The sequence below is a fragment of the Zootoca vivipara genome, chromosome 4 (assembly GCF_965207765.1).
Source record: "Zootoca vivipara chromosome 4, rZooViv2.hap1.1, whole genome shotgun sequence".
NCBI lineage: Eukaryota > Metazoa > Chordata > Lepidosauria > Squamata > Lacertidae > Zootoca > Zootoca vivipara.
The window spans coordinates 53,575,733-53,647,821 of NC_142587.1; the positions used below are offsets into that span (position 1 = coordinate 53,575,733).

Sequence of the window (72,089 nt, forward strand, 5' to 3'; positions counted from 1 at the left end):
ATCTAAGCATGAAACCCTTGCTGCTTTTAAAGCTTTATTCCATAAGAGAGTGGAAGGGGAAAAGCCCCTTCTCTTGCACTAAGCTTTGGAGTTCAGAAATAAGAAGCCCTGCATTCTGTAACCCAGAGCATTGAGATGTGTAAAAAGTGCTAATGGACGACAGTACTTGTGTTCTAGCACTAAAAGGAAATTTGTCTCCCCCCCCCACTCACCCCCCACTCCATCTTAGAGGGGTCTCATCAAATGGCTTTCCTCATACTTCACTGTGTGAATGGGCCTTGTCAGATGTTATTACAGTGGCCATGTGTCCTACTTTACAGAGGAGAGCCCTCTGTTTAAGGCGTCCTCTATATGAAGCAACCAGGGGTGGTTTAAAGATATTTAAAACTAGGAGGTGTCTTATAGTTGCTCACCAACAGCACCTGAACCACAGAATGAGCAGGTACTCAAGTCACCTGGGCACAGTCTTCCTCCCAAGGCATTTCTTAGGGCAAAGCTTTCTTAAACCGATGCGTGCTTTTCCCAGAGCAGCGGGGGACTCAATTTACAAATGGAACACACTCAACATGTTCTGCTTCCAAGGCAAAGTTCACAAACCAAAACACCTAATTCCGGGTTTGCAGTGTTCTTAATCCAAGTTGTTCATAAACTAAGCTGTTCTTAAACCAAGGTACCACTGTATTTCAAAATCCCATATCTATACTAATTTTAACCTGTTTTAGTATTTTAACTTTTGTCTGTTTTTAAGTACAGCTGTGGATTTTTCTTGATTTTATTGCTTTATCTTTTTGTTAACCACTTCAATGTTTCTTACAATCAAGCAGTGTATAAATTTTATAAAATAAGTAAACATACATACATATAAATCTTCACATGTAAGTTTTATGCAGCTGTCTCTCCTTTTTGGTGATGTTTAAGAGGTCACCCTGGCTATTAACAGAAATGTTGTACATTATCAAGTGCAGTAATAGTAGTAGTAGTAGTTGTAGTAGTAATTTCTTTATACCCCAGCCACCTGGGCAACTTCCAACAAAATATTAAAAATACAATAAAACATCAAACATTTAAAACTTCCCTAAACAATGTGGAACAGCCATTTTTTAAAACTCTATTTACAGCCAAGAGTAGAAGAGTAATATCTGAGCAACACCAAGGAATTCCTATTGTGGGAAGTGATTCTGGTCCCCAGCCTTTTGGGACTTTAAAGCTCATCACCAGCAGTTCCAATTGTCCCTGGGGGTGCTCTCACAGATGCTGAACCAATTGTACCTGTGGGATCACACACTCCCAATAAATCTAACTGAGAGAAAGATTAAGTCATATCAAAGAGCAAATATTTATGAGTTCTCCAAAGGGTGGTCTAGAAAGAAAGAAAGAAAGAAAGAAAGAAAGAAAGAAAGAAAGAAAGAAAGAAAGAAAGAAAGAAAGAAAGAAAGAAAGAGAAAGAAAGAAAGAAGCTATCTCCTTAATTCAATATTTAATGTAGCACAATGTGGTATAGGATTTTCACATAATTATTCTATGATCAAAGTCATTACTCAAATAGAATCCCTATGGGAAGATTCTTGCTGTATGCCTATAGTAATCTCCAAACCTTGAACCCCTACCCCATATTATGACAACACACCTACACAAGAGCTGCGCTAGAAGAATTCTTTACATATTGCCTTGGGTTGCATTTGAAATGAATGAAACCTTTGTAATGAACTCCAAAGCTTCTCACTCCACTTTATTGGCTTACTCCTAATGTAATCAAAATTAACATCACTCATGCTAAATCTGCAAAAGAAAACACAGATTAACATTGAACAGTATTTATTTGCTCAATGCCAGATGGAGGAGTATAAGCTTAATTTTGTTTTCTCAAATTAATAAAGCTCACACACACGTTACATCTGTTTGGCTATCAAAATTCTAAACAAGGGGATGTCATGAAGAAATAAATTTCAGCATGTGAAAATAACCCATGTGATGTAACAGAAAGCTGGAGCTCAGCAACGTCGACACTTTGGAATTCTATGTGGAGAAGTGAGTAAAAACCCAGGCAGTCTTAATAGTTAAATGTTGCTGCCCGTTGGTTAGAATCCAAAAAAATGGAAGAGCTACAACTGACAATTAAAGAATGGCTAGTTAAAATCTGGAAAGTGGCAGAAATGCAGAAACTAAGAGTGTTGTTTCAATTGTGGGGTAGAAGACAAAATTTATAAGTAAATGGCTCCTGTTGATGGAATGTATGAAAAACAGATATACCATGTATATTGATGAATATGATAGCATCACTGTTTGGTAAGAGCATACTGTCAGAACAGTATGGATTTTATTGACATTTTGTATAAGTGTGTGTGAGAGAGAGAGGGAGATGGATGTAAATGTGGTACTTTTCTTACAGAAAGGGAATACAACGATTGATAAGCATTTAGCGAAATGAGTGAGTTTATAATTCTGAGTATTTTTCATATTATCTACATTACATTTCTGAGTCAGTCTCCAGACACTTTATTTTGGCATTTCACTCAGCAAAACACACATGCAGAACTCTTCGGGGCTATACATACATTAACACAATAGTCATTATGATTAATAAAGGGGTATCCAGTTGGAACTTTGGGGGGGTTAAGGAACCAGTCAGTTTCATAACAGAATTATGCCCTGCAAGATTTAATACCACACAACTGTGTTTTTCCTTTGAACGTCACTTTTTGATATCCTTAAACTCGCCTTAACAGCAGATGAAATGGGTGGTTTGAAATGATACATTTAGTGAGCTAACATTAGCAAGCAGGCAACAATGGGGCAAGGTTTATTTTTCTTCCGGAAGAGATCGATGTCAGCTGATACTATTTTTTACCCCACTAAGTAGTCATGCTTCCTTAACTGGGAAGGTAAACTATTTAACTTGAGAGCATTAACTCCCCTCTGGTATTATTTTTCATAGACTGGACATTCTGTGGTTGGACCGAGGACTATCGTGTTCAGAGTGCACTTATGTGTAACTCCCCGATTCATAAAAAATGATTACCTAAGATAGCTACTGGGTGCCTGTGGCGAGGAATCTACTGTAATGAATCTACTGACAGGACCTGAGTTGAAGAGTGCTGCCTGCCCTGTGTAAATGCTGACCAGGCTGCCAACTGTTATCAGCACTGGCAATGAGACTATGTCCACCACAACACCTGAGGGCAGCAGGGCAGGTAATGTGGCACAAGACGGGTTCCAGGGCACACACTGCTCTATCTTCCAAGAGCATGAGACTCTTCATCCCTTGGTCATGGGGTTGGGCAAAAGATTCCTACACTGCAGAGGGTTGGACCACGATTCTGTGAAGTCGTTTTGAATCATTTAGAAATACCGCAGACTAAAACAGAGCCCTATCGTTCATCCTCTGATTCTCTCCGTTTTTATGTCCTGCTTTCCTAAAGGCAACATGCTATGTTTAAAAGTCATTAAATCTAATTCAGAAGGCTCAGAAAGTCATACCTGGGACTTCTAATTTTGGATACTGCATTGTTAAATGTGATTATGGCTTTGCTTTTACATGAAGCCTGCTTAATTGCCAATTTCATGAATTAATTCTCTGTTTGTGATTTAATACCTCTTTCCTTTTGATTTAGTTAACAGCATGGAATAAGCACCGGGCTAATGCTGCAGACAGTGTGCAAGAGTCTGCTGCCATCTCCTGTTCAAAGTTGGCAAGTGACAGCAACCATCCTTGGAATAAACCTCAATTATACAAAGTCAAGGCATGCACATCATGCGTTCACACCCACCCAACAAGTTTATGTAAAAATGACTTCCCCTCTAACATTCTAGGCTTTGCTGATAATGAAAATGTATGCCAAAATGGACTGAATAACTTAAGCACCTAACTCACACATTGTATTGCCCAGATTAATCATAACATGCACGAGAGGAAAATGGCAGAAAGTCACACATCTGAACCAACCTTTGGCCTGGAACCTAATAGTTGTGTACCATGATGGCTTTGCAGTAGTGCAGGTGTGGGGAACCTTTGGCCCTTCGAAAGTCGCTTTGATTTGTAGGTCTCATTGACTTTTTGAAGTTGTGTTCTCAAAACTTCTTCAGCATATATTTAAAAGGAGGAGTTGCTGAACGACAACTCCCATCCGCCCCAGCAAGCTTGGCTGGTGGTCAGGGATGGCGGGATCTGAATGAAGTTCAACATCTGCAGGGCCAAAGACCCCCACACTTTCTGCTCATACAAGGCAGGCAGGGCATCCCGTTATGACCGATTCCTCCCCACCAGCTTCAGCCATCTGTGCTACATCTCATTCATGCAGCGGCAGAAGGTGGCTCAGCCCTCAGCAGCAGTTTTCCAGGGGCACAGGGGCTGGCTGTGTATGTTGCGGGGAGAATTAATGGAAACTGGTTGCACGAAGGAAGTGCTTTATGCTAGCACAAAGCCATCAGTGGCTACCTCCCAAAATAATAACAGCTGACTACAAAACCTTTTTTTAAAAAAAGTAAAGCTAAATTTAGACAATCTTTACAGGGAACTTGTCATAGTCATGGAGACACAAGTGCGGCATTAAATCACAAGCTGTAGCCCCAGCTAGCATAGTTCCAGTTATGTGACGTCACCCTCAAGAGCAGCTTTTTTTGGGGGGGGGGTTAAAATGCTGCAGAAGAAGAGAGGAGACAGGGAAACCCCACTGAACCACCATCAAGCCTTTGTTAAAACTACCAATTTGTACTGTGTGTTTTATTGTGCCTCTGTAAGCTGCCTTGAAAAAATCATTTAGTTTAAGCAAGTTCAGGCCAAGAGCTTCCAGAGAAACTGCCAACCATCATAATCATCATCATCTACTACTACTATTCAAATTCAACAGAGCACTATTTCAATTTGAAACCAGATTAAGAACAGCAATAAAAAGGATTTCATCAGGTGCTGAAAGGTTATTGATTTCAGACCCAGCTGTGCCTACCTGAGGAAAATCCCCTTCAACTGGGCTCACCAACAGCTTGGAATGTGGAGCGTTAAATCAGGAGAGTTAAATTAGCTGTAGAAATACAAAGATGGCAGCTGCCTGGATATTTCAATGGGAAATTTGTAAGCAACCCTGGATTTGTATACTGAAAGGTCGGTCTGAAATAGTTGTGACTGAATAAACAAATATCCTTAACTGGTCTGCAACTTTGTTATTTTTTTAACAGTCTTCATTTTTCCTCAATGAGTGAACTGTTGAAATGTACTGAGAATAAGGGCTTCTTAATGTTTAAACAAGCTCGTGCGGGGAAAAGCTAAACTTGATGTACCCTCATGATGGTCCCAAGCTGTTCAGAGGGAACCCACAGCCTTCCAGATGTTGCTCAACTACAACCCCAGTGGTCCTTGAAAACAGGTGGGCTGCTGGGGTCTTGCAACATCTGAAAGACGAGGGGTTACTCACAGCTATCCTAGAGGTAGGCATGAGGGAGAAATTAATTCCCTTCATGTTGTACATCAACCTACTTTATTCAGTTCTTGAACCAAAATACAGCTATCCTTCAAAATGTGCACTTCTCCAAATTTTGTGATGCGGTTTTCCAGTGAAAATAATAAACAAATGTTATGCAAAACTGCATACAAAACCCATCTGCTACCGAGCCAGTTTCAAGGTCCTGAATGACTAAGCAAAAGGGTGGGTGCATGGAGGGCAAGTTGTTAGCAACCACAATTTGTGACATTGCACAACATTGTTATAGATCGGGGACAAGTCTGTTGAGCCATTATTCAATTTCCCAGATTTGTGGATTTGAGCTAACTTGATACCCTTAACTCTGGTCTTAAATAAGTTTTTTATAAAAAATAATAATAAATGCATTTACCAGGGTTTGAAAAAGGAAACACTATTACAATGCTGGCACCCCCACCGTTTCACAAAGAACCTGACTCTGCCTTCTTGCAAATTGGGCAGATAGATAGATAGATATGCTGTTATACTTGAGGCAAAAGAGTAACAATAAAATCAAGAAACTGACTTGCTGATGTAAAGGTCAAGCAAGAAAACTGCCAGTTATATGAGACATTTCACTGTAAAATTGATATTGACTGCATGAAGTCTATATAGCAAGCAGAACTCACTTGCTGTACTTCCCTCTGTAATACAAAGCTCTTTGTGACACTATTAAAAGGATGACTGTGAAAATGGATGCAGATGATCACCACTGAATGACAATTCTTAGCTTGCTTCCTGGTAGCTTCATGGGAACTAAGATTGTATAATAACTCTTCACCAATGCTTGGAAAGTTCATTTTAAAAAGGAGCAAGCTCTAGCTCACGTTAACCCAGTTCCAAAAGAAGCTAGTTCAAGCTAATGTTCATACTCTTACAAACTAGTTCAAGTTCATACAGTTGAACTTTTTTAGCTTATGAAGTTCATCCTTGGTGATAAATAAATAAATCAGTTATCAGAATATTATAATAGGGCTGCCATACATCCGAATTTCCCCGGACATTACCGGGATTTCAGGCAGAATTGACGTCTGGGGGACATCAACTCAACAACTTTCGGGTTTTCCTGAAAGAAGCTTAACAATTCGGGTGGTTTCCTCAAAACTACTTGGTCTTTACTTTTTGAAATATGGCAATCCTATATTATAAGCTGTGTTGAAGTATAGGGTCCAAAGGTAAAACAGGGGCCACAAACAAGTAACGTACGACAGAATGCAATGTAAAGCAGAATGTACAAGTAATGGAAAACAGAACCTTCTCTCATAATTGATATTTCCATACTAGAATAGGCTTACCCTACTTAATTTATGCCTCCCACACAGCTATTAAAGCCACAAGGCATCATCTGCTTTGTTCCTATACTTGTACTTTTGCCTGCAAGCTGCACCTGTTGGAAGAAAGCAAATCATTTTATTATGAAGATGCAGGATATGCCTCACATTTCTTCCCTATGCTTGCTCAGCAACAGCAGTAGTTCTGGGTCTGCCTAGTCAGTCTTAGAATATTGCTTTCTAACTTTTATAGATGTCCAACTAACCTGGCTAGCTTGAAGAGATTAAAGTGAGGAGGGAAACCTCATAGTGGTCTTCAAATATCACACAAAACATGGAGCAGTCTTGTTCTCTGTTGCTCCAGAGGACATATCTAGAACCAATGGTTTAACAGATTGCAGCAGAACGTAAGAAGTTTCCCAACGTTTAGAGCCATTCAGTAATGGAGGGGAGTTGATGGGCTCTCATTCACTGCAGGTATTTAAGCAGAGGCTAGATTACCATCTGTCAGGGATGCTGTCGTTGCATCCTGCAATGCAGATCATGCACTGAACTGTGGACTGGATTATATGAATTCCAAAGTCCTTTCTAACTCTATGGTTCTATGAAAGGTGGAGACTAATCAAACTAAATCAAAACACCATCACCCTACACTTGGAGAGGTAAGGTTTGAGTTATATGCACAATAATTTATTACATCAGCATATGGATTTCAGGTGTGCCCAGGCATGATTTAGTTCAGCAAATTTATATCCCACCTTTCAACCAGTTTGCAACTACAGGCAACTCTTCATTTACAAGCGTTCAATATGTGCATGACTGCACATACACACATCACGTCAAATCTGAAAGTGGCATCACACAAAGGGAGGAATGGGGCAGTACAGGAGCAGAATGGGATGTTTGCAGGCTTTTTCAATGGTGTTTCAAATATATGTGATTTCACTTAAATGAGTGTTGCCTTAGGACAGGCACCCCCAAACTGTGGCCCTCCAGATGTTTTGGCCTACAACTCCCATGATCCCTAGCTAATAGGACCAGTGGTCGGGGAAGATGGGAATTGTAATCCAAAACATCTGGAGGGCTGAAGTTTGGGGATGCCTGCCTTAGAACGTAACCCCTGTGTAAATTGGGAGTTGCCTGTATTACAAAGTAGTATAAGAGCACATGGATGTGCTCCTGCTCGCGTTACCCGTCACCCCATTGCTAACCCCTTTCTCCTTACAATTGACCAAACCCCCTCCTTTTACATTTCACCCCCTCCCTCCCAAAAAAATTCTGGACATACCCACCCCATTTACCCATGAGGAAAAGCAGCTCTGAGACTGAAAGCAGTTCCACATTCTTGGTTTAAATAAAGCACAGGGACATAAAAAGGAATTGTGTTTTGTTTAAAAGTGGAAGCAAAACCTTATAATCTATTTGCAGCCAAACAAGGCGGCTTAATTCACATGGCATGAAACCACGGTTTTTTTCTATGTCTGAACTACATCACTGTATGAATAAGCCCTTATAAGCAAGGATTTCAGAAACTTCCTAAGAAATAGATAGTTTTATGACCCAAAGCTTAACCACAGTAACAAATTATGTTTGTTTCTCCAAGTTAAGAATGAGACTCAGGAAAGTGAGTTTTAGGAGTTTTATTCCAATTCAGTAATATTTGCTGCTTTAATATATTATATAAACTGTATAAATAATGTTATTTCCAGAGTTCAGCTTTAGTAGTACTAAATGAATCAATCAGTATGCATCAATTCTACAATGCCAAAATTTTACAAAAATGAAGACCTCCTTAGAAAGGGTAGTGGTTTTTATTGCATTAGAAAACACTGTACTATGAAAGATATATAATCAATTGTAATTAATGGAGGGTCATTTTTTACAATCTTGATGCTGTTTTGTTGTTAGAAGAACACCTAACAATTTGCCCAAAATATTTTAAACTACTTTTGACATGCCTTGATGCAAATATATTACAAGTTCAAAACTGAATGTTCTTGGCTGAAACTAAAAATAATAATACACATTTTACCTGAGAGTCTTGTATATTAAAATTGCCATTGAAGTTCATTCCAAATATTTGCAAGTTGATGTTTTAGCCTTTCAGTGTTTGCACACAACCTGAGGCATCACTGTACAAACTTTCCTAGAGGTAGCTGATTGGGTATTAAGCCACCTCCTTTTTTCAATTAGGTATTAGAAACTGAGCATATTTAACAATTCCTATAAAAATGTGAACTGAACTTGGAGCTTCAATTCACAGACCATGTGTGGTATTCAATTAAGTTTTACTTAACGTAGACCTGATGAAATTAGCAAACACGACTACATTAGCTCCATTAATTTCAACAAATCGACAGAGAGCAAAACTAGTTGAATACCACTCAGTAAATTTATTAACCAACAGCACGAATGCAGTGCAGGCTCGGATGCACTGCTCTACTGGGCAGTAATCCAGTCCTCCAGACTCTTTGTTAGTTGGCTTTTGAGAGACAGAGACTTAAGCCAGACTGCCCCCGCCAACTTCAACACTAGCCAGCCCATAGAAAATCCAGTTCCCTACAGATACATCCTTTCAAAACACAGCTACTTCTTTAAAGTATAATTTTTACATTATAAGCCTAAACAAATTTGGCACTGCTAACTGATTTGTCAGAAAGGAACAGGGTAGATCAAAAGGAAGTTGAAGCATATGACTCCTAGGACAGAAGTTATGTGAACTCTTCAAGAGTAAGTGCCTTATTAAATGCACACAACCCCCAAAATCCTTCCCTAAATTATCACAATGGAATTGAACATACACAAAAGAAAACAAGTGAACTTAGAGAGGAACTTCCACAATGAAGTCAAAAGTCTGTAAGCTGTGTAAATCATAATGCTAATTCGTGACAAGTATTTATGAATACCACTGCAGCTTTGAATGATATTGAAATCATTCTATGAGGTAGTGTAGTTTTTTGTAATACATGCTGGTTATTAAAAGTACTGCTCAGATTATGTATTTGGCCAAATGTTCCCCTTGTATGTTCGCATTATATTTTATAAAATGCAATTTTACTTTCCTAGAGGCTAAAGTCAAACTAACTTAACCAATATCTTAGCATGTTAAGAAATAGCAGATCTACTATGCTAAAATCTTGCAAAGCAGTTATAGAAAGATGATCCTATACCAAACATAGGTATAAAAACAGATGCCTGTTTTGAGGTAGGAAATGAAGAATTCCATTGGCTTTTGCATTTGTAAACCAGCAAACATATTTGAGGTTCTGTAGATAAAGCTTCTGTTATTAAGAGCAATTACAGATTTTATATGGATTTTCTGTAATTAATACAATGCAGAGAAGCCTACCATAAAATTCTCTATTCTCTTATTTTTAATAGTTAGAACTACTGAGGAATCAAAGTGATTCTATTTTTATAAGTGAAGAACAAGACAATGAAAACTTAATATAAATTAACTATCCATTGAATAGTTTTTAAATACATCTGAACTGGTCCCGCTATTAATAGTAAAAGCTGAAATCCTTCTAGAATACTTGATAATTTTAATTCTCTTTATAACCACTTATCAAATCTCAAGCAAGAAGCACAAAAGTTATGTCAAGCAGAACCTTAAGTATTGGGGGCAGTATCCAACAATGCCTAATGACTTTTGCCCAATGGATAGAATGGAACATCCTCTCCTGTCTCCTCCAGTCCCCCAAGCAGATTGGGTGGGTGTTTGGGGGAGAAAAGTAAACAAGAGTCCCACTATGTCAGCAGAACCCCACTGTTGCAGCACTGGGTGCCACCCTTGGAAACCAATAAAAGGACAACACGCCAAGAATGAGAAAAGTCTCTAATGAAATGACCCACTATTCCCAAAGATGTGTCACCAGATGTATTTATTCATTTGAAACACATCTAGACTGGATTGTTGAGGGAATTTTTAAGTAGGCAAATTGTCCCAGTTATTTTGATTCATATGGCACTGGCAGCCTAAAGCCTCTAAATTGCACAACAGCTCCTTCACATGTCAGAAGAGAGAAGCCCATAATTACTTTTAGGGTTCACAGAGAATGGTGGATAGTTAAGCATAAGCAGATGCACACTAGTCCTCCTAAGCAATCAATCTTTTAACCCTGCTAGTAAGAGTGTGACAAAAATACGGTTTTTCTGTAGTGCATTTATCAAGTCATTCATTGATGAAAACTGGCAAGACCAATACTGTTCTGCACACCTCTTTGGACACAATGTTTTCTCAGATATTATTATAGGAACTGGACAATTGTTTGTGCTTGTCACATGCTACTTTTACATTTTTGGTAAGTGGAACTCTAATCATTTGTTGATGCAACAGAAAGACCTGCAGATAATTCTACACACAATGGCGTTGCAGACATAACATCAGCTGGTGCTGGTTGTTCCTTCTCTGGGACCAAAAACGAAAGTGGACAATCAGAGGCAGAATATTTTGCAAGAATCTGTATTTGCTCATGACTCAGTGCTGCTTCCTTGAATACTTGTTGGCAAAGTCCTGTCAGATTCTGCTTTGTCTCAACCAGTGTTGACAAAATTTGATCTTTCTCCTTCAGCAAGTTCTCTTTTTCATTTTGCTACAGAAAAACAAAAGAGTAATAAGTTTGGTACTTTGCTCTGAAATACACTGTGCAGCTTTATTTTATTTTTTTAAATCTAAGTTAAATTATACTTCCAAATGTGTGGATTAGTTTAGAAAAAAGCAATAATGGATGACACTAGATGGCTTGATGTGTACTCATTTACAAAAATTAAAACGAAATGTAACACAAGTTCAAGAACAGTGTTAAAACAATACTAATAGCTTCTCCCATATAATGACTACAAGTACTGAGTTCAATGTGGTTCCGAAGGAGGTGGGAATATGCTCACAGCTCAAAAGTAAAGCCAGAATGTTACTTATGTGCAGCTTTAATTCAAGTGGTCTAATTCAGCAATCTAATGGGCTATATTTGTAAAAGGGTGATACACTGCACTTTCAACCCATTTAAAGGTAGCAGTGTGGATAACTGGTATCCCTTGGACAAAATGCAGCACGCTGAAGAGTGCTGTTTTGTCTGAAGATACCCATGTCTCTTAATGTTTCCTAGACTCTTGCTCCTTCACTCAAGTAAATGATGGAATTTTCTGACATGATTAGTATCAGACCAAATAATCTGTGGACCGCTTCACACAAGCAACCGGAAGAAGCACACCTTCACAAACACAACTAGGTAAACTGAGCAGGGAAATCTAATTCTAGCTACTGCGTGATTTTATTTTAAAGACTTACAATAACATAATCTGCAAGCTTACAGCCCTATGTGAATGCGTTTGTACCAGAAAGGACGTGTTAGGCATTTTATTAGCAGCCATGTTTATGATGGTCCAACACAGAGCTATTAGGTGGGTGGCAATAATCCAAATTTCCCATTGCAATAGGCTCTACACAGATAGCTACATATACCTAGGGCTGAAGAAGCATATACAACAAGAAGTAGTGGTACAAAATAGTCAATCGACAGTCAAGTTTCAAAACTTGGGTACTCTCCTAATGTTTCCAGCAGCTTCTCTCTTTAATAGCATAATTGTGTTGTAACAATCAGTTGTATAAATGATATTTATAAAGTAATAGGGTAGCATATCATTATGATTTTCACTTCTAAGATGTATGTATAAAAATGGGAAGAAGTGCAACACTAGTTAAGCCAGCGTGGATTAGAAGTGTCTTTTTGTTTCTGATAAAGTGTGTACTCTGGATGAAAGAGCCCTTGCTATAGTAAATGGCATCTTTACTACAGATGACTCAGGGACTGCTGTTCTAGGCAGAATTACGAATCACCACTGCCTTATAAAGCAATTTGTTTTGTTGGCATGGCACCACATACCAAACACCAGGGTCAAATATACACCTCAGAACCAACACACATTCAGAAACAGAAAGACAGCAGCACTGAGATTTTCAGGACATTTTTCAAAATTCCCTCCATCGAGATACTTGCCACCAGTAAGGTTATTATTAACCCCCACAATACCCTATAGAGAGACCCAAAAAATGTAAAGTTTTTCGAGAAGTAAGAAAAGACTCATCAAATACACACTTTGACCATCACAGAATTTCCCCCATCACTGATGCAAATGCTATTGGTGAGGCAACATGACCTCAATCTCCCTATAAGAAACACAACCTCCAGAGCCTGGAAAGAGAGAAAACACACAATCCTCCCCGACACAGCTTAGCACAAAGCAGTGGAGATGTAGCAATGAAAATGCAAAAACAGATGGTGAAGGTGGCTGTGGTGCAGCTACTGCTCTGGCTGTAAATGAAGTAGGTGGCTAGCCTGACAGGAGGGAGTCAAGGCAACAGCCTTCTTGTGCTCAGCTCCTCCTTGCAGGTTGCCAGCTCATCTCTAGAATGCACAGTTCTGCACTGCCACCTCCATGTACACAGCTTCTCCCTCCAGCTACTTACTGCCCATCAGACACTTTGCTATAGTGGAGGTAGAAAGGGAATGGGAGTCAAAAAGATCTCAGGCTGCTCAACAATACAGCTATCTCTGAAAACTTAGAACCATGATGAAAGGAATTTACAGGTGTGGCAAAAATGATCCAGGATCCATTTGAAAATGTAGGTTTAAAAATGCTTTTCACACATACCAGTTTCTCTATTTCACACTCAAGGTTCTGTATGCAGTCTAGCTTTCGCTTACGACAGCGCTGTGCGGCAATTCTATTTTTACTTCGCCTTCTAATATCATGGATACAGTCCAGCTCTTCTGGCGTCAATTTGTGCATTTTTAGAAATGACTGAAAGTCATTTCTAGATAGAGAAATGATCTTCTGTGGATTAAATGGCAGCTTTACCTGGAAAGTAAATATAGTTTTAGAAAATTGCACACCCTACTGTGTTTCAAAATGTGGAGACCCATGTCCTAGTGCAATCATTTATGTGAATGGTTACAAGGCCAATTGATTGGTACGTTAATAGCTTAAAAGTTAAAATCTATATCTAATCACCTTAAGAGTCACATTCAGAAAGAAACACAACCACTTTGTATGCTTATAGTGCAAATATTTAGAGCAGCACATGGAAAGGAATGTTTTCTTATCTAACTAAATCTGCAATAATGAGGAATTTCTGTATAAATGTCTGACATTTGAAGTAGCAATCCTTAGCAAAAAGTGAGGCACATGAGCATTTAAACATCAAGTTAATTTAAATCTTTTCAGCAGGTCTATTAGACATTCTGAAAACAGTATGTTAAGTATGAGGTGAACTTAAGAGTAACAGGGTTTTTCAAAGATGAAGACTAAACACCTTGAAAATATTGATGTGGTCAAAACCTAGCTCCACTTTAGAAAGCCATACTGTGCATGATATATGAACAATTAGAATGTATAGCCAGTCTCCAGAATCAGTGGGGCAAGCTGTAGGGGTGGTTTGCTTCTCACCGTTCAATTCACTAAACTGAACACAGGGGAATTCAATAATCAGTTAAGAGAAAGTACGTGGGGGAATCAAAATGCTGTTCTAAGTAGAACCTAGGTTGGTCCAGTCTGTGGTTGGGAGGGTGATTATAAGAGATCGATCACATTATATTAAGAGCATGCCTGTGCAGAAGAGGAGCTGTGCCTAGACACCTTTAGAGAAAGTGAGAGAGGGAGGGCAGGATCCATGCTGGGGCCTCAGTTTAACTGGGGGAAAATTGTGATAGGGCTGGAAAGTGGAAACATAGCTGGATGGTACTGTGCTACAGTTAGAAAATTGGGGGGTCAGCAGGGGACAAAGAAAGGAGAGTGGTGGATAGGTGGCGATAGAGTGGGAATAGGGTGAGGAGTAACAATGGATTATTTTCTGACTGATTAAGATGGTCCGAAACTGGAACATTTTATGGAGCTGGTTGATACATCTGGGAGATCCGGAGTCCAGGGGAGGGGGGGTAGAATTAGATAAATGTGGCTAAAGGTATGATAGAAGAAATAACATTTGAATATATGGAAAATTTTGGGGGTATAAATGTGAGGCTAAAGGAAGAATAAGAGATGGATGGAAAATAAAGTTAGATTTGGATTAATTAATGAATTAAAGGTTGAGGGTATTCATTTTTGTTTTGTTTTTTGGAGTAGATTAGCATTGGTTGGGAAATAATGGAAAAATTGTGCCAGAATGATTTAAGATGATAAAAGAGAATTGCTAAATTTAGATTTAATAAATGGACCCAGTGTGGGGGGAATCGAGGAAGTCCACAAGGTTAATGTTAATGTAATGAATAGATATGTTTTTGTTTTGTTTTTTGTTTTTTGACTATGTTTTATTTTTTATTTTGCTTTTTGTGTTAAAATGTCTGAAAACCAATAAATATTATTTAAAAAACGAAGAAGTGTATGTACACATGCAAGAGTACTGGGCAGCCCGGAAGCCAAAAAGTTCAATGGGTCACATCCACCTGTGCAGACAGAGGTTAGAAAGGTAGCTACTGCACAATACAAAATGACCCATATTTATATCCAGAGTAAGTGTGACCTGTGCATGATCCCAAATTTTGAAAGGGGAGTCTTTTGACAGACTACCATGCAATCTGGTTGGGAAAACGATCACAAATGCTATTCTGTGTGGCTTGTGGAAAGAAATTTACATTACTTGCAATAAAATATCTAATTGTTCAACAAAAATATTTTAATGGAGGACAGAAATTATGCAAAACTGACATTTTCATACCAGAATCCAATATCAATTCTACTGTGTTACAGTGCTTAGGCAGTGACAATTCCACTCTGATGGTTATTATTTTGGAACTGGTTATGGGGAAGTACCTTTAGTTGCAGGTACGCATGATGGAAAACTAAGTCTAAAAATAAAAGTGTTTCTTCAATCCCAACAGCCATTTCATCTTTCAAAACTTAATATACTTCTTAAGGCAGGTGTTGCAAGTGCAAAGTCAGCACAATTATGCAACCCATTTCAACAGAATTTACTTCCGAAACAAATTCATTTATGATTGCAAACAAAAGCTGTCATTCTATAAAACGTTTGTTCATTTTAAAGTGAGGAGGAAACTCTTAAGCTTTCTTTTAAACTTTCCAGTAATAAAGTGAAAGAGCTCTCTGAATTATGAAATGCAACTTTTGAGACAGAAAGGGGGATACTTTGTACATTCTCACCTCACATTCCTGTTCTCTGGCAGAACAGGATTCACTGTCTCCTTCTGTATCAGTTTCAGATTCTTCTTCCAAGTTTATCACACAGGTGTAAGAGCACTGATCTGATTGCTGTTCTGGAACACAGTCTCCACTATTATTATCAGTGCTGTTTTCAGTTCCAAGATTACTGATGAAGGGGCAAGTGACAGAGCTCAAAGTTGTAAAAGTTCTTTGAGGGCCATGCTCAGGACTGTCACTGATCCTGATACCTAACCAGGGGCACTCAGTTTTCTTTTCGGAACAGACCTGCTCTGTAAAGTCTTTTGATGATGCAGGAGACAAGCTGACTTGACATGCTGGATCTGTGCTGTAAACATCACTCCAAAATCCTTTTGCTAGTTGCTCTGCTATCTCTCTCTCCACACTGCTGCGATTGCTAGGCGAATTGCTGTTCACATTTTCTCTGTCACACAAATGAGATTTCAAAGATGGGCCCTCAATGTTTTCATTCACTGATTTGCAACTTCCAGCTCCGGAAACAATGCCATTTTTTTCAGCGACCTCTGTATTGCTCTGCATACCACTCAAAGTCAAATTACAACATTGATCGTATGTATTTAAGAAAGAGGCAGAATAAAGTCCGTGAGTGGCAACAGAAAAATTGTGGGGGGCAAAAGCAGAATCCATCTTCTCCACAGAGCATTCAATACTTTGGAACAGAGGGGTTGTCTCTTTTACGAACTCTTCTTTCCCATCTTCTTCCATCTCTACCTGAGCATCTTCACATTTTGTGACTGGCTGCACAGCTGCACAGTCAAGAGATTTCTTTATAGCACCAGTAGTATTTGATTCAGTCTGATGAACAGATGCAATCTCTTTAATACTGGAGTTGGACTCCGCAATAGCGACTTTATCATTTCCTAAAGCTTTTTGGAACTTCCTGTATTTGGGATATAGGGACTCTAAACCAAAGACATGACCCCTTTCTGATACAGACTCACAGGTCTGTCTGGCATTATCTTGCAGAAGAGACATTTCCAAATTTTGTTCATTTTTGCAGGCATTCAACTGAGGATTTTGAATGCATTCATTTTGTAAAATGTCATCCACACCATCTATTTCTAGAGCCCCATCATCAGCACCTATTTTACGAAGCTCTTTCTGACAGCGCTGTTTACAACATTTTTGGGGGAGGTATTCCCGCCGGCCTGATTTATGGTCCAGGAATTTGAATTTAAGAAATTGAAAGCAAGATTCCTCAATGTCATGTACTCCCAAAAACTCTGCACACTTGCAGACTTCAGCCACATTGTCTTTATTTAAAATAAGTTTGGAAGTGTATGCAAATTGAAGCAAAGGTTCGAATCCATTTAGTGTTACCTGTTGCAGGGAAGAGGAGCAAAAAGATGCATGTTAAATTTCTATCCTGCAAAAGACAAAAATGACACTTGTATGAAAATTAACCCTTCCTGTTTAGCAATGTGAACCATTAACAAGTTATGATTAAAACAGCTTCTAAATAACCACACTTATTTTTGGCTTGCTTACTCTCAAACAGTCTAATTGCTAGACAAACAAATGCTACAATCTACACTAGAAAATATAAGAAGAGAATCAATCAAAACTTTCAGTAAAAGAACAAATGCATACTTGGCAGGGCACTTTGACTATACAGAATTTTATTACAAATAACATTTTGTAGAACTGCGATAAATTCTATATACATAGGTACATTTGTTACATGGTGGTTCAACATCTAAAGTTATTTGTGGCTACAAAGGAACAGTAATCAGATTGATTTCTATTTTTCACTTTTTACTGTATTTTCACTCTTGAAGCACATCAGCACAATCTGTCCTGAAAATCCATTTTTATACATAGGGCATTCCAACTTATCCTATGCAATGTTATACTAAAATGCTTCTGAAAGACCAATGGATCTTGTAACTGCAGCCAAACACATAGGCAGTTTATGCATGCACGTGCAAAGAAAAGACTAAAGCAGGTAAGAAGAGAGTGAAGACTGAAGTAATGAGGAGAGGTACCAGAGTTTGCTGTTACCAGACTATTGAAAACAGTTAAAAGATTGGAAGCTGAAGACTAGAAGTCTAAGCATGCAAAACTGGTAACCTGGAACACACATATATTACATAGAAGTTTCATTGGGCTTTGTGAAAATATCAATACATTATGTGGAATGCAAACATGGTGGTAAAGTTGCAGTACAAAGGAAAGAAACACGCTCAAAGGGGCTGAAAAAGGAGCTCATTCTACGTGCAGCCATTGCTGCTCTAAGATCTGAGGGGGAAAGAATGGAGGAGGCCTGTGATGGTCATATACCACTATGCTTCAGTGCCCGTTAGGAGTAGGTATTTAGTACTCACATTCTTTGGAAACAAACTGAATAACAAAAGTGGGACTATGGAGGTGTGTGTGTGTCTCAATGCCAACACAGCATATTTCCTCCATGAAAGGATACCCTGGAATTGTTCTACCAAAATGCAAAACTGATATTAAAACATGCAAAATAATAATTATTGAAAAGCAGATGGATAATCTATTTTTGTTTCACACATCTTTCCTGCAAAAAGGATATGGATCTTGAAGTATATTTCAATTCAGCAATATGTACCTTTAGACCAAGCCCTAAATTAATTCAATGTATTCTGTTAATATTTTAAAGTAAATTCATTTGGAATATAATGGATTTGTAAAAGTACAGATATTGATCCCTATGATGATGATCCCTATAGAAGTTTTTTCCTGGTGCTGTTACTAAGCTATCTCTGCTGTATGAAGGATGTTTTTATTACAGAAAAGCATGGACAGACAATTTCTAGGAGTTGGAGATGCCACAGCAATGATTTATAGGGTACCACAAGCATTGTGACACTGGTGGCTTGACTGAAGCACACCCACTACTTTGCCTGGATTATACTTCTTGGAGAGAAAAGTGGCTAAAATGTACAAGAACACATAATCAAAAACTTGTGCAGTGGTATCTCTGGTTATGAACTTAATTCGTTCTGGAGGTCCGTTCTTAACCTGAGGTACCACTTTAGCTAATGGGCCCTCCTGACACCGCTGCGCGATTTCTGTTCTCATCCTGGGGCAACGTTCTTAACCCGAGGTACCACTGTATTAGTTTTTAGGCTCCTAGAGTATTAAAAAAAGAAGTTAGCTGTAGAACAGGGCACTACACCAGGATGCAACGCACTTAAGACTGTTCAAGACACAAGCAAACGATGGCTTACCATCTATTACATTTGTTGTAGGAATTCTGTATACTTTTTTCCCTTTTATGGAAAGAGAAAAGTTTACATTGAGGAGCTACAGAAATGGAAATTCAAGTGGAAGAAAATAAAGGAAGTACATGTAGAAGGACTGAACAGGAAGAGAAGTTCTTTTTGTCAGTTTCAGAATTAATGTAATTGTGGTTATTCTAGAGAACTGTTTACATGGTTGTTTGGGAATCATGAAGGTTTCAGTTTAGCTCTTCCTTATAAGCTCAGAACCTTTAAACATGAGTGAGCCTGTGTTTGTATCTTTAGTAGGAAAAGAAACTGATACATCAGTTTTCTCACAATATTGATAAACACCCCTGAAATCAGGAGTGGCTGATGCAATTATCTGCAGATTAACACTTGATATAAACTGAAGGGGACAATCCAGTTAACTGTGAGCATGAAAATATGCACATGAAGCTCTTTGCGTCCTCCAAACTTCTCTGCATGTGGAGGAAGAAATTAGTGAGGGAAAGATGTGGCAGGAGATTGGCTCATCCTCTATTTTATCTCATACAGGGCACAAAGTATTCATAGACTTTATAATCTTGGAATAATTTAAATAAACACCAGATTAATACATATCTGTTCTCCCAGGCACCTGACAGAATGTGACACGTCGGTTAGTAGTCTGTCTGCTTCCAAGTTAGTGTACTGTTTTATTGAAATGTATCTTACAGTGTATTTTGTGTTTTTATCTTGTATTTTGTTGTTGTGAACCACCCTCAGATGTTCAGATGGAGGCCAAAATTAATTAATTAACTGTAATAATGATGATGATGATGTTCTTCATGTCATTGCTTTTTGGTGTTTAACCTTCTTGTAAATTGCTTAAGAGACTTTCTGTTATAGGCAGCTACTAAGTCAAATCAATAATACTAATACAGAAGGTTTTCTGCCCTCCCAGAAAATCATTCTATGGCTGCTTGACATAGTAATTCTAAATATCACTTGTATGCTTTCACTAATAGTAATATCTATATCACCTTGAGCAGGAACAACATTTTTAACATGTGAGTAGATAGAATAGCATACATAGGAAGAATAGCATACATAGGAAGTGAGCAAGCAGCAGCACTTACCTCTTCAGGTAAAATAATAAGATCAGGTTCCACCTGACCCGCAATTCTTGATCGGAAGTAATTGCTGCAGGCTGCAAGCACAGAGCGATGGGCCCGAAATCGCTGATCTTCCACTAAGATGGTAACATCACAAAAAAGGTCTTGCTTCCTCTGTTCGTCAAGGCTAAGCAGAACATTGGCACTGTGTACTGAAGATTCATATGCAAAAACCACACTGTTCCTTTCACTTAAAGACATTCTGTATCACGTCTGTGGATAAAGATCTCAGAGGGAACATGCTTCTATTCTTCACACCTGAGATAAAGGAAAAGTTTTTTTTACAGAATGCTCAAGAATACAAAACACCATAAAGTTAAAGGAATCTAAACCAAGAAAATGCATTGCAGAAGATACTATCACCACTAAACAAAACTGTCAATTATTAATAGATGGATTTTATAACCTGTATATGTGGTCTAATCAGGTGAACAGCATAATTTTTGTTGTTTTGTCGTTTAGTCATGTCCGACTCTTTGTGACCCCATGGACCAGAGCACGCCAGAAACTCCTGTCTTCCACTGCCTCCCGCAAGCATAAAATTAGTTTTAAATTTATTTTCACTTTTCACGATTTTATTGTTTGGTTTTATGTTTTCATTTTGTTGTAAACCAGTGTGATATATGATAAAACAGTAAATAAATATTGTTAGGGTTTTTTTTTTAAAAAAAATCCAACTGAAAGGCCTTCACCAGGAGGCTTGCCTGGCTCCCTGCTTACTATCATTTTCATCCTCTAAAAAGTTAAAGATAGTTTAGTTTACCCAGTGTGTTGATTTGTGGTCCGAGGCAAAGGCATACACTATTCAAGTACATGTATGCTGTATATCTGTTCTATTCTGTTGTTTCAATGCTTTTATTTATTTTTGTTGTGACCAATAGCAGACACATATATGGTAGTAGTAGTAGTAGTAGTTCTATTTTAAATGTTAATATCAAGTTGAGTGTTGTTGGGTTTTTTAAACCACCACACACATAAAAGCCAAACACAAAACCACAACAATCTAAGGTAGTTGTAACTGTGTGCAAAGCTAACAATGTACATGGGAAATTTGCTACACAGACTGAAAAAAGGAAGTTTCAAACCACTGAAGATGTAGATCAAGGTTCATCTACCCACACCCTAAGCAGAACTTTCATTTGGTAAATAACAGAAGTTGCATAAATTGAATGCAAAAATGCTTCTAATTACTAGCTCTCTTCAATGTTCTGTTTAATGAAAATGTTAATTTAAAAAGTATCACAACATAACACTTTTCAGCCCATGTTTTCTTTGACAGAAGATTCTTTCACCAACTCTGCCTGATAACTGGAGACAGATGGCTGAAACTCACTCAAAAGCTGGTAAACTAGCTGCATATCTTTCTAACTGCAGGACTGTGTTACTGTAAAATGTTCTACATAGGATTCATAAACTTCATCTGGTGCAAAATATAGCAGCTAATCTCTTTACAGTCTTGGGTTATCAATGGCATAGTACACCAGTGCTTCAGCATCTGTGATGGCTTCCCGTTTCTGGACAATGGATAAAGTTTGTAAAATCCAAGCTGTTTACCAACTACCTAATAAATGTATTGACCAACTGTAGCTCTTGAACCATTGTAAGGCCAAGCCATTCCCTCCGCTGGCCTCCATTGGATGGCAATATTAATTCCAGCTCTTTTAAGCATAATTATGAAAAACAGCAAGCTAATTCTTATCACCTGTCTCCATCAAAATGTGCTCAGTTTACAAGACTGCATAAGGGGTGGGGGTGGGGCAGAACTTCACATCGAAGGAGTCATACCTGAATTTTTTGTCAAGCTGAGTCATTTCTTCCTTGTGTATCTCTAGCTAAATACATTCTGCTTATGCAGGGTAAATTGTGCAACCGCACTGCCTGAGCGAGTCTGTACAAATGTAACTTGAACTTTAACAAACAGGTCTGTTGAGGAAGCAAACAGAATGAACGCTCTTTTAAATTTATGGGCTCCAATATTAGAAATGTTGTAGGATATAGAAGTTGGGTGGAGGGATCATTGCAAACTTAGAAGAACAGTCAGTGTCAGCTTTGGGAACACATCCGCCTTCATATCGTAATGAAATTCCACGTCAAATTAAAAAACTAACACCACATCTTTAGTAGTCACACATGGACCAAATTTCAAGGAAATTTCAAGGTATTACACATCTCAGGAGCCAAAAGGAGACTCTGAATCGGCAATAAAAGTTAAGTAGGTACACAAATTCAGTAAGTGGGAGCAGATCATTACAGCTTCAAGTTTTCCATTCCATCACAAATTAGTGCTTTCAATGAATATGGCCCCTAGGCATGCTGTTCCAGAACAAAAGCATTGTTGTTCTTTCACATATACTACACACATACAAATCTAGTCCTACATGCAGCACATGGGGAACAGTATTTACCCTTAGGAAAGGAATATTCTGGTTGCAAGGATATCCCACAATTGCCCACATTCATGTTCGGAAAACATCTCATGACTGCCTTTGCTAAAAACCCAAATTATAAGGTGTGCTACATTGAATCTGTGTTTTGAACCTGCTCTATTCTAAGTCACAGGAGATTGTAAACATATGTAAAACAAACCAGAAGGCTATGAAAAGTTCCATAGTAAGACATCCCTAAGGTAGTGCTTAGGACTGAATTGGGATCGAAAGGTAGGATGAATACGGTATGAAAAAAATGGACATGTTAGTTTGTAAAGTTAAACCTTTATAAATATGTTATTACTTCCCTGTACCATTGGGGAAAGTTTTTTAAAATTAAAATAAAATTAGTAAAAGTCTTCCTAATTTTTTGGAAAGTATATTGGATTGCAATATCATGTATTCAACCATGATGTATGGAAAAGATTTGAGTTTCAAAACAAGGAAAGAATTAGTTTATAATGTTGTAACTTTGAGAATCAAGCTATGACTAAACCACAGATCTATATTGAGTCCAGAAAATCTGCATTGACTCAAGCAAATACTTCCATTTCAGAACTGGGTAAGATACATAAGCTTTTTCACAAAGACACTGCACAACTTTCATTAATTAGTGTCCAGGGAGAAGAATAGTGCCTTAAGTTGCAACACAAAGGTTTCTACCATGCAATATTGCTGTCCAATATAAAACAAGATTATTGCAATGTTAACTGACAGAATAAATAAAGGCAACTGGATAATGTTCAAAGAAGAAAAGTGTACATATTTAATATAGATGCATCTGACAATCCAACCTAAAAAAAAAATTCTTTTGTTGACAACGCATTTCCCAACTGGTGTAAAATATTGGGGGGGGGGGTAAAAGCTGTCCACTTAGGACATTTACATAGACAAGTAGCAGTAGCTATTAAATGACAGTTGGCTATCTAACCCCACCCCAACCACCTCCCCGTTTATGGAGGAAGAGATACGCTTTGAATGAGTGCCTGCAATAGTTAAGAGCTGCTGATTCATTATGTTATGCTGACATGGCATGAAACAGCATTTTACTGAAAAAGTTACTGCCTCACTTGAGCACCCTTACTTTAAAGTGACCAGAATTATATATATATATATATATATATATATATATATATATATATATATATATATATTAAAATACTCAAGTTACAAGCATTTGGTTATTATGGTGAGCCATTGCAAGCATTTTAACGACTGTTATTTGGGGGGGGGACCACTATATGATTAAAAACATATTCTAGATTTTGGGATGTTGAAATGATTAATGCATATAAATTGGGAGAAACGGTTGGACTAGGACCAGGAAGAGCCAATTTTTTTAAAAAAACACTCAGCCTGAAATTCTGCTAGATGAGCTTGGGCCAGTCATTATCTCTAAGTTACTTCTCAGGATTGCTGTGAGAATAAAATGTTGAACCACTTTATATTTCCCTGAGCAACTTGGAAGATATTAGTGTAATGAATATACACACAAGATATATATTAACATGATAAAACTGAATGCTTATTAATGTTGTGAACCAATGTTAAAAGAAATAGGCACCTTAATGTATCTGAGTCCATAACAGATCTCACAAATACCACACTTGGAAGAAATTTGTATCATTAGGTACGGTGACAAATTATGTGGTCAGACTGTCAAACTAGGAGAGATTTAAATACCTGAGAAAGCCATGAAGATCACTGGGTGAACTTGGTCTAGTTACTCCCTTATTATCAAACTAGTCTCCCTGTGGGGATAGAATTTGGGATGGGAGAACCATGTATACTACTTTGAGCTCTTTGAGGGCAATAATAACAAATAACATAATTTGTATTATTGTCCTGTGTAAGTGCTCTTAAACATGCAGTTCTCTTGACCAAAAATCAGGAAGAACTTCCTGGCAATAAGAGCTGTTTGACAGTGGAACGGACTCCCTTGGAAAGTGATGGGCTCTTCTCCATTGGAAGCTTTTAAAGAGATTTTTAAAGAGAGTTGGATGGCCATCTGTCCAGGATTTTTAGCTGTCCAGGATTTTTTGGGGGGCCCCTTCCAATTCTACAGTTCTATGAGTCTATGATTAATGTCTGCAACATGTTGAGTGAACATGGCCAGGAGACAAGAAATGTTCAGTGGGCAGGAGGAAAATAGGATGGCCATTTCAGAGAGGAAAAAGAAAGATAAGGTATTGAAGGACAAAAGAATGGGAGGAAAAAATATTTATACTTGGCTACAGGAAAGCTGAGCTATGGAACTTCTCTCCACAAGGAAAATGTTGCAGCAAAGAATCAACAGAAAGTGATGTCAGTGTAACTGCTAGCTGATAATTTTCAGCTTTCACAAGGAAGCCCTGGGGGGTAAAAAGTTTATGAGCCCCAGAGCTAGATAGTGGGATATGTATCAATAATCATCATGCCAGAAACAAGGAGAAGAAAACCAATGTGTTGGTGCCCACTCCCCGAAAGCACCACTTTTAACCCTTCTGTTGGCTGCTATCACCCACAGAGCTGACAAATATGATGCTTGGATAGAATTACATTGCTTCTGGAAGTGAAAGAGTTAAAAGCATTTTCTCCTTACATTAAAGTGTTCCTAAAAGTCAGCACCATGAAAAAAATACAATGAGAAGGGTTTATTTTATTTTATTTATATACTGCTCTTCCTCTCAAGGGAACCTAGGGTATACATGTGTCTACTTATCAGAGAGACCCACATAAATTGGAAATTTGGGGACATCATAGCTTTCCAATATCTGTTTCAATAATAGGTGTAGAAATCATGCTGTGTGTTACAATTTTTAAAGTCAAAGCTTCATACAATATGAGGGAGTGCACATATAAACTTACTTTAGAGAGTTCAACTTCTATTTAGTTGAAGCCTTACTATATAACCTCATTCCGGATGTAAAAAATACAAAGGTATTTTTACGCAAAGCAGCTCTAATACCGGTAGTAATTAGTGAAACTGTGACGGTTCTTACAAGTCTTAACTGCAACAAATGACTCCAGGACTTTTCAAATTAGCACACAAATTAGTATTATCCTAAAACCTCTTAATTCAAAGTGCTTGACACTGCTTAGCTTGCAGCTGCAATCCTGTAAATTTGTGTCCATTGGGCAGAGCAATCAAAACCCCTGATGCACCATGATGGAAGATCTAGATAAGGCACAGATGCCCCTCTGCCCAGGAGGGCTCAACTGGTAAGGAGACGCCACAGCTGTGGAGGTCCTTGGCATGAAAGGGGGCGGGCTGCGGGTGCAACAATAGTCTATTATTCTGTTAAGCCCCACTGCTGCCTGGCCAATATTAGGACTACCCCATGAATAAAAGGTAAAGGTAAAGGGGTTGCGCGCTCATCTTGCATTATTGGCCGAGGGAGCCGGCGTATAGCTTCCAGGTCATGTGGCCAGCATGACAAAGCCGCTTCTGGCAAACCAGAGCAGCACATGGAAACGCCGTTTACCTTCCCGCTGTAGCGGTTCCTATTTATCTACTTGCATTTTGACGTGCTTTCGAACATGAATACAGGGTTGTAAATGGGTATCCCAGTCCCAAACAGATTACTTGACACAGGTAGGTAGCCGTGTTGGTCTGAGTCGAAACAAAACAACAACAAAATTCCTTCAGTAGCACCTTAAAGACCAAGTAAGTTTTTATTTTGGTATGAGCTTTCGTGTGCATAAGTGTGCATGCACACGAAAGCTCATACCAAAATAAAAACTTAGTTGGTCTTTAAGGAGCTACTGAAGGATTTTTTAAAAAGATTTTTTTAGATTACTTGACAGTTTTAGGAATTTATTTCCAATAAGTTTAAGAAGAAGCAAATTAGTATTGCCACACTAAAATGAGCAACAGAAATCCGCCATTCATTAAAACTGAAATCCAATACATACTTACTTGTGATTAGGGCTTATTGAACTCAATGTGGATTATTTCCAAGAAAATATGTGTAAGATTCCAGGGTTGGGTATCTAAATATTAGTTTGGAAGGTGTTAGGCTTCATTTACAAATGTTGCGCTTCCTTTCGACTGAAACATACTCTTATACTGAATCTCTTAAAGTCAACTTTAAGAACAATCAGTATTCTGTGTCACCACATATTATATCATCCCTAAACCTCATCACACTTTTGAGTTATCAGTTAGTAGATAGTCAGTAGATAGTAGTCAAACCGTAGGAAGCAACTCAAGTTTGCTTTTGAGTAAGCATGCACAACTTAGAGCTGCAAGGCTTTTCTGGAAATTCTGAACTTCCCATGTGCTCCCCACCTGGAATCTGATTGAGTGAAGATTATTATGCAGAGTTGCTTATACTGGTCCAACACCAACACTGTAATTAAGGGGGGGGTAGTATACTATAGACCATCTGGCTTCATCCAAAGATTAGTTCTTCCTTCCCAAATCAAAATGGAATCATGGAGTAGGAAATGCATTCCCTGTACAAATCTAATGCCAATTTGTGGCAGTCCTTTCCTGAGTGCATAGATCCCAACCAGATATTGGCTGGTGAGGAAAGAAAGGCTTCAAGTACTTCAGAATCCAATCCATACATGGAACTTTGAACTCTCCACTTTCAGCTACTCCATGCCCTCAAGTACAACCGACTCATCCTTTGAGAATTGCTCTCCTAATAGCCCAATCCTGAGCAGTGGCGGAGAGCAGGCGGGGGCGTGGTGCGCCACCCGTAGGAGCGTGGCACACATTCTGGGGACGGGGACTGCCGCCTGAGGGGGTGGGGTGCCCAGCGCGGGGCAGCCACGATGGCGCCCTCGGGATTGCGCTGCCCGGGGCGGAGTGCCCCTATTGCCCCCTTTCCTACGCCCCTGATCCTAAGTATATTTTAAACAAAAAGTAAGCTCCATAATGTTCAGCGAGACTTATTCCCATCTCACCCTATTCCAACAATTTACACTATTGCAGACTAAGCACACTTACATTCAAGGATACAGAAATTTATATCCACCTCCAACACTGTCCTTCATCCAAATGAAAAGCACGGGGTTTTAGATATTTCCTACTAAGCTTGAAAGGTACTCCAGTCACCTCCGGAGTGAAGTGTGACTGTGGGAGTTATGTCCCCAAGCTCTTTCCAGCTCCAAGGTAGAAGGGGTAGGTTTGTCCCTGTCCTGATAAGCCTCAGAGATGCTCCAACATCTCAGCAATTTCAGAGCCCTTCCTAAACTCAGGGTAACATCAGGGAGAACCTCTGTCCTTATTGGGGATTCAGAAGGGCAGGAACCCTTATCAGAATGAAAAAGGTCTCATTAGTGGCAAGAGATGCTTAGGTTTAAATGAAATCAATGGACTTACAATGCAGGTGTTTATGATTAAGCCAAGTTAGGAGATCTAGGCTTTAAACTACTTGATAAAAAAATTCCTTCAGTAGTACCTTAAAGACCAACTAAGTTTTTATTTTGGTATGAGCTTTCATGTGCATGCACACTTCATCAGATACGAAGTGTGCATGCACATGAAAGCTCATACCAAAATAAAAACTTAGTTGGTCTTTAAGGTACTACTGAAGGAATTTTTTATTTTGTTTCGACTCAGACCAACACGGCTACCTACCTGTAACTTAAACTACTTGGTTCATTTATGATATTATTCAGACACTTTTCCATGAAGTTCAAAGTGATAGACAATAATAATGAAATCACAAATACATTTAAAAAATCGAAATAAAACAGTCTGTCCATGATAAAACAGTAGCCAAGACCACTCTGTGCAGAATTTGGAGCTGAAGGTGATAAACAAAAACAAGTTAATTTTTGCCTTCAGAAGCTCACTAAATACAGGTTAAGGGAGGCCTCAAAGAGGTTTCCCTATTTGTTAAATTTTCTGCTGTTTTATGGGATTTGAAATGAATGCTTTATATTTGCTTCTAAATCTTGTAACAGAACAAGTGTAGCCAACATGCATTCAGAGGCACAAATTCAAACCGGGGAGGGGGGGGATGATATGAAATGTAGTTGGGCTTGTTTATCTATTGTGGTACAGCTTATGCCATGCTGCCAAGAAAAATAAAGACATAAGGAGGAGGAAAGAGAGCACAGCTTATTGTTTACCTTACCTTGGCAGTTTTTCATGAGCCTAGAGATCTTTTGGAAAACACAATTAAGCTGTTTGTTTAATTCAGGTAATACATTAGTGGTGTAATATATCTGTAACAGACCTTGCTGAAGTGCAAGCAAGGGGACATATTAAGATCTCCTTCAAGTACTGTACTGGCCTTTTAATCTACTATGTTCACCTGTCAGGTGCAGCTGCTAAATCCAATGGGTTTCTCCCCCATTACAAGTAGACATGTTTGGCTACTTTCTTTCTAATTTGAAGCATTCCACTTCACAATACTAACTCAACTTCTTGACATTACATTTCATCAATGTCCCTAAGAGGAACACTCAATGTTTCAAACTAACCTCATGATCCTGTCCACAGAAGATATGGGATCAGCTGATCCTGCACATGTTTACTTGGACACAGTTTCTATAATGACTTATCATTAAGGGTATGTTCATATTAGCAGCTTAAACACAGTGAAATAATTTCCCCCTGCTGTGTTTCAAGCCACATGTGCATAGTGTTGCTCACAACACAGAGAAGGGGTAAGGATGTCTTCACATGACATGCATGACCTTTTTGGCTTCCAGGCCATGCAACCCACCTCCCAAAAACTCATGTTCATGAAGCTGTCATCTGCACATGTGCGCTCATCCGTGCATGTGTGATGGTTGTCTTAAATGTTCACATTACCACTTATCCCTTCCAGCTCTCCAATTCTTTGATTCTATTATTCTATGATTCTATCCCAACCCAGTTGGATTTTAGCCGGTTTGAAGAAAAACTCATCTGTGTTTTTCAGCAGAAAGACAGAACTGTTTCTCAAGAAAATAATGGATCAATGTAGATACTTCTTCAAAAACTGGCAGTGGGAGAACACTGCACACTGGATTCAGAGTAAGCGATAAAGTGAACTTCAGGGTTGCATCCTTCAAGCTGCATTTTAAGCACATTCACTCAATGCTGCCAGTGGTTTAGATTACTTTTATTTTTCTATTCGTAATCATTTGTTTGCTGCTTGCACTTTTAAAAAGTTGTGGCTTTTGAAACTACTGTTCACCACCCACAGAATTCTAAAATCGCTATTAGGCCAATCACAATACCACAAAACACAGGCAAAGCATTTCAGGTCTTATAGTAGACCAAGCGTGGCTGGCAAGAAAGCCATGCGAGCACACTGGGCACAAAGTCTTGAGATGGAATGTAGCAGGAGAAAGCAGGCGTTCAAACGAAGCTGTCAAGTAGGCTTAAAAGGTTGCATTCCATAGGCCCAGGCAACGCGAGTTATTCCGACGTGATACAAACGGAAGACATAATAAAACCACGTCCAACTATGCCCAAACGAACCTTATTCTTAGTCAGAGAGTTTAGCTGTAGACTGCAGTAGCCTGCGGTGGTTCGTCCACAGAAAACCAACCCAGCTCCTTGTGACTCTCTCTGTGGCCAGCGGGTCTTACTGTCAGTCCGGCTCAGGGGAGAAAAGGCACACGAACCGCCCCCCCCCCCCAGGTCCGGCAATCGGACTCTATAACCACAAGATCGAAGGAGCAGGAGGGATGGGTCTCTGCCCCGAAGAGCTTACACGGGGGCGGGAGGAACACTGGCGGAGCCACTTAGACCCGCGAGGCATCAAGAGCCCGACGAATGCGCTTCTATGCCTGTGGCCCGGACACCGCCGCCTCCACGACTCCGGCATCCGCCCCTCGAGCCACTTCTCCGCCTCGGCTCGAAAGGGCAGCCGAGCCTCGTCCTCGTCCTGCTCCCACCCCCCTCCCGGACGCGGAGGAAAACATGCAGACTCTGGGGAGCCTCTCGCGGATTGTGCGCCTGCGCTCTCGCCCTCCCTGCCGCGCTGTCCCCGCAACCCGCCGCGCGCCGCCCACGAGCCCCGCTCCGCCTGCCCGCCCGCGCGAGGGTTTATACCTCCGCCCCAGCGCCGCCGGCCATCTTACTCACCCGCCTCAGCCGCAGCTCCCTCAAGCGAGCCTGAGCCACTTCGACCACCTGCCTCGGGGCCAACTCCGCCGCGGCTTCTCCAGGCGCTGCGCTGCCCGACCACAGTCAGGTGACAACATCACAGCTGCCTCCACGAGCTCTTCGCCGATTGGGCGCTGGTACCAGCTGACGCTCGCCCTTTTCCCTCAGCTCCCTCCTCTGACCCCCGCCTCGGTGTCCCCGCCTACTCCCTCAGCTGCGCATGCGCTCCTTTCCTGTGAAGGCGTCCGTTGACGTTCCGAGCGAGGCCCCCTCCGCACCGCTGAACGCGAGGGAGCGGAAGTTGGTCTCTCTCTCTCTCTCTGCCTGCGCTCGTGTGGGGAGAAGGAGAAGGGCGGCATCGAGGCATTTCGCCGCCTGAGGCGGAGCGGCAAATGTTGCCTTCTATAGTAGTACCCAAAGCTGGTCGAGTTACCGGTAGTTCGGCACCCGAGGCGGAAAAATGCCGCGAATGTTTCTTCCCCCGTCCCTGGCACCTAATACTGTAAATACAGTACAGTATTAAAGTAAATAGCTAACCATTTGCTGCCCTTAATAGCTAACCATTTGCTGCCCTTAATAGAGCTACAGTTCCTTCCCAGCACCCTTAAACTATGGTTCCCATAATTCTTTGGGGAAAGCTATTATTGTTAAAGTGACAAGAGTACTTTGAATTCCTCAGCTGATGGGTAGCAGCAGCAGCAGCTCAGTCTTTGTGCGAGCAATATGCGATAAAATAATGAGAATAAGTAGTGGGTCCGTGATGCATATTTTGTTTAAAGGTCCAGGTCCGAATGATTGAAGACCACTGATTTACCCAGATTTGTCTATTCTGCCTTTCATCTTCAAATGTAAGACCTTATAATGATAAAAAAGAAGAGGAAAACACTTTAATTATACTGCTATTTGCTCTCTCACAGAGCAACAAAACAATGCCATTCAGTCATTTCATAACTGAAATGTATTTTCTCCTTAATAGTTTGAAAGTGGATTGATTGATGGACCTCTTCTGGCAGCTTTGTTCAAAGCCTTTGAGAAGGAAGGAGCTGTGCAACAGCTACTTTTTCTGTGGCAATTTATAGCTATTTATACGAACATTTATCAGTATGTACTCCACAAATATTCTAATTCATCAGAAGCCTAACATTTGCTAGATGGCAGTTACTATGATCAACTGAAGTAAAGGCCGAAGGATAAAGAATATAAAATTCATGTTTTGATTGGCCCACACCAATAGAAATAAGCTTTATCTGTACCTAATAAAAATAGCTACTGTACAGGTCACATATTGTTCATTGCCTATAACGTAGTTTACAGGGAATTATTTTATCTCACATTTTTGCTTATGTTGCTGTGTTCCAAATAGAAACTTATGTGTTCCTTGTTCCAAAATAGTGGTGCCAGATGCAAAGGTATTTTTTCTTTTTTTTTCTTTTTTTGTTTAAAAATACACTTTATTAATAATAATTATTTACACATATAACATTAACATAGAGAAAAAGAAGTTAAGAAAACAGAAAAAGACAAAACTTAACAAAAACAGTAACTTAAACAGAATAATATTATAATATATAATAATATTATAATATCTCTAAATCATAATTATAACATAACAAAAATAGAAAAACTGACATAAAAAAACCTTAATCGTCAAACAGAACATAAAAGCTTATAATAGGATCAAATAAGAATAGACAAATCATTCTTTCCGAGGGTCATCCATACTTGGCCCCTTATTTTCCCAAATTTTAATCTAATTCATTTTGACCATTAATGTTAAAAGGCTAACCACTAACTGCCCTCCCCCTGCCCTCTCCCCCTGATGACTTCCAGTCATTCCTATATGTTGATTATCTTTCTTTCTTCTGGTGCATACTCGATTTGATTTTTTTTCCCTTCTCTCTGATTTCCTTGCCTTTCCTACCTCTGCCACAAGATTCGCTTATTCAACCTTATTTTTCATATAAAACTCGAAGGATTCCCAGTTCTTGCCCGCTTTTTCTCTACCCAATCCTTTGGAAATCCCATTTTTAATAGCCAAATTCTTATATCCCACTACTTTCAATAGCCAATCTTTTATGTTTGGAATTTTATCACTTTTCCAATTTTGTGCGATTAGGACTCTGGCGGCTATGGTGCTATACATTACCACGCATCTGTTTTTAGCCTTAATTTCGTCACTTAACATACTCAAAAGAAATATTTCCGGATCTTTCTTGAATGATGTTTTGGTTATCTTTTTTAACTCCTTATATATTTCATCCCAAAAATTTCTTATTTTTTTACACCACCACCAGACATGTATAAATGTTCCAGTTTCTTCCTTGCATCTCCAGCAAGACTTATCATTTCCCTTGTATATCTTTGCCAGGCGCACCGGGGTTAGATACCACCTAAATTGCATTTTGTAGATATTTTCCTTTAAATCATAACTAGTTATCATTTTGATATCCCTTGTCCATAATTTTTCCCAATTTTCATACATTATTGGTTTACTCACATCTTGTGCCCATTTGACCATTACATCTTTTGTTAATTCATCTTTGGTTTCCCATTCCAGAATCAATTCATACAAATTTTTTATAAATTTATTTCCCCCTTCCAATATTATTTTACCAAATTTAGACATCTCTTTTTCGAAGCCAATTATCTTATCTTTTTTAAATCTTTCATTAATTTCAAAATATTGTAACCACACATTGCAGTATTTTCTAATTTCATTATAATCTTTTAATTTTAAATTCCCATCTACCTTTTCTAATAATTCATTATATGTTGGCCAATTGCTTTCCATATTTATTTTTTTAACTGATATTATTTCTTTAAAGAAACAAAGGTATTTTTTTCAATGTTCCTTATTACGTATGTCAAAGTGTTGGAGACATAATAAAAGCTGAACCTACTGACATTCTCTCTCTTCTGCACCATTTTTACAGGCATAGCATCCCGCCCTTGCTTGCATCTGGTCTTCTCAATATCTTTCATTCATTAAACTTAGTTTAAAACAAAACAAGGTCCAAGCCATCTCTTCTCTCTTCCTTCAGATTCCTATTATGTGAATTCTTCAGTTTATACTGCATGGCAGAAATGCACTGCAATAAAACTAGGTGGGAAGCAAATATGATCAATTTAATTTGGAGAAATAATAATCATTATTCAACTGTGTATTTGTCCATTGATGGTGGTGACCATTGATTATGCTATAATTCATACTATTCCAGACCTTTCACATGCAAAACAACTGCTGGTTCAGCGTTTACTCTGATTAATTCATCAAGCCCCTAAATATTTGGAATGATTTCCGTTCTTCCTTTTAAAAAAAATGGGGCCACTTCCACTGGCCTTCCTAGTATCTCACCTCTCAAATTATATCAACAATAAGCTTGGCACATCAGGCAATTGACCAGTCCAATATTGTCAACAGGCTACCTATTATTTTGCTGCTGACAAATACAGTATTGTCAGGTAGAAATTGATTGTGTATATGTCAGCTTCCTTTTTTTATTTCATAGTATGATTTGTTAGCAAAGGCAGGAAGAAAGACAGCATGCACTCACGGGTAGAAGACCTGGATTCAGATCCTTAGTCATTTACTTTTGTAAAGTTGCTTTGGGACTTTTTTTTTGGTAAAAGGTGACTAATTAATGAAATTAATATATTAATGAAATTAAAATTAATAATAATGCCCAATAGGTGATGATGGGCTAATCACACACTTTCAGTTCAATATACCTCACAGGGACTTTGTGAGGATAAAACGGCAAGAATCTCGGGTTCTTCAAAGAAAGAAAAAGGAGTAACTCCACATTCCATATTCAATTAAAAATAAACTGCCAGTGGAGGGAGCTCACATGCTGCAGTGCCACAAAATCCAGCCCATAAGTAGAAGAGATGCTGGAACTACTATCCAAAGATTAATAATTAAAAAGGTCAGTTTAACCGGAACTCTGAGTTCATTCTGAATAAAGAGCTCAGCATGAGTGTAAGACATCAGAGGCAGCCCAAGTCAAGTAGGGAAGCCCCACTGGTTCTTACCAGACATCCTTCCCAGAGTGGCTGGTGTGAATGGGAATCCCCCTGTAATAATGAACATGTGACCAACGAGTCATCTATGTGCAGGCCTAACAATCTTCCATACCCATTGCCACATTTAATCCAGGCAACACCTCTAATTCAGCCTTGTCAGTGATGGCTTCGATTCAGTATGCATGACCTCACCTTAATTGAAAGAAAGCACCCTCTTTTGTACAGTATTTTCTGAGATCCAAAGTGAGCACAGGGACATTCCTTGAACGTAATCTGAGTGTTTAAGGTGCCCATGTGACTCCATGCAACTCTCAGGTTTGCTCCCAGGGTCAGTTTGCCAACTATCTTATTGGGACCAGCAACTTGACAGGTGGAAGGAAACACTGTCAAGCCTTGCACACTTACTGAATTCATTAAAACACAGGTTGAGAATGAGATAAATAGTAAAAAAAATTCTAAGCCACATTAGAACATATTAACACATTTTTGCTACCCTTTTAGCTTGGGTTATTATGATACTTTGTGGTTTCGCACTGATAAGACAAACAGCACGAGTAAGGACTTGCTTCTTTAGAATGACACAGCAAAATGGGTTCACCTTAAAGGTTCAGAAAGAAGATATTGCTGAACAAAACAAAACATCAGTTTCACAATGACTGTGCTGTTATGCTTTATAAATCTATAATTTTCATCCTGAAAACATAACAATAGAGGACACTTTTTTATTATTATTGAAATGTTTGCTGACAAACCAGACTATTCCTAAATTGCAATACAAGGGGGTTCAGGAAGCCAAAACAGGGGGAAGTAGAAGGGTGCTACAAGCTGAGGGAATACTGTTGAATATTGTCTTTTTACAGCATTAAAATGTGACTGAAATCACTACAATAGCAGAGAGCTGAACTAAACAGATTGGAAGAGGGCACTGCTATCTGTCCAAGCCAGATTCCATTCTCTTCCCACAAGTCTTGAAGCCACGTGGAATCAGGGCAATAGGCTCCACCCCAAACTTCACACACATTTTATGCAGAGTTTACACATGTACAGTGCACATAGTTGTTCTCCACACTGTCTGAAATCCTGAGTTTTGCAGGGACCTTGATTGCATGAAGAGAGCCAACACGCATGCAAGCAGTACATGCGCAGGCCCTGTGCAGAATAACTAATGGATGCAAATAGACCCTAAGCACAATTCAAACCACAGCCCCTTCAATACAGCTTAGTCTCACGAATAGGAACAGTGCTTTCAGGTGGTCTGTTATATCAAAGTGGCAACATGTGAAGGGCAGTCGTTGCCATGACGGTGGTTATTTATTTATTTTTACTCCTTGCCCACCACCACTAGTGAAGTAAGTGGGAGGGAAATTCACTGCACTGGTTGTGGGCCTGGTGTGTGAAAATCCACCATCCATGGGAGCGTGGTCACTGGTCATAGACGAGAATAGGCTATGGCCTAAGTCTGATCTTCCCCTGTGAACATCCCTTTCTCTTTCCCACTCACAACTTAAATCTGTTTCAGCCATTCCATTGGCATATCTCCCCCAGCAGAACAGTGGCCCCAGCACCTTCCATTTACACATATCTGAGGTATTCCACTATTATATCAATCATGGGAGTAGATGTTCAAGAAGGCATCGTTTTCCATTCCTCCCTGTATCTGTCATATGCAGCATTGTTTCCAATTCACTGCCATTCACCTTCTGTCAAAAACAACATTGGACTCAGCTAGACTGGTAAAGAAAAAGCAATTTATATGTACAGGTAGGTAGCAGTGTTGGTATGAGTCGAAGCAAAATAAAAATATCCCTTCAGTAGCACCTTAAAGAGTTGGTCTTTAAGGTGCTACTGAAGGAATATTTCAATTTTTATGTGTTGTATATGCGATATAACATTTTGCCACCAGATGGCGAAGTGGAGTCCCGTTGTCTCTACCCGTTTTCTCTGTTTAAATTTACAACATTTAAACCGAAACACTTACTGGGTAGTTGATGCGTCTAGAGATCCAGCCACTGTCTCGCTGACTGCTATGGGGAAAATATGTAGCTTATGTAAAATATGTAGTTAATTACGTTGCTTGCCATTATGTTGTTGTACCACCTACATTTCAACGTAAACACAATGCAAATGGAGAGATAACATACTAAATTACATATCATTTGCAGACTGAAAGCAACAACAAGAGCAAATACCAATTGTATTCACTGCATTGATTTCTGTTTTGAATATGGTGCAAATAGGGGAATTTCCACTGCCATTTCTGTTGTCTTCAGAATTCTCCAACATCCTTACCTCAGAGTAGCAGGTCTTGCATTCTATCAGCGTAGAATTTGCCACATCCTATAGCCCCTCAGCTGGCATATCTTAAATATACAACTGCTTTGTCAATGTATAATAAATTAATAAAGAATAAAGACAGACTCTTCTTCCCTGTTTTGAGAATTTCAAAGAATTGCAGAGTTGGCAGGGAACCTGAGGATATCAGGCATGTCCAACAGGACATCGTGATCTACCGGTAGATCACTGGATGTCTGCTGTAGATCACTGGATGTCTGCTGTAGATCACTGGTAGATCATTGCCCCCCCCCAAAGAAGCTGAACAACTGTGGCACCCCTAAAAAAAAGCTCAACATTTTACCTCCTCCCTGAAAAAAACTCAACAACTTTGACCCAATCTCTTGGGAGGTGACCACCCCTGATCTAGCTCAACCCCCTGCAATGCTGGAATCACTAGATCACACATGACATATGGCCATCCAACTTTTGGTTAAAAACCTCCAAGGAAGGCAAGTCCAATTTCTATGGAAGCTTCATAGCTCAATGTTGCTTCTGCATGGACTACTATACCTATGAATTTTCAAGGGTGACCCACCGAGTGCATCCCCTCTGAAACAGTGCTATTGAAAGGGCATATGGTGTATTGGTGCTGAACTTATACAAAATGTATAATTTGTGACAAAATGTATAAATAGGTAAGTGGATGCTCACAAAGGCTTTTGCAAGTCTCCCACCTTCCCTTTTAAATCCCCAGTTTCGCTCTGTTATTTTTGCAAGATTCCTCTTCCCAATTTAAGATGAGAGCCAAAAAAATGTCTGACAGGTGAGCAGCGTTTCCCACCTGTCAAATTTGGTCCACATGTTAAGGCTCTGGCCAAACAGATTCCCTACCCCTGAATTAAATGAATACATATTTAAACATAGTTCTCAGAAATGTCTATAGTTCTGCTTATTGGTCTTCATTTCAACTGTAAAGGAAATGAGGCAGCACAAAAAAAGAAACTGCTGACTGGAGACATGACAATGTTTTTCTGGGTATTTTCTGAGATATTAGGTTTGAAGAATTTTACAATCCACTAGAGCAGGGGTCCCCAGACTACGGCCCCCGGGCCGGATGCGGCCCAATTAGCCTCCCAATCCGGCCCGCGACGCCCCCCGCCGCCCGCTGCCGCCGCCCGCTCTTACAGCGCGCGGTGCGGCGGCGATCTTCAAAATCGGCAAAAAATCGCCGAAAATCCTTTGTGTGCATGCGTATGGGCCTCTCCCGACCCAGAAGAGGTCATTTCCGATGCACTTCCGGGTCGGGGGAGGCCCATACGCATGCGCACAAGCGATTTTCGGCGATTTTTTCCGACCGTGTGCGCATGCGCATGGGCGCGCACTCCCCCGCCCTCCGGCCCGCTGCGCGCACACTCCCCTACTCTCCAGCCCACCGCGCGGTCGGCGCGGCGGGCACCGGCCCGAAGCCCGGTAAGTCTGGGGACCCCTGCACTAGAGTTTACAATCAACTACTCTCTGCCAGATTTCACAATGGTGGTGTATTTAAGGGCAGACACTGTTCTGATGCCTCAACAGAAAGTAATTGATATTTGTCATTTACATAAGTTGGTCAAAAGATCATAGAATTGTAAAACTGTAGAGTTGGAAGTAACCCTGAGAATCATCTAATCCAATCCGCTGTGATGCAAGAATCTCAACTATTTCATAAAAACATCTGCTTCAAAATCTCCAAGGAAGGAGAATCCACCACAATCTCCCAAAGAGTCCGTTCCATTGTTGAACAGCTCTTAATGTCTGAAAGTTCTTCCTGATATGTAGCCAGAATCTCCTTTCTTGTAACTTGAATCTATTGCTTTTGGTCCTAGGCACCGGAGAAGGAAACAAGCTTGCTTCATCATCCATGTGACAGTCCTTTAGATATTTGGAGATGGCTGTCATATCTCCTCTCAGTCTCCTCTTTATCAGGCTAAACATACCCAGCTCCTTCAACCATTCCTCATAAAGCTGGTTTCCAGATGCTTAATCATCTTGGTTGCCCTCCTCTGCATACGTTCCAGCTTGTCAATATCCTTCTTAAATTGTGGTGCCAAGAACTGGACATAGTACTTGAGTGCCTCATCCAACATGCAGAACAGATGCCCTCTCCTGTAGAACACAGCACTGATCATGTAGAGGATGAGACAATATTTTTATATTCTAGTGCCAACGTGTATAGGGCTTTGTACACTGGTACCAACATCTTGAACTTAGCTGGGTCCTAATTGGTAGCTAATGCAATTCTTTCAGCAGCGGTGCAATATGATGATAATATTCTACCTCAGGGAATGTTTGAGCTGCTGCATTTTACCCTGGATACTGCCTCTACATCAGCTTCCTTTACATGCATAGAATTCGACTGCATAAGTCCATAGCATTCCCATTTGCTGATACAAAAAAAAGGTAGATAATGAAGGTTGGAAGCCATTGCAAGTAAACCTCAAACAAGAACAAGGTCTTAGTGCATTTAGTATTGGCCTAGATGGTGGTGATGATTCCTTCTTTTTCATTTGCCTTTGAAAAGTGGTATTTACTGAGGCAGGGTAGCTTCTTATACAAGAAAGGGTGTGGCTGTATTTCATTATCATTCTATGATTTTTAGCATTATATAAACACACACACACACACACACACACACACACACACACACCCTACCTTGTTTCCTCCAGAATGATATTAAATAAGAGATAAACTTAAAATAATAGAAACACTCAAAATAGGAATGGGCATCCATAGGCGAAGTTTCAAATGCTTAACATCAAACCAAAATAGTCATTTTGTTTTTTCAGCTGCACATCTCATAGTTGGCCTGAGCTCACTGCATAACTAGTGTATTTTTAAGCTACTCAACTTAAAACTGCTTATCTTTCCTAGCCGTGTGTTTCTTAATACCTCTGCTCCAACTGAAGAACAGTCTTTCGCAACCCCAAGAGAACTTGGTTTTGATCAGTGCCTCAGTGAAACAAAGCAATTCATAAAATCCCTTCTGTAGTGCACCTGAGCAAAAGGCACCATGTGCAACTCGCACATCTACTGGCAAAAATGAATTAAGAAGCATCCCTAACTGTGAACCTGTTCCTTCAGGCAGAATGCAATCCTGTGGTGTGTAAACTACAAACACAATAAAGGTTAAACTAATAATAAAGCTTAAATGAAATATTTTCAAGTTCCATTAAAATCAATGGGAATTAAAAACACTCAGCTTTCATGGGATTGCTCCCAAAGCAGTTTAAGTTTCACCTCACATGTGATTGTGTAAGAAGAAGTGACTATTTCAGGGAACCATGACGTATGTTTACATTGAGGACGAAACGCTATTCCCAGAATATCTCTCCAGTTTTATTTGCTTGGGTTTTTTTTTTCCCGAGAAGCAATAACTTTTACAACTTCTCAAATTTGTTGAATCCTTCTTGACAATGTGGCAGAAGAGTCCCCCAACCAGCTCAAATCATATAATAGGGTTTTATGCCCTTTTCTTCAGCTCAGAACTTCTAGAGAGTAAAGTTCTTTCTGGTGTAGCTTCTCTAAGAAATGTACAATGAATAGAACATGGAATGGATTCCTGATATGTTCCTGCACAGCCAGCTCCTAAAGCAGCCACTGGCAATTCTGTACCTGTACAAGCAGCAGATCACAACATGTAAACTGAATGCAAACAAAATGTTGGAGAGATTAAGACGGCTCCGTTTTGTGGAGTCTGCAGTTTACCTGTTTTGTCCCTGGTTACCCAACTTGAGCTGCTGTAGCATTAAACTGCTTTTTTGTATATATTTATAACCTTTTCAAAGAGGATAATTCCCCAAGAAGTTGTCAGTATGTACCTCAAAATATTGTTACTTCAATTCCAGCTTTGCAAAATGCTACAGTCACTCTCTTATCTGGCAGTTTCAACATTGCATGACTCATATCCTTACTGCCTGGAATATTTAAGAAAAACATATTGAGCATTTGCTACATGTGGAAGAACATATTTTTAAAAAAATGTATTATTATGTTGCCAACCAAATGCTCTGGATGTAAGTTAGGAACCATATTCACATTGTCCTCCTAGGCTTGACAATTTTAGATGAAAAATTGATTGAATCATAGGCTTAACCCCTACCCCACAACATATTGTCAGCTCTTCAGAGAGGATGACCATTATTTTCCTATATGAGAAAGCTTTTTCTTTTTGATTCCACAATCATACACACACACACACACACACACACACACACACACACACACACACAAATACACACACACACACACACACACACACACACACATATGCATATATGTATATATATACAGTGGAACCTCAGTTTATGAACACCTCGGTTTACGAATGTTCGGTTTACAAACGCCGCGGACCCATCTGGAACGGATTAATTCACTTTCCATTACTTTCAATGGGAAAGTTCGCTTCAGTTTATGAACGCTTCAGTTTATGAACAGACTTCCGGAACCAATTGTGTTCATAAACCGTGTGACATCTGACATCTTGCAAGGGATGAGAGCGTCTCATTAATTTCCATGGAGGCAAGAGACCAGCATGCCCATTCACATGAACACACAGATATGTTACAGGTAGGTGGTTGTGTTGGTCTGCCGTAGTCAAAACAAAATTTAAAAAATTCCTTCCAGTAGCACTTTAGAGACCAAATAAGTTTGTTATTGGTATGAGCTTTCATGTACTGTATCTGAAGAAGTGTGCATGCACACGAACGCTCATACCAATAACAAACTTAGTTGGTCTCTAAGGTGCTACTGGAAGGATTTTTTTTAGTTTGTTTCGACACAGATATGTGGTTTTCACTGAAGTGAAGAGGGTAATGTGTTGCATTTGCAGAAGCTTCTGATTCTTTGTGTAGATGAATGACATAGCACAGGTGCTGCAATTGAGATCTATATTGAGAAGCAACCAAAATATGACCAACCTATAGAAAACTGTTTATGTAGTTACAGCCCAACGTATACTTCCATTCCCTAATATTAAATATACACATCACATTTGCTTTTATTTTACCAACTAAGCCCTGCAGGATAAGAATAAAGGCCCATCTAGTCCAGAATTCTAACAGCAGCCAAGCAGATGCCTATAGGAAGCCTTCAAAAAGGACATGAGCACAACACCATTCTCCCCACTCGTGTTGCCCAGTAACTAATATTCAGAGGCATATACATATAATCTCTAATACTGAAAGTAGAACCTAGCCACCATGGCTAGTAGCCTTTGACAGCCTTATCCTCCATGAATTTATCTAATTTTCTTTTAAAGTCATCCAAGTTGGTGGTCATCACTACATCTAATGGGAATGAATTCTAGAGTTTAATTAGGTGCTGTATAAAGAAATGGTTTCTTTTTTTCCTGTCTTGAATCTTCCAGCATTCAAATTCACTAGATGACCCCCCCTCCCCACAACATGCATCATGTTAGATACGCCTTACCACATTCCCCCTTACTCACATTTTTTCTAAACTAAAAATCCTGAAATGTTGTAACCTTTTCCTCCTTTTTGCTTTCTCTAAATAATGCTGAAATTGTAAAAGAATTACCTGTGTAGCCAATCAAACCCTTCCTAAAGTTGGCTTGAGATAGGGGTGGAAAATAGCTGTGTTCTGGAATGATGAAATAGCTAGGTTTAGAAATTTAATGAATGAATTCACCATGCCAGGATACACATTAAGAAGTTTTAAAAGACGGAAATGGGAAAAGGTTCTGAAAATGAAGAGGAAAGTAAAAAATGGCCAGCTGTAAAATTCTTTAAATGAGGTACAAACTTTTGTAGCTCGTAGGATGTAAATTCCGCACACAAATTTTAAAATATAGTTTGTCACACCGTAGACCCTAACCCAACTAAAGTGAAATGCATTTAAACCCAGTTTAAATCAACAGGGTTTAAATAACCATAAATCTACCATTAATTTCATGAGAATTTACAATGCACTTTAGTTGAGTTGGAACCATAACCATTGTTACCAGTTTAAAGTACTGTACTTAAAGGTAAAGGTAAAGGGGCCCCTGACCATCAGGTCCAGTCGTGTCCGACTCTGGGGTTGCGGCGCTCATCTCGCTCTATAGGCCGAGGGAGCTGGCGTTTGTCCGCAGACAGCTTCTGGGTCATGTGGCCAGCATGACAAAGCTGCTTCTGGTGAACCAGAGCAGTGCACGGAAACGCCGTTTACCTTCCCGCCGGAGCGGTCCCTATTTATCTACTTGCACTTTGATGTGCTTTCGAACTGCGAGGTGGGCAGGAGCTGGGACCGAGCAACGGGAGCTCACCCCGTTGCAGGGATTCGAACCACCGACCTTCTGATCAGCAAGCCCTAGACTCTGTGGTTTAACCCACAGCGCCACCTGGGTCCCGTACTGTACTTAGAGAAACCTTATAATATACTGCATAAGCAAATCACACATCTCAGTCAGACCTATGACTTACTAACAGGAGAAAGGAAATTCAGGAACAAAGTAGAAAGGAAATTCAGGAACAAAGTAACTTTTAAAATTGTATTTTAATGAAAAAAAATACTGTATGAATAGAAATGGAAGTATAACAAAGAATTTTTAGCTGATTCATGAAAACAGAGTTACCAATAGAGGAAGGAAATACTTGATATTAATCTTTTATGCTTAGCTATTTCTCCTAGAAAATTGATACGGATACTACACTACTTTTACACCACAAACCTAAACACATTACCCAAAAGGAAATCCCATTACTGAACTTACTTCCAAGTGATGCTTTTCAGACTGGTGCTCCAACTGACAACTATATAATCTTAACTGTTTACCACTCTGGTATCTTCATGTTATTTTTCTATTTCTTGCATGCCAAAAAGATGACACATAATTTTAATATCCTGATCCTAACAGTCGATACTCAGAACTAGGGCTCACCACTATTAATGGATCTGATTTAAAAGTATGCTCAGAATTGCCTGGAATTCAATAATATTTTTGTCTGACAATGCATAGGGCTGTCATTTACATAGGGCAAGGGAGAAGTCTCTCTCTCTCTCTCTCTTTCTCATACACACAGACAGACATTTTAGACTGTACTTTTCTCAAGAGCTCCTTTATCTCCAGTTATGAGATCTGGTTACGCCTTTGCCTCCCTCTGCACTATGATCCTGATTGAAATGGTGGGACGGGCAGGCATAGGAGTGCTTTTAAGACGAAAAAAATGAGAAGGAAAGTCAATACATCCAATCACAGATCTCATCTGAAGTCATCTACTTTGGCTTGAAGATGCAGCTATGTGGCAATATAGGCCGATTCCCACAATGCTTTCTGCCCCCAGTTCTTAGTCAGACTTTGCTATGCACTAAATCAGCTTCGAAATGTCACCCAAACTGGTTTCTCACACTGTTATCACTCAGACTCAAAATGCTGCAGGCAGCCAAGAAGATGGTGTGTGAAAACTGACCTATTCTGATGCGCATGGCACCAACATTCAAACCGCTGGCTCACTGCATGGAACCACACCTGGAAAGTCTGGATAGACAAATCCAAGGTGTCATGCACAGAAAAGGTTATTATTTCCCTGGGGAACGCTCTCCCTTCAGATGTCAAGAAGATAAAGAACTACACAGCTTTTAGAAGACATCTGAAGGCAGCCCTAATCGGGGAGTTTTTAATGTTTGATGTTTTACTATGTTTTTATATATGCTGTAAGCCACCCAGAGTGGCTGGGGAAACCCAGCCAGATGGGCAGGGTATAAATAATAAAATTATTATTACTATTATTAATTTGGATTACATAAACATTCTGATTCTGAGCACACTTATATTGAGAAGCAAGTCCTGTCCCTGAAATATCTATAAGACCTCCTCTTGGAAAGACTACAAGCTCATTAAAATAAGATTAAGATCAATGGGGCTCACTTTCAAGGAAAATGTTAAGATTGGTACAGTACTATACAAGGAAATGTGCCCTTTTCCATTTCCTTGCCACATCAAAGTTGTACAAATCACTGTTGCCAATTTGCCATGTGTTCCTATGCAAGTCTACTCAGAAGAAAGTCCCAATGAGCATAATAGGACTTAGTCCCAGGTAACTTTGTATAGGATTACAGCAATAGTTATTTAAAGAAAGTGATTGAGGTGCCATGTTACTCGTTTTTAAAAGTTATTCAGTGTATGATTGCCCTTTGGCATATATTGTCAGATAAATGAACTAGTTTTTCTCCCATAAGCTGTTTAGGTTCATGAAAGAACAGGCGTGCGCTCCAGTGTTCCCCATATTTAACAGTGTTCCTACTAATATGCCTTAGTATGGTCCACTTCCCAACATAAAGACTATTCAAATCAGTTTCTAGTGTGCTTGTATCTTCCTAAAATTGGAAGAAATATATTCACTGATCCATTTGGACATATAATGGGGATAGCTAAGCATTCAATTATGTTACTTGAAATAAAATATCTATTATATAACAAATAAAAATATACATATTAAGCTAGTGGCTGGCAAGCATTAAATCCATTTTAGACATTTGCATATTCTGCAATTGAAGTGTTCCAACATATCAGAGGAAACCTTGGAGGGGGAAGGAACACTTGCCTAGCACAGAACAGGAGCCCAGATTTTTTTTTGGCTCAGACCGGTTCATTCAAAGTTATGATGATCCTTGCCTCTTTTGATACTGTATTCTAAGCTTCTCCAGCTGTTCGACACATTGCGTCTGGGCCAGCTTCAGTGTCCGGTTCTCTTCTGACAGGTCTGTGTATTCCTTAGTTAGCTGAGCAGCATCCATGTTTTCTTTCTCAGCTTGATCTAGCCTAGAGATCAGCTCCCTTCTGGAAAAAGAGAGAGATTTTTTAATGTCCTTTGTGTCCCTTTGGCTTGGATCCAAAGAACTATGAAAAGAAGCAAAACACATTAAAATGCTGTTCTGTGGACTCTTATTAGCTAGCAGAAGACTTCTGTATCAGGGTGAGTTACAGTATAAGAAACAGGAAGAGGGAAAATACTGGCTGGGACATATGAACCCTAAAAGCGGTTAAATCTAAAATTTAAATATTATATAACTCACATTGAAAGCTTAATCCTTCATGAATAAACTGAATAAATGTATATTGGAGATGTTTAGACAAACATTTGGTTTTGATTTTACAATTAATCATATCTTCTCCTCCCAAATAGGAACATAGGAAGCTGATTTAGATGGAGCCAAACTATTGACCCATCTAGTTCAATATTGTCTATGCAGACTGGCAACAATTTCCCAAGATTTCAGACAAACTATAAAAAGAAGAGTGATCTAGCAACCGTAGTGGAAAGTGATATGACAAGATAGCCTGATACCCAAGGCCATCAGATACGCAGGCCAAAACCACCCACAGAACATTACCGTATATTGTCTTGAGAGTCAATGTGTTAGATAGCAATTTTTAGATCCAAATAATATTTTTACCAGATGGTATTGGTGACATGCCAAGACGCCATACTCAAAACAGGTAAGGACAAACTCCATTAATGATATGCATCCCCAACCTCTCCAGGTCACAGGACATGAATCTATGATTGCCTTTCTCTTGCCTATGGATGCCTCTGTGAATCTAACCTTTAAGATTGCAATGTAGACAGACAATGCAGAAAAAGAAATAACACACTTAGGAGGAATACAAGAAATCTCTCTCTCTCTCTCTCTCTCTCTCTCTCTCTCTCTCTCTCTCTCTCTCTCTCTCTGAATGATATCCTGTGTTAGTCATATTCAGAGAAGACCCATTTAAATAAATTAGTTTACTCTAAGCATAACTTAGATGTCACTCATTTAATTTTAACTAGTCTCTTTGATTAAAGCAGAAATTCTTCATGCAGATGTTACCTTTCTAAGTATATGACAGTTATTCAGAAAAGGAAACACACACTTACTTTCTTTCTTCAAGCAGTGCAATTTCCTTTTTGACTTCATAGTATTCTTCTGCTATTTGGCAGTGCTGTTTGAACACCTGCATAGATTCCTTTGAGTCATGGCAAGGAGGTAGAGGCTTCATAAACATAAAGGGGGAAATAGTTTAAGGTTTTTAGCATTCAAATGAATAATCAGAAATGAAATTTAAACTGAGATGTTATTTTAATGAAATCATTTGTGTTCTTATAATGAGTGGAGCATTGTCTCATGAAAGTATTAGCTTAAGAAAGAAGACACCTTTCGCATCTGTTATAAGAATAGTAGTATTAATTTGCAAACGGTATTAAGGATCTAATTGATTCTATGGAACACTCACGTTACACATATTTATGAATAACAGCTTCGGCTTTATAATACTGTAATTATTTAATTAAATAATGCAACAAAGTCACATAAGCTAAATTATAGAACACAGAAGGCAATGTAAGAGTGACCGATTATTTCCAAAGATATAAAATCCAAACCTGGGCCCTGAGGTAATACTTCTGACAATTAGAGCCCTGGTGGTTTGGCTATGGCCTTACATAGCCCATGACTTGCAACACAGATAATATCACAATCCAATTCATGTACAGCCTTGCAGTTTGTTAATCATATCAAATATAAAGCATTTTACACAAGAACATAGGAAGAGCCTGTTGGATCAGGCCAATGGCCCATCTAGTCCAGCATCCTGTTTTCACAGTGGCCAGTCAGATGCCTGTGGGAAACCAGCAAGCAGGATTCAAGCACAAGAACACTCTTGCCTTCCTGTGGTTTCCAGCAACTGGTATTCACAATTTACATTTTCATTCTACAGAGTAATCATACCTGATTATCCAGTGGTAACTATGTTCAAGGTATTTTTTTTATAGAGTGACATAATGCGCAAATACAGGCTGTGGACCCAAGCAGCTTACAGTCTAAAGTTTTTACATGGGGAGACAGAGGGATGGGTGGGGGTATGGGTAACAAAATGTAGAAATTAGACAGCTGAGTCACACATACAGAGAGTTTTGGTTTCAAGCTGGGGGCAGGGACAAGAGCTAATTATCTATTGCTGGATTACTAGATATGAACACCAAAAAGGAGGGCAAAGATTAAGCAAAGAGATAGGATGGAGCAAGGCCATGAAGACTTTTAATGCTAGATTTAACAATGTGGAAAAGATTCTGCCCAGAACACTACTTGAGAACACTATGACACAATTAGAGCATCTCAGAGTCAAGGCAACTCGGTCTAACAGATGCAGATGATGGACAAGTGGGGAAAGACTGAAATTCTGATGTAGTACTCCAAGCAACAATAACTGGGGTGGGGAGTGGGAAAGATGAGAACTCCTTACCACTTGGGTTGGGCATTGCTAGTGATGCAACAAATAGTTTAATATTCATGCTCTTTAATGCTACAGAACCCCAGTGATGGCTCATGAAGAGGGCAGAAGAGATGTTCTCCTGGTGGCACAGAACCTGTCAGGACAGGAGTGACTATGGTGGCTGAGGTAACGTCAAGTGAGTTCTGGTTTGCTAGGAGGGTCTCCCCAGGTTGCCAGAACTGCTCTGATTTTGCTGCAGCCTTGCCCCACCCAATCTCTGTCCCTATGAGGACAGCACTGCCACCAAGACACCTACTGCTGCTGAGGAACTGTTTATGTATCACAATTCATGGTTCAGGGAGCACGTCCTCTAGCTTCTGATGAGGTATGCTTTTATGTTCCCATTATTTTCGTTTTCACTGCATCAATGTAGGCTGAGGCGCAATGGAAAATGAACTACGTGATGCACCCACCTCAGTTCACTTTATACGTCTCTCAGTTATTGCCCGTTGAAACTCAGACCACAAGAAGTGGGGTAAGCTAGAAGGTAGCATACTTATTGGTACTAAATCTAATTGCTAATCTTCTGGGAAATTTCCAGACAGGAATTCCACACATTTTTCTGTTAAGGAGACATCACCCCCCCTCCCCGAAATGTGTCCTATGCATGTCAACACTAAGGAGGGTTTATTGATTTATTTATAAAATACTTTGCAGTGATGGGGGGGGGGCTTTGTAGGTTTGGCAACAGTTCCTAAAGATCAGCATTGGTGGACAATCCGGCCAAAGGAGAGCTTTTATTCTACTACCGATCTTCTCCTGCAATGTAAAGATGCAGGGAGAGTTTTCAGTGTTGTGTTCTTTCCATCACAAAAAGGCGATTATATACCCCTGAAACTGATCTTAGTATTTATATTGGAGGGGGGGGTTTAGGGGAAAACCTGCAGCCTTCAGGTACTGTTGGACTACAACTCCCATTGGTCATGCTGGTTGAGGTTGATGGACGTTAGAAGCCCAACTATATCTGGAGGACCACAAGTACCTCAAAGCATCTGTTTTGGAGTTTAAGACCATGTGCCCTGCACATGGTTAGACATACAGCAGATTCCCCTGTCTAGAGTGGGATTTGTTCCCAAGTATACATACAATTGCAGCCTAAGGCTGGAACCCTATCCTCCCTTTTCTGAGAGTAACCCCCCTCTGAACTCCATGAGACATTGTAAGTCTAGTAAATAAAAATATTCTGATATGATCTAGATCAGGCATCCCCAAACTGCGGCCCTCCAGATGTTTTGGCCTACAACTCCCATGATCCCTAGCTAAGAGGACCAGTGGTCGGGGAAGATGGGAATTGTAGTCCAAAACATCTGGAGGGCCGGAGTTTGGGGATGCCTGATCTAGATCATCATTCAGTAGTTATTCTGGAGACACCTTTCTGTGCCTTTGAATGAGCAGCACCTTAATTCAGACGAAAATCAGTGGCCACAATTTGTCTGTTACCATGGACTGTGTGTAACACACTTTGAAAAAGGTAAGTAAACTTCTCACAATACAGCAACAAGCTGCTTAAGTAGAAAAAGAAAATACATAGTTCATTCATCTTAACTCAGTTTGTTGCCCAGTTGAGAAGCACCCAGCATTCCTCTGATCTAAAAGAGAATCTATTTCTAACCCTGCTCCCTCTTTTTAGTCTCCTCTATTTGTGGAGAAAAATACTTGGAGGCACTCTGTTGGGAGTGGCACAGCACATTCATACTTGCATTCAGCCTTTTAAAATGGCATAGTATTTTCGCTAACCTTCAATATGTCACTTCAATAAGAGTTCACTAAAAGAAGAATGGCAAATGATTTCACCTAAATAAGTGATAATGCTACAACAAAGAAGCAGATGGCTGCTTGTAATTCTCTTTGAGTTCAGTGTAAATATTATTGCTGTTTCCATACCCCTTGTCCAGTGTGTGTGTGTGTGTGTGTGTGTGTGTGTGTGTGGAGATCTTAAATATCTTCTCTCCTTCAATCTGAACATGGTTTTACCTACTTCCAAACCTGACATTCTCACCACTGTGCTTTTCTGTCACCAATATTTTCCTTCTAAAGACTGGCTACACATAAAGCCATGGGAGATACAAAAGGTTAAAGTGGACATCAAGCAGTCAATCACTGTTCCTTCAGTAATTTTTACAGGGACTGCATGAGGGGACACAACAAAAGCTCTTAGCACATAAACATTTAGGGAAAGGCTATTGTTATGAGCAGAGATACTCTAGGATTTGTGTATGTATTATCTGTGAGAATGGGAAACTATGGCAAGTCAAAATTCCTACCCTTAGGAATGATGCCACATCTTCCAAGGTATGGGGCATAATTTGTGGGGGCTGTGTACCCTGTTCACCAGGGTACACAGCCCCCACATTTGTTTTCAATATTTGGAATTAACCTAGAACAGCAGTTGCCAACCTTTTGGGGGAAACTGGAGAAATTCCCAAGCCCCCACCAACCAAGCACACACCACAACCTATTATATTAGCTACAATAGAATGCTTCTTTCAAGTCTGATTTCAGCTGGGGGGAGAGGAGGCCACTGTGGACACTAAGGAAAGCCTTTGCGAATGCATGTGCATCTAGAGGTGCCATCTAAGCAACTCTTGACCTAGAGCATAAGGTGTAGGAACAAATCAAAGTGCCCCTGAACAGGCTCAGGGTGCATTTCTCTCATCAATGGAGTAAATAATGCGAGTTGTATTTAAGCACTATAAATTCTTCTAGATTCCTGACCCCTTCTGTTGGTCTAGAAGTAGCTCTACTGCAAGAGTCCTCTAAGAACCCTGAAGGGCTGGCCCAAAACCTTTTGCTGCCTTAGATGAAGGATATACAGTAAAAACATAAGAATGTAAGAAGAGCCTGCTGTATCAGGCCAAAGACCCATCTAGTCCAACATTATTTTCTCACAGGGGCCAACCAGATGCCCACAAGTAAGACCCAAGCACAATAACACTCCTTCCTCCTGTGGTTTCCAGTACCTGGTATTCAGACACATCACAAGGCAAAATATAGAAGCTGATGAGAATGGCAGTTCTGTCTTACTTCAGCCCTGATGCTAGGACAGCATCCTTCACCACACCTGAGGGCAGCAGGTTAGCTTAGGGATGCAAAGCAGATTACCTGGGACACACTGATCTGTCCTACCACAGGCTGCCACTGCTCCCCACCTGCCAGGATTGACCAGCAGAGGAAGCAGTTGCACTCTGCTTAATTGGTAGGGCCATTGCTGCCAAGTTCCTACACAGAACACCATTAGGAAACCAGTTTTGTTACCAACACCTGTGTGGAGCTTGAATTCCACAATCCCATTCAGCCTTCACCAGGCCAATGCCCTCCAAGTGCTTTGGATCACAACTCCCATCAGATTGATCAAGCTAGGTTGGATTGGAGCTTGCAGTCAAAATCAACTGGAGGGCATCAGATGGGCAAAGGATGGTCTAGTTCAGCAAACACCAGAGACTTTCAGAGTAGACCCAGTGAAGTTTTGCTCAGAGTAGACCCAGTGAAGTTAACGAGCATGATTAAGTAAGGTCCATTAATTTCATTAGCTTTACTCTGAGTAAAATTTAATTGAACACTACCTGGATATTCTCCAAACATGACCCGCTCCTTCAAAAGCATTATCTACTACCAGGTAAGGGCCTAAAAGAAACACTAGTACAGTTCGTTGGATGGTGGAAAGCAAAGAGAAAGATGTTTGAGATTTGAAATGCTCATAAAAGCACCCACTGTTTAGTTTTTGGAGAGGAAACAAGACATCTGTAAAGACCAGGACATTTGTAAATGGTAAGGACAGATTTTAAAAAATAGCAACAAAGGGCAGGATAAACATAACAGAGATTCTGAAAATATGAGACTATAGTTCTACAGTGAGGGCTTAGGAGGCAAAATGTGCTTTGGCTGAGGGAGTAGGGGGAAATGAATGTGTCCCCAAATACAAAGCTAAATCTGGGGGTAAGAGAAAAGAACAAATAGAACTGATAACTGTGGTTCTCGTGTGAAACAAAGGTAGTGAAAATTAACATAGGCCAGGGATGTTGCTTGATGTTACGCTTAATTAGTGCATGGTTTCAAGTTTGGATTAATAGTCATCTATAGTTTTCTTGGCTATTTAAAAAGCAACCAAATGCATACTTCTGGTTTGTGACCAGTACTCAACTTGCCTTATAATATGTTCAGGCTTTCATGAATGTTTCTATTGTTATCCTCTCAGTAAATCCCCTTTCCAAAACTAGAAAACTTTTTTATTCTGGATTTAGGCAGCCCGTGTCTTTCTCCATCCACCCCTGGCCTCCTATAAAGAGAAAGGCAGCCCATCTGTCTAACAAATCTGTCATTTCCTTCTTTCCATGCCTCTCATTCCCCCAATGTCATTTTTAGTCAGCCACTTGCATGGATTGCTTACTGAAATTTTAATAGCTCAAGTGGCCTCCATCTTGTATCTTTAGAGATGCCCATCCAATTTAGTCTGTCCCCTACTATAGCCAGATCTAAATGTGAGGTGGAAAGCATGTAGCTGTCCTGTTTCATCTGTGTCAAAGACATGTTCAGAAAATCTTAAATACTTCCAAATACATATGAACTTGCATTGAACTGTTCACAAGATCACAAGGCAGCAAATGACTGTTAGATTATACTGTAATAAGACATGTAAGAACTGTGTTTCCCAACACTTATGAATCAGACTTCTATTAATTATTTATCACCTTCTCTGTAGCTGTTTTTTATTTTCCTTTGCGGGAAAAACTATCCCACGGCACAGAAAACAAAGAAAGAGGAATACAGGAAAGAGCACACATTTGCCCGATTGGTGTATTCAAAACCAAATACTCGCTCTGCATCATGATATACACAAGGCTTCCTCAACCTCGGCCCTCCAGATGTTTTGAGACTACAATTCCCATCATCCCTGACCACTGTGTCCTGCTAGCTAGGGATCATGGGAGTTGCAGGCCAAAAACATCTGGAGGGCTGAGGTTGAGGAAGCCTGACATACACCCTTTAATTCTGTACAGTATTTCTAAATGTCATATATAAAGTGGACTGAAGAAGCATGATATCTGAAAGAGATACATTCTTTTATATTTATTTCATTCACAAATGTGCATTTCAAGATTTTTTTAAAATCATAGTTGAGCACCTGTGATGGCCCCTGCATTTCAAGTGAATACTGAGAAATGCAAAGTTTGTTTGTGGCAAATACATGTTTGCTATCATACAGGCAGTGACTGCTTTAGTGTACACTGGGCGGGAAACTTGGTAACATGCAAAATGACCCATGAGGGGTGGGAGGTGGGAAATATTATCTGAAAGGGGCCTAGGGACCAAAGGATTCATGTACCCAGTAGAAAGTGCAAGGCCAGGGAGGGAGCAAAGAGAACACCACACTGCAAAGTATACAGACAGCTGGTTAAAATGCCTACTGTCACTGTAACATTTTGACCAGGCAGCTTTTAAGGAGAACAAGCGGGACCAAACTGATGGGAGGTGGGGTAGCAGAATTTCCACATTTTGAGCTAATGTTTTGCTAGAAAGCTTCTAGTCTAGATTTTATTTAAGGAAAGAGAAAAGAGCAGAGGTCCTTTGCTGCAAATAACCAAATGTGGAAAGTGCATTCTTTCTTTTTCTAGATGCATGATCTCAGTCTGAATCTGTGTTCTTATTCCAGTGACGCACTTGAACATGTACTTCAAGCTGTCTATATTCAGCAAAGTTTTTGTCCTTACTGGGACTTGTTTTTATGTAAATTTATTAAGCTGCTCCTAGTTCAACAATATAAGAAAGGTTGATGACAGGAAGCTTTATTGTCTCTCCAAGTCTTCTGCAAATTTAAAATATTATACCTTGCTGGTAAGGATAATTTTAAAACTGTTAAATCTTATTCTTGCTTGCATAGTGCAGCATACAATGTATACATAGCTGACCTGTTATTAGCATGCATACATTGCAGATATAGCCACAGGCACTGTGTTGGTAACAGTGCCATTCATTTCCCCCAATAAATGTTAACTAATGGACCACTGATTCACTTCCTAAAGGGAGATCCCTTGCCTTTCCCTGACCTCAGGGCTTCTCCATTTTCCTGCTCATCATTATTAACTTTTTGCAACATTTCTCCTACTATAGAAGGGTTGGATTCAGTTCTAAAATGTGTGGAAGGAATAACAGAGACTGTTTAACTATGGCTGCAACAGAACTTCCTTCTGTATAAATATGCATAGGACTGCACACTGTAAAACCCATGAGCTGAATTGCAGCTCCATCTACTTTTTCTTTAAAAATAAAAATGGCAGTTCACCCTTCTTGGACTGACATTCTGGGTGGGTGAAAGATTCTGTCCCTCGCCTTCTGCTCCTTTCACCTTTAAATTAGTGTGGAGCCAAGAATTTCTCCTGCATTTTTTAAACTATTGTCCGTCGGTCAATGAGAAAAGAAATCATGTCCAAAAATTATAAAAAAGGGGAGCGCTGATTTCAGTGAAATTCTCATAGGTGATGTGAAGCAGCTTACTTCTGAGGTGGGTGAAGTATCCTTTCTTTCATTCTGCACATCATCTCATCAGAGGACTGCATTTGCAGACTTCCTGGGTGCCCGTGCTTCACTTAAGCTCCAGGAAAGCTAGCCTGAGTAACTTCTCCCATGTGCCTTTTTAGATCAGGAAGTGCACGCAGCTTGGGAGAATGCAGAGTACTGGAGAAATGTTTACTGGAAAGAATAACTCACCCAGTACCCTTGGCCCCCTCACAAGGAAAAGGTAAGCTAACAGATACAGTATTCTAAATAAATTCTCAAGTGCCCTGATAATGAGGCAGAACACTGGAAGCCTCTTTCACTGATCAGGGCACAGATTTCAGCATAGAACTACTTTACAGCTGCCACCTGCCATCTCTTGGGGTGAAAAGATGGAGATGGAGATGGTGGCTGGGAGAAAGATCCAGAGGGGAATGAGAAAGAAAAGAAAGAGTTTGAGTCAGATGAAAGGTATATTGAGAGGTGTCTGGAAAGGTTGCTTCAAAATTAATCACCTCCTAACACTGCTCAAGGTGGGATGAAATTTCTTTTTTCTTTGCTACCTGAAGGCCTCCCGTTGTCTCAGGAAGAGATATTTCACTTTATAAATGTGGGATAACCAGCCTCATGTGACCAACATACTTAAGTCTAATTAATGTGTGAAGGGGTTAATACCACAAAGCAAGTTGTCCTTCCAGGCTTAGTTAGGTCATGTCCGCTCACTTTGGGGGAAAGGGAATCAAGCCTACTGTTGTACCTCAGTCTACCAGAGAAGCTCAACTTGTGAGGTCTGCGCTGATTGCTCCAAGCTCAGACCCATGGCTCTAACAAGTGTCTCTTAAGTTCCTATACCAATAGTATAATTTAAAAATTTTCACCACTGTAGCTAAGCCAAGTATTACTGCCTGTGCAACTTTTCTAAATGCTGCATGGAAAAGCACATGAACCTGAGCTTTGGAGAGTTTGTAAATAAAGCATTTTCAGCTTGCCAAACATGTGGTCTTTTTCTTTGTGAAGAGAAGAGGGAGGTTTTGGAACTCACAAGGGCATATTTTAAAAGTCTAACAGCCTGTATTTCCATGCTTTTCATTTTTATAGTTTGAGTACATACATTGACAATCACTCACTACAACAGCAGAAGTCCATTTTTGATAGTTACGTAGTTCACACTATGGATTTTAGTATTAAATAAAAGAGTCACCTGGAGCTGCTTTTCTAAATCTGGAAAAGCCAAAGGAAAAGCATTCTCAGGGGGTGTATCATCTGAAAAGAAAACAAGTTTAAATCATTATTTCGAAATCTTAACAATTATGAAGAGGCAGACTACATCATCAGCTGATGTAAAGCAAAGAAGAAATGTGCATGCTTATATGTGTTTCCCATCTATACAAACATCTATACAAACATATAATATGGTCAATTACTTAAAGAAGGGGAGGACCTGAGTACCAAATATGGCCCCCGTGCGCCTCTATCTAGCCCTCAGTCACACCCACTCTCCTTAGGCCATAGCTCAGCAGCCCTATTTCACAACCCCCTTGCGTGTTTTGGTCTGGCTGGAATGTGTCTTTGAATTCTGGTGGCATGGATGGAAGATTTGAGGTGTGTGTGTGTGTGTGTGTGTGTGTGTGTGTGTGTGTAAACTTGACATTTGCCTCTGACCTCGGTCATCACTGGCGTGTGGCCCTTGGGAAGACTGCCCAGATGGGAATGCAGCTCTTCTTTTGAAAAAAAAATTCCCAACCCCTGTAGAGCATAGGCTCTACAGTAGAAACAGAGAATTTGGAAGAAACGGATATGCTTTGCTTGGGGGGTGGGGGTGGGTCTGTGCAGGGTTGCAGCTCTTTGCAAATGATTTTACTGTACATGGAATCACCTTTAGGGCTTCATCCATCACATGAGCATCAAATATGTAACATATAGTTGTGAAGAAGCCCGAGGCTACCTTCTTGGATAGCAGCCCATTGAATGACAGTACTAAATTCCACTGGACTTAGGGAATCATTAAGTTCAACTTTCTCACAGTTTTACAGATAATCTAATTATTATTACTTTTAATTGACACAGTGGTTCCATTAAGTCTAAGCCCAATGACTGCATCCATTTCCCCTAAAAATAAGGGATCAGGACCCAGAAAGGTCATAGATAAACACTAGTTATAGTCTTGGGCTGGGGTGTTTGGGTTTTTTGGGGGGGGGTAGGGTTGTTGCTGCTTTTTTGTATCTTTTTTATAAATCTTGTCATGATTTATGTGAAAATTGTTTGGTTTAATTGTCTATTTTTAAAAGTTTATTTACTGTTTATAACTACTTGTGTTATGTTGCAGTTATGTATTTTTTATGTTGTAAGCCACCTTGAGAATGGTTTGAACTGTGGAAAGGCGGCATTCTGTATGACCAACAGAATGCAAATAAAACCTTCCAGAACTTTATGGTTTCACATAGTACAACTCTCTGCTTCAGCTCGTTACTTGAACATGGCTTGTGCTGCTTGCCTGTTGAAGTCAAGTTCTTCTATGCATTTTCCCATCTCAAGAATGAATGACTGCCGGGGTCCCTTCCAACAATACAATTATATGATTCTATTATTCTTACAGTACATGCAAACAGAGGCCTGATCTATTCCTGACTGCTACTTGCATGTATTTTATAGGGACAAGGGGCTAAAAATGCAACATCATACTGAGATAGTCAGAACATGTATTTTGTATTCTGGGATCATGCCAGAGGACAAAAGAGGAAGGACCATCAAATATTACTATAGCAGAATGTCAAGAGTGGACAGCTGGGTAGTGGTTACATTCTCCTTTTCTCCTGGAATGAGAATGGAATGACTAGATCCCTGGCTGGTTGCCACAAGGCAGCATGAGACTGCTTGGGCTAAGGGGAAAGCTTTGGTGGGTTTGGTGTGGGCTCAAGGCTTTATTCTTCCTGCATCTGGTTTAATCTAAATATCTCTGGTTTATTTATATGCATGTTATGTGATATGATATCAAATGGCTCACTAATATCACAATGTGATATGTCTATTGTTACTTTGGCCAACTAAATTCTTTCAAGAAATAAAGGCAAGTATGGCTGGAAATAATCCTCCCTATGTCAAAGGTACTATTATTATTGTTAATTCAGAAATCCAGGATTTTAATGTAGCTGTAATTGGGCAGTAGTGAATCTACCCAGTGCAATTAAAGGCTGGAGAGGTAAAAGGAGCCAGGGACAAAATTAACAGCTTTCGCCATAGATGGTAGGATGTCATCTGGACACCAGGTCTACCTGTTGATGAGCAGTAGATACCTACTAGGAAACATTGAAGGATTAGATTTGGTATTGTTCTTCACAGGCCAGGTCTACCCAGCTTAGTGGAACTGGTGTCTAAGCCTTGTTGCCACTTAGTCACCAGGTCTACCAGAAACGGCGCTAGTTATGTATGTACATGCTTTGCCTGGTCCTGGGAAGATTCTTACAGATGTCCATGAAGAGTCTGGAAAAGCCCTAAACCTGCAATTCTAAGCATGCTTGGCAAGAGGTGTGAGTGAAGACAGACCTAATATTTTAAAAGTAGAGTTGCAGCTGGTTTTTCAGCTACAGTGGCCAATCCAGTTTCCTCTTGGTATTGGAATTTGGATGCCAATACTCATTCTATCAAGTCAGCTGCTGAGTCAGACACCAGACTTGCTCTTCCAGCCAGTGTTCCAGGAGGACTGCAATTAGGTATGGGGGATAAATGCAGTTGGGTTGACATTTTAATGCAGAACTCCCAAAGGGCTTATCCAGACTTACTTGTCCTCTGCTCCTTCCAGGCATAGTCTGCAATTTAAAGCTCTCCCTTTTTCTCTCTCCAGAGTTTTCCCTGTGAAAATGCACTCTTTAAAGCTCAATTGGAGCAAATGTCAATCCACAGAAATCCCGAACTGACATTTGCTCCAATTCAACTTTAAAGAGTGAGTTTTCATGGGGAAAGCTCAGGACCAAAGAAAAAATCCTGAGAAATGGAGAGTTAAGGTGTGGACCTCTGGCTGGAAAGAGTAGGGCCAAAGGTAAGTGTGGATAAGCCCTAAATCACAGTATGCAAACTGAAACACAGCTTTCACTCACAATTCTCACTTTTCCAAATTTTGCAGTGCTGTTCTATAACCAAATAATGTGTAAAAATGTGTATATTAGGGGACAGTAGGCATAAATATCAACATATTACTGGTAGTTAAAATAACATTCAAAAATGCATTGCATTAGGTAAATTTGCTTGCAATAATGTGCATATCTGGAGAAAATCACACTAAAACGTTGGTGAATTTTCATGAGAACTTAAAAAAATAAATAAATCACAAGCTGATGGGGAACTGCAGAGAAACTGACTCAAGATGAGAAAAATGAAAAACTGAGAGAATCCAAAATTTACAAATGTATCAATCCCTAGGTGCAAGCTTTCTTCGCTTTTTCAAAGTACTACATTTATGTTTACCAATATGTGTTTTAATCCTTTGCACAATTGTTTTAAAGAAAACATTTTCAAATAGTTATTTTCACACAAGCTGCTCAGAGGATTCCCAAGGGGCCGGGGAGGAGTGCTCCCTGTGATGTAATGACCAATAGCCAATCAGCACTACCCACAAGTAGCTTTTGCTCCAAACCAGAACTATTTCCCCCCACAAAGAAAAGGTTTGATTCCAAAGAGATGAAAGTACATCTGCTCTACTTCTCTACAACTGTTAGGTCTATTTTCAGAAGCCTCAACTAGTTGTGATGCTAATTGTGCCTAAGCAATTAATATTGACAGTTTTTAAAAAAATAATAGCACATGGAGGGGAGGTTATCGCATGGTCCCAATCAAAATCTCCTCCAGCCCTAATACTCATTGGTGCTGATGGGATTTTCATCAGGACCGTAATGAGGAGAAAGGGTTAAATCCCTTACATGTTGTGCACTGTGGTCCTAATCCTTCTGTCTCCCCTAGGGTGGCTATTTAAATATTGGGTATGTTAATTACCTTCTCATAATTAACACTACAGTCCTCAGTAAGCAAGTTCATAAGGGCTGTTACTTTCTGAATTTTATGCAACATCTTTATTGTCAGTTGCAAGTGTTTCACTTTTCACAACAGAACGCTTTGTGCATTTTTTTAAAAAAATCAAACCAAATATTCTAAAAGAAGAAAGTTGAATCACAGTGAATGCCCAAAAGGAAAGGCAACACATGATTCAAGTCACATTGGTAGCACAGCTGCTCTAAGAACATTTAACATTTTGACAAGGATACTGGATACTGATACTTCTTTTGGCAACTCAAGAAGCCCATACAACTATTTTCATTTCTAACAAGAGTATTTCTTTAACACAATATTTTTAACAATTTAATGGTGGTAAAAAAGGTAAAGGTAAATGACCCCTAGATGGTTAAGTCCAGTCAAAGGCGACTATGGGGTTGCGGCACTCATCTCACTTCAGGCTCAGGGAGCTGGCATTTGTCCACAGACAGCTTTCCGGGTCATGTGACCAGCATGACTAAACAGCTTCTGACGCAATGGAGCACCGTGATGGAAACCAGAGCGCACAGAAACACCGTTTACCTTCCCGCCACAGTGGTACCTATTTATCTACTTGTGCTGGCGTGCTTTCGAACTGCTAGGTTGGCAGGAGCTGGGACAGAGCAGCAGGAGCTCACCCTGTCACTGGGATTCAAACTGCCGACCTTCCGATCAGCAAGGCCAAGAGGCTTAGTGGTTTACCATAGCACCACCCACTCCCCGCTTTACCTTTACCTTAATTTAATTGTATATGAATTGGAAATGCCATGGATTGAACCTGAGATCGCCATCAGTGGTATATATCCAATTCCATACAATTTATGAAGAACATTTTAAGCATAGAAAGCTGCATTACATTGGACAGGTCAGACTTTACCCATTTCTTTAAATTTAAATTCTTTATATGATTTTTAGACCGCTTTTCATCCAAAGTCTCAAAGTGGTTTTTAAGAATAAAAAGAAAGATGAAAACCAGATACATTTTAAAATAAAAGCAACCAGTATAAACAATGCAGAAAAGGGTAGCTGGGATTCGGCCCAGAAACAGTGCCCAACAGTGCCCAGCTCAACAACCTTGGCAAAACAAAACAAAACAAAAAAACCTTAATTTTGTTTCAACAACTTTTGTATCCAGATTTTCACTTTTTGAAATATGGCAACCTTAGCTACACAACTCGTCTAAAAGCCTCAGAGAACAGAAAGCTCTTGACTAGATGACGAAGGTCAGCAATGATGGTGCCATCCATGCCTCTAAAGGGACAGAGTTCCAAAACCAGGGTGCAATTACTGAGAAGGCCCTGCCCTCCATTCAAATACCAAGAGCAATACTCGCTGGACGCTCTACAACAGGCATCCCCAAACTGCGGCCCTCCAGATGTTTTGGCCTACAATTCCCATGATCCCTAGCTAACAGGACCAGTGGTCAGGGAAGATGGGAATTGTAGTCCAAAACATCTGGAGGGCCGAAGTTTGGGGATGCCTGCACTACAAGCAAAGCTCTCCTGATTGATCTCATGGTCTGAGGTGGCTGGCATGGCCTAGAGTTGCGTACTCTGACAGCAGTTCTACCAGGTCTTAAGCACAAGGTATTTCATATTACTTGCCACCCAATATTACTTTCATTCAAGATGCTAGAAATCGAACCTGGTACCTTCTGAATTCAAAGATGTGCTTCATCACCAATGACCTATAGTCTACAGAGGTGGGGAACCATTGGTTGGGTTCTAACTCTCATCAGCCCCAGCCAGCATGGCCAATGGTCAAGGACATGGGAAGTGTAATTCAACAATCTCAGGACCACCACTGGTTCCTACCTTTGCTGTAGAGTTTAATCAAGTTGTCAGCTGTTGTAATAATGGTTTGGGGTAGAGGAAAATAATTTTTAAAACAGAGTTAGCCATTAACCATAAGAACAATGGGGGGGAGCCACCTAAACTTGTTTAATCTATTTCCCTGCTATAAAGGTCAAGGTCCAGTCACGGACGACTCTGGGGTTGCGGCGCTCATCTTGCTCTATAGGCCGAGGGAGCCGGCATACAGCTTCCGGGTCATGTGGCCAGCATGACTAAGCTGCTTCTGGCGAACCAGAGCAGCGCACGGAAACACCGTTTACCTTCCTGCCGGAGCGGTCCCTATTTATCTCCTTGCACTTTGATGTGCTTTCAAACTGTTAGGTTGGCAGGAGCTGGGACCGAGCAACGGGAGCTCACCCCGTCGCGGGGATTCAAACCGCCAACCTTCTGATTGGCAAACCCTAGGCTCTGTGGTTTAGACCACAGCCCCACCCTGCTTTACTCATGACCAAAAAGCCATTTCTTCTGCTCATTCTAGTCCACTGCAGTGCAACACCCAGCCTCCTCACTTTCAGCTCAGCTTCTTTGTCCTTGCACTGTGGAGCTTCTGCAGCACTCTCCATCCTAGCTTCTCTTGATTTCTGGCTCTCTCCTCTGATAATAATAATAATAATAATAGTTTTACACTGTCCATCTGACTGGGTTGCCCCAGCCACTCTGGGTGGCTTCCAGCATATATAAAATCATGACAAAACATTAAACATTGTTTGCCAGCCTCACTTATATATATATATTCCAACACCTCCACTCAGCATCTTTGCTTCACAATAAAGTCTGTTTTAAAGTTTCTTGTTCTCTGAGTTGCTTCTCCCCCCTCATAAATTCCAGTTTCCTGGTCTGACCTTTTCAACTCCCTGGCAAGTAGGGCAGCAGGCCCAATAAAATTTTGTTGCCTGAGGCAAAGGAAAGGTGACCGCTCCACCCCTCCAGCGGGGTGGAAGCTGAGCCAGCAGGCAGTTGAATCATGCTTCAACACTGGTGATGGGACAACATCCTGCACTACCCCCAAAGGCTGGGATAAGGGATATACAGGTCAGCAGCATGCACAGCTCTGTTGTCCAACATCTTCCCACCCAGTAGCATCTGCTGCCCAAGGCAGTCACTCTACTGAGCCTTGAAGCTTATAGTCTTAACCAGAAGCAAACATTTTACAACTAAGAACAAAACACCAAATGGCATATCTGACTTTTAGAAGACACCTGAAGGCAGTCCTGTTTAGGGAAGTTTTTGTTTGATCCCCAGAGTGGCTGGGGAAACCCAGCCAGATGGATGGATGGGGGGTTAATAATAATAATAATAATAATAATAATAATAATAATAATAATAGCAGTTTTATTCACAGGGACTCAAAGGTACAGGAGTCCTTTCAGGACCTGAAATTAATCTTAGTCATTAAAAAATAAAACATTTGACACCAATGGTTAATGCAGCAATTATTATAAAACCTTCAGAAAACTAAGTCATACATAACTTTTCTACATAAATGATGCAGAGGGAGTGTAACACATACATGGCATAACTCTCTCCCTCCCCACCCTGCACTTTAGGCTGCAAAACTAAACAAATAGTCAGCAGTAATATAAAGAACAACGTCAACCCACTTTTTACTTCTTTTGTTTCTGAGGGAACATACAATTCAGACCAGCTGTTTCCTGAGAGCTTCCCTCAGTTTGGTCAGGAAGGTATTTTTTTAACCCAATCTCGTTTTTTTTAATACTATATATATATATATATCCTTCTAAAGATCCACCCAGAATTCTGTAATGTCAGCCTCCTGCTGTGCTAGGATTGTGTCTTTTTGTTGTTGTTGCAAGTAAGAGCCCTGATAAACAATTTCAACAAAACAGGTTTGCTAATAAGATTATAACAACTAGATGGATATATGAGATCTCTGGGTATAGGGCGGTATATAAATTTAATAATAATAATAATAATAATAATAATAATAATAATAATAATAAGTCCAAATCATTTCAAACACCTAAGAAAAATCAAACTGTGGCACTGACGTGCCAGTTTGTGGCAATAATGGACAACCAGGACAAAGAACCTTTAATCAATTTGAATTTTACCTGCGGAGTCATTTAGACTGAAGGCAATTCGTATCGGTTTATCAGCAGGTACCCTTGCGGTGGTGATCATGTGGGCACTTGAGCCTATGCGTTTACGTATGTGTTCCAGCTGCAAAATATAAATATTGCATATTTTATGGGTCTTGAGAAGCCAATGCAATGTGATTTGAATGTTCTTCAAATATCTTCATAACTTCTCTGGTGTAATCCTCTCTCACGTTCAGGAATATCGCAAAGCATAATTACCTGCAAGTAAATTCCCTGTCATGATTCTTTCACATATAAGGTCCACAAAGTGCAGAGAGAGGCAGAGCATAGGCATTATATATATATTTCCAGGCAAATCCAAGTCTTCCATTTAACAATTGCTAGCCAAGACAATTTTTCAGAGATGCTCACTGTATTTGGCTGCCATTCTTGGCTTTTCCTAGGACAATGCAGGGTTTAGTGCAATTATATATGTCTACACAATGGGTGTAGGCATGCGGACATGCATAATTGATCTGTGACCAGTCCTTTCTAAGCATTATCATCCAAGATATTTCTACATGTTTTTGCACAATATAAGGCATTTTAGAAACCCTACCACCAACAACCAAAGATTGATCAATGAAGGTAGTGGAGAACACCCATTAAACAAAACGAGAATGAAAAAGTAAGGGAAACAATTCTTTGGCACAAAACAGCCCATTGCTTTACAAATGGGTTTTGCTTACAAAATGGCAGTGTTAATATACAATGCTATCTTGCAATAGGTCAGATCACTGGTATATCTAGACGAATACATATCTACCTCCCTAAAGCTTGTGGAAGTGGTCTATCACAACTTTGCCACTGGAGAGATCATTTTAACCAGAGAAACTGGGGACTGATCCTGGAACCTGTGAGCCATGTGTCTTACAAATGACCTGTGGCTCACCTTATTGTCACTATTTCAGTGTAAATGAGTTGTCCTGAGTTGAGCTCCATGGGCCACATCCTTATCCAGATTGGACAGCAACCACCTGATGACACAATGATGTCAGGTTAATGGTGCTGCTAAAACATAAGACACACTTTTTTTTTCCTTCTAGAAGGTAAGGGGAAATGTCTGTGCGTCTTATGAAGCGAATGCTGCGCAGAGGAGGGACAGATGGGAGCCATGGCTCCGCTTCTGTCCCTCCTCCGGGGCTCGCTTTAAAGCAGCAAAGCTAGAGCGGCTCCTGTCCCACTTTGCTGCTTAAAAGCAAGCCACGGAGGAGGGAAGGAAGCAGAGATATGGCTCCCATCTATCCGTCCCTCCTCCATGGCTCGCGTTAAAGCAGCAATGCTGGAGTGGCTCCTGTCCCGGGAAGGTTTGGGAGCGATGGACAGGCTGTGCAACGTTGCCTCGTGCTCCCGGGCTGCTCTCTTTGAGAGAGGCTTTGCTGATGGCCTCCCCTTTCCCCTGATGGGTCTGGGGATGTTGGCCGGAGGATGGCGAGAAGAGGCAGCTGCAAAGAGAGAGGGGAGGGAGAGGAGGGGGACCGAGAAGCGGGGCAAAGGGAGAGGAGGTAGGTTGCCGCAAGTGGAGAGTCATGGTAGAGGGCAAAGGAGAGGCAGCAGTGAAGGGGAGAAATTGCAGGCGTCACCTGAGGAGTTTGGGCGAAAGGGATTGGAGAGGAGGAGGCTGGAAAAGGGGCCAGTGCTGCTTGGGGAGGGGGAGAAAAAAGTGGGGAGAAGGAAAGCCTCCCAAGCCTCTGCGGGAGGAGAGTGATCCCCGCAGAGGCTTAGGATAGAAGCTGCACCCCGCCAACCATATGACAGGTACGCAGCTTCCCTCCCAAGCCTCTGCAGGGATTGCTCTCCTCCCGAGGAGGCTGTGATTCAGATTTTTTTTTCTCTTGTTTTCCTGCTCTAAAAACTAGGTGCGTCTTATGGCCAGGTGCGTCTTATGAAGTGAAAATTATGGTAAATGCAGCTCTTAAAACTGCAAGAACCTTCAGAAAGTCTGGACTTTGCAGTCTTATTGTGTGGGGTTTTTTTGGTTTTTTTGGAAGCACTTTAAAAAAATCTGTGATAGCAAGAACTAGTTCACACACACACACAAAAATCCTTAACACCATTCTCTAACAGCGTAGGAAGAAGTGTGCATGCACACGAAAGCTCATACCTATGACAAACTTAGTTGGTCTCTAAGGTGCTACTGGAAGCATAGGATGTTGTGGTAGTAGGCATGAATTTGGACAGCCCACATCTATTTTCCAATGTACCTTGTTCTTTCAGCATTTATCTAGCAACTGTAACAGTATCCTAGTTGTGAAAAGCATTTAAACATGTGCTTAAGCCACGGAGTGTTGTCATTCATTTCAGGATGACACATTAATGCAATCTGCAGGCTCCGGAAGACTAACACATCAAATATATTGTGTTCAATCTCAAAGTGACCCATTTAGACTATTAAAATACAATACCCTAAATTACCAAAGTTAGTGTACCTGGTCTACTAAAGCATAAGCAGTAAGTACATGGTTTGTTTTGAAATATGTTTGCTGTGATGATACGTCCCATTTCTCTCAAATGCTGTAAGATGATCATGGCAATATCTAAATCCGCTAATAGCTACACAAACACAGGTTGTAACAGTGTTAGTTCTGAAGAGAGCTTGCCAAAATCTTTAGACTTACATATAAAGGTTTGGGAACTCAAGTTATACCCTAGTCAATGCAAATAAACCAAACTTAGATCCATATTCCTTAGCTTAACTACCTTACTAGGCTATTAAAACTACATAACAAATATTATTGATGTATCACTTAGCTTACTATCAATTATGTAAAATCATATCTATACATGTATGATTAAATATTATTATTGAGTTTAAATACAGTACTGCTTTATTTTCTCTTCTTTACAATAACAAAAGCATTTGAGATGGTAATTATCATTTATTGCTCGCAGTATTGTGGCCAAACTAAACTACTGCAAAACAAACAGAAAGCATGAATGAAAGAAAGAAAGGTTATATATTTCGAAAACCTAGATCATCATCACTTTTCCCTCCACAAGTCTCCTATGTTCATCCTTTGGATAGCTTGGAACAATGCATGAAAGGCATGTTAAAAAGTGATCAAGCTATGAAACAATTTATATGCTAAAAAGCACAAGGATTTTGAGTACAAAGCTAAAATGTGCCTGCAGCAAAGCCATTTTTTTTAAAAAAAAAAAACCATTCTCTTATCCTGGTAATGTAAGTTTCTTTTAAAATATTTGGTTTTCCACTTTTCAGAAAGGCAGCCACTTTTCCTGTTCACAATACATACATATAGTTTTCTCTGTACTTTACCAAAGAATCTCAAAAGGTCTTCCTCTCAGAGAATGAAAGAAAATGAATCTATGCAAAGAAAGGACAGAAAGTTCATTCACAACATTCTGTGTGTGAATATCATCAGTGAGATAAATTAAAAAGAATTGCCTCAAATATACCCCTTTTCCCTCTTTCCTGATGAAACCTAAAAGCTTTCAATTAAAAAAACCCCCAAGGAAACAGTTCTTCAGTTCAATTGCCTGTGAAACAGAGTGATCCTTCCTTATTTATTTATTTTAATCTGCAACAGAACTCAAGTGTGGCTACAACTCAATCAGTTAGTTCAGTTTTCACACCTGTTGCCTTACCTCACTTAGTAGTGTCTGCACTTGTATAATCCAGGGCCAGCCACTGCCTTGGCTTGTCGCTGCCTTTATGGAGTAAAGATTCAATAGAAGAAAAGGCTGCACCTGCTACATAGCAGCAAACTGACAAGGTCTGAGAAGTTGAAACAGCTGTCAGGACAACATGCTGCTACCTGCACTTCCCATAGGCTTTTCAGTCCCTCAGGACCACCCTTTTCCGTTTTCCTTCACAATTTCACTGTTCCTTCCCTTCCCTTCCTTTTCCAACAACGAAGGATTACAGTGTTGTCATGCTTCATGGGGCAAAAAACCCTTCCATCAGAGGCATTATTAAAGCAGTGAACTGTCAAGAGTCCAAGATTTTTAATTCATTAGTCCTGCCAAACCTAAAATATACAAACAGAGTTGCTTCATAGGACTGGAATGTTTTCAGCATGACCCAATCAGTGTCTGTGTCTATTCCAGCAAACTGGAAAAGATAGCCTGACTCCAGTCAGCAAAAATGTCTGCGTCTCAAATCAGCTTGGGTGACATTGCCAACTTGAACCGGCTGCAAGCAAACTATCAAATGATAGCTCCCGCTGCTGCTGCTGCTGCTATGAAAGCTAACAACTAGGTTAGATGTTTGCTGCTTTAAACTGGGCTCAGTAAAATGATACCATCCAATAAATGAGACGATAGACCTGCAGCAATGAAGAGACAATGGGCTATTCTTAGATGCACTGTATACTAAAGGTCTATTAATATTTTTCTTAAGGCATGTCTATAGCCATTCCGGAATTACACTGCCTGAAACGGAAGAGAAGCAATATGTTTTCATAAATAATAGAGTTTGCAATTGATGTTTTATGTGAGAGCTAGAACCGCTGAAAATACAAGCAAGCTAATAGCTAGTAAATTGCACAGTCTCATTAAAATCCCCCCACATGACAATATGTATACATCCTTCCTCAGTCTATATAATATGCTTTATTTACAGCTCTGACACTGTTTTTTGTAGTATATTATGTATTTTTAGAAATTGGTTGGGTTCAAATTATTTTACATTTAAATGATTTTACAATCATGATTATACTGAAGTTATGTTGCATTACCTTCTGAAAGTATTTATGGAAACATGCTTATATGTATAAATATTTTTTAAACTCCCATATTAATAGTAGCTGTAAAGTGCTGCTTTTTTCTGACTGCTGTGGTAGAGCATTTCTGAGCTGCCTTATAATATCAGTTACTGGGGTGAGGGAATGGAACAGGTTTTGTAATATATTTTTCTTGGATATATACAAGTTAAGCAGGGAATATTAGGTAGGCAATAAGACAGACACTACGAATCTTAAAAGAACATCTTTCCCCCAAAAGGAACAGCCAGCCTTGCAGCTTCCCAAGGCTGCTTGTTACCAGGTGACAGGGTGACACAAACTCTCATTTGGAACAACCAAGAGGTATCAAAGGCTGCTGAGCAAGTATTTTCAGGCTGTACAAAAGTTTACGGTGAAAATATTTGTTCAGTTTACATTGATAAATACTTTGCTTGTCTTCTGTTTGTACAGTCAATTATAGCATGATTCTAAACATGTTTACTCAGAGACATGTGCAACGAGCTGTCCCCCAGGCAAACGTGTACAGCACTGGAGCCATAAAAAGCTATTAAATTACTTTATGTTTTGCCCCAAAGACTAAGAAGTGACAATCCTATATTAAGGCACATTAACAGTGGCATTTGGAGGCCAATCCTTCAGAACAGAGTACTCTTGTGCAATTATTTATGCCCAGCAGAATAGACATAGTAAGGACTACTTCACATAACCTCTTTCAAGGAGTCCTTCCCCAGGAAATTGGCAGTAAATGCCAAATTACTGCTCAGCCAGTTGCATAAAGGTGCATGGTAAACTGAACTTGTTACAGATAGACCTTCCATCTCAGTTTGAACTTTAGCATATGAGCAGGGCCGTCTTAAGCCCACCCAGCGCCCTAGCGCTAGGTCCCTCCAGTGCCTCTCCAAGGGCCTGGGAGTGCCAAGCGGACCGCGGCAGCAGCGGGAGGCCACCTCCGAGGACTCCGCGCTGCGCCTCCTTCTCGTTTCCCCAGCGCTGGGTTCCACTCAGTCAAGCTTCGCCACCAGCGCGCGCACCGCGGGACCAGCAAGAGCTGCTTGGGCGCTGTGCGCGCGCTGGTGGCGAAGCTCGACTGAGCGGAACCCAGCGCTGGGGAAACGAGAAGGAGGCGCAACGCGGAGTCCTCGGAGAAGGAGCGCAGTCCTGGCCAGATCGCCGGAACACTGCGCTCACTTGGCGCCCTTCCAGCGCCCAGCGCCGTGGTTCTCCACGCCACTAGCCTCTATGGCTAGGACGGGCCTGCATATGAGATCACAACAAGTTAACATCGAGATTTTTCTGAGAATGGGTTGAGCCAGAACGTGCTGAGTTACAAGCCCACCATGAATCAAAGTACAGTATTCAGAGAGCTACTTCAAGATATCAGCATCATGAAGAAATGTATAAAAGAAATTGCCTATCTGTGTCACTGGATTTATCAATTTTTCAAGCACTTGTTTGGCAGAACACTGCTGGGTAAACAGAGGACACAAATAAAATATAACTGTTTTCCATGTTCGTAATATTTATATCTCCTAACTATATAGCTGAAAGAACTAAATATGGTTTTTCACGAATCTCAAAAGACTACCTTAAGAGTTTTAAGTCCACCATCCTCTGCCAACTTTAATCTATTTTCAGATATTATTAACTGCTGAGGGTGGCAAGTCACCCACCTGGGCACAGAGACAACACATATCTAGAGGACTTGAAACAGATTTAAATCTAAGTTCAAGGACTTTACACAATGAACAGTCATCCGGAAATACTGTTGTATTTATGACATGGGTGACAGTCAACATTGGGGAAGAGTGACTAGGTTATCAATGGTTTGTCTATGGAAAGGGGACGGATGAAAAACACAAGATAATGATGTCATATTCATCTTGCACTTTTAAAAATGTACTGTTCAGACTGATCCATGACATGAGAATGCGCCACACTGAGGTGTGTTCCAAACTTTCTCCTCTGAGGGCTTGTTTTTGTTTTAAAACCAAATGGCTACAGAAATGTGGACAACTGAATTTCAGATGGGAAAAACAGAAACGGAAAGAACTAAAACTGACAGATCTGCTCATCCCTATTGCATACAGTTTTTGGACCTCTAAAACAACACTCCACATACAGGTGAAACTCAGAAAATTAGAATATCGTCATTTTATTTCAGTAATGCAACGTATTATTTTTAATTTTTCTTTTAATTTTTACAAATGCTTTCTTTTGGAAATTCCACAGTAATAAAACAAATAGTTACAGTAATACAAAAACAAACAAAAATAAACATCGCTATTACATTTCATTAATTGCATAATAATAATAATAATAATAATAATAATTTATTATTTATACCCCGCCCATCCTGCTGGGTTTCCCCAGCCACTCTGGGCGGCTTCCAACAGAAAAATAAAACACAGTAATCTATTAAACATTAAAAGCCTCCCTGAACAGGGCTGCCTTCAGATGTCTAAAAGTCTGGTAGTTGCTTTCCTCTTTGACATCTGTTGGGAGGGCGTTCCACAGGGCAGGCCCTCTGCCTAGTTCCCTGCAACTTGGCTTCTCGCAACGTGGGAACTGCCAGAAGGCCCTCGGTGCTGGACCTCAGTGTCTGGGCAGAATGATGGAGGTGGAGACGCTCCTTCAGGTATTCTGAACCGAGGCCACTTAGGGCTTTAAAGGTCAGCACCAACACTTTGAATTGTGCTCGGAAACGTACATTCCATTTATAAGTGACCCGCCTAAAGACAAATAATTACCATTACAACAAATAAAGGCTTGACGTATCTTGCTTTGCGTGTCATGCATCTATCTCATATATTGGTTTCACCTTTTAAGTTGTGTTACTGAAATAAATGCACTTTTCGACAATATTCTAATTTTCCGAGTTTCACCTGTAATTCTTTTAATTCAACCAGACCATCATCCAGCTACTAAAACCATGCCTGGAAGACCATCAGAAAAAATATATCAGGGCCTTCTGAAAAGCCTGCAACTTAGAAATCTGATTCAAGTCCAACGGAAGGAAATTATGTAGCCATGGGGCCACCATACAGAAAGACCTGTCCCCTTTGGCCATTCACCTTACCAACCTGAGAAGTGGGCACAGTAGGAGAGCCCCTGAAGCAGATGTTAAAAGTGCAGGCAGGATGGCAGTCCAATAAATAGCTTGGGGCCAAACTGTTTAGGGCTCTAAAGTTTCCTCACCCATATTCTAATTCTTTTACCAGTCTATAATATTCCGGAAATGTGTATTTTCATTATAGCTGGGGTCTCTTCCACATTTGATCTTTAATGTAATATGGATCTATCTTGAGTTTCCCACAGGCCCCTCTGTTTATCCCTGGGTGTTGCCAACCAACATTTGGATTAGAAGACATTGGAAACGTTTTCCAGTTCCTGCAGTCCTTAATCATATGTGCCACCCGGAAATAAATCAGGATTTTAAAAAGCTGAAAACATACAGGCTATACAGTAGGGTACCTTCTCAGTATTATGGAGAGGACAGAATGCTGATAATCCCTCTTGTTCTTCCTTTAGGAACAGGGGCAGTGGTGCTATGTACTGTTTCCTGCCAATGTGTTCTAGTCATCAACTGTTTGGTACCAGAGCAAAATTCT

The 72,089-nt window shown here is 40.1% G+C and overlaps 2 protein-coding genes across 9 annotated transcripts; both read right to left on the minus strand.

Annotated features, from left to right (window-relative positions):
- Window positions 1-8,349: 8,349 nt before the first annotated feature.
- On the minus strand, window positions 8,350-31,890 carry BACH1 (BTB domain and CNC homolog 1). 2 transcript variants are annotated; one of them, XM_088667965.1, is made up of 6 exons: window positions 30,708-31,890; window positions 22,050-22,187; window positions 20,229-20,522; window positions 15,884-17,242; window positions 13,379-13,585; window positions 8,350-11,319 (listed from the first exon to the last, which is right to left on the minus strand). In XM_088667965.1, the coding sequence occupies exons 3-6, from the start codon at window positions 20,463-20,465 to the stop codon at window positions 11,041-11,043; spliced, it is 2,082 nt and encodes a 693-aa protein (XP_088524091.1). In that variant the 5' UTR covers window positions 20,466-20,522; window positions 22,050-22,187; window positions 30,708-31,890; the 3' UTR covers window positions 8,350-11,040. The 2 variants fall into 2 exon arrangements, with proteins under 2 accessions (XP_088524091.1, XP_060129605.1); XM_060273622.2 differs by lacking the exon at window positions 22,050-22,187 and having other exon boundaries at window positions 30,708-30,940.
- An 11,647-nt stretch (window positions 31,891-43,537) lies between these two features.
- On the minus strand, window positions 43,538-67,763 carry MAP3K7CL (MAP3K7 C-terminal like). 7 transcript variants are annotated; one of them, XM_088667966.1, is made up of 8 exons: window positions 67,385-67,422; window positions 67,033-67,103; window positions 65,883-66,022; window positions 64,671-64,755; window positions 63,752-63,860; window positions 56,006-56,067; window positions 46,919-47,034; window positions 43,538-45,840 (listed from the first exon to the last, which is right to left on the minus strand). In XM_088667966.1, the coding sequence occupies exons 5-8, from the start codon at window positions 63,819-63,821 to the stop codon at window positions 45,660-45,662; spliced, it is 429 nt and encodes a 142-aa protein (XP_088524092.1). In that variant the 5' UTR covers window positions 63,822-63,860; window positions 64,671-64,755; window positions 65,883-66,022; window positions 67,033-67,103; window positions 67,385-67,422; the 3' UTR covers window positions 43,538-45,659. The 7 variants fall into 7 exon arrangements, with proteins under 7 accessions (XP_088524092.1, XP_034971712.1, XP_088524093.1 ...); XM_035115821.2 differs by lacking the exon at window positions 65,883-66,022 and having other exon boundaries at window positions 67,056-67,103; window positions 67,385-67,685; XM_088667967.1 differs by lacking the exon at window positions 64,671-64,755 and having other exon boundaries at window positions 67,385-67,683.
- Window positions 67,764-72,089: the final 4,326 nt, after the last annotated feature.

Excerpts from the sequence above, each read along its gene's own strand:
- BACH1 (XM_088667965.1), bottom strand. The coding sequence starts at position 20,465 with ATGTCTTTAAGTGAAAGGAACAGTGTGGTTTTTGCATATGAATCTTCA. Across the intron at positions 17,243-20,228 it reads TTATTATTTTACCTGAAGAG|GTAACACTAAATGGATTCGA; the intron begins GTAAGTGCTGCT and ends TCCCTGCAACAG. Across the intron at positions 11,320-13,378 it reads AGTGTGAAATAGAGAAACTG|CAAAATGAAAAAGAGAACTT; the intron begins GTATGTGTGAAA and ends GTTTTTCTGTAG.
- MAP3K7CL (XM_035115818.3), bottom strand. The coding sequence starts at position 63,821 with ATGATCACCACCGCAAGGGTACCTGCTGATAAACCGATACGAATTGCC. Across the intron at positions 56,068-63,751 it reads CAGTCTAAATGACTCCGCAG|ATGATACACCCCCTGAGAAT; the intron begins GTAAAATTCAAA and ends TTTTCTTTTCAG. Across the intron at positions 45,841-46,918 it reads GCACTGCTTGAAGAAAGAAA|AAGGGAGCTGATCTCTAGGC; the intron begins GTAAGTGTGTGT and ends CTCTTTTTCCAG.